General features: G+C 38.5%; 1 protein-coding gene across 1 annotated transcript; it reads left to right on the top strand.

The window, feature by feature from the left end:
• The first annotated feature begins 18,525 nt into the window (after positions 1-18,525).
• On the top strand, positions 18,526-52,198 carry LOC307049372 (cytochrome c oxidase assembly protein COX16 homolog, mitochondrial). Its single transcript, XM_079698898.1, has 4 exons — positions 18,526-18,715; positions 25,329-25,400; positions 48,539-48,601; positions 51,830-52,198. The coding sequence occupies exons 1-4, from the start codon at positions 18,647-18,649 to the stop codon at positions 51,944-51,946; spliced, it is 321 nt and encodes a 106-aa protein (XP_079555024.1). The 5' UTR covers positions 18,526-18,646; the 3' UTR covers positions 51,947-52,198.
• Positions 52,199-70,797: the final 18,599 nt, after the last annotated feature.

Genomic DNA, 70,797 nt, shown 5'->3' with positions numbered 1-70,797 from the left:
CATAATCCAGCTTTGTGCAAGTCAGTCTGTTTAAAAAACTCGGGAGATGTAAATATAAACCTTACTAATCTCTGGGCTACCCTAGTGACTGTTTTGGTACCTTACAGACCCGTTAAAGCTGGAATGACTGCTGTCAGAGCTATAACTATGGCGATGGGGCCAAACCAACCCAGTGAAAAAACTCAGGCTATCTTCCAGTCTTTCCTGTTTCCACTAACAGGCAAACTCTGAGAAAGGGACTGCTCCCAGCAGGATGGGCATGAAATCAGCTCTGCTTCAATTCGGTTAAGTTGAAAGGGTTTGGATTGCTACTGTTTTTTGAAAGGTTCTGAACGCTGGTTATGGCTTTTAATGAATAAATCGTTTTGAAGGGAAGGCGAAGAAAAGAGTTTTGTTTGTTTTAGGGGCTAGGGAAGTTTGGTGGATGTTTCAAGGGGAAACCTTATGGATGAATGGATGCTAGGGAATACCAGGGATATAAATGAGGTGGGAACCCTCCTGTTCATGTGGTATTGAAAGTTGGTTTTAAAGCACTAAGGAGAGCTGAACCAAGACTAATTTTCTGGCTTAAAGAAAATCATTTCCATCCTCTAAATATACTGGCCAGGCTATAGGCTTTAGATAATCTTGACAGCAAGAGTATGAAGACTTTCCCTCAGGCAGTCAGTTGTGTCCGATTTTTAGCATGAATGATCTGGTAAGAATTTTGTAAATGTTGATTGGACATCAGCTTTGTTATGACTTTTACAAAGAAGCAAAATACATAGCCTCCATTCCTAAAGGGTTTTATTTTTTGGTTCCAGTTGGGAAGAGAACACCTTTACACATAATATACAATTACCTCCATAGGCAAGGCAATGTAAGTTAGTGTCAAATTTATACTGCAAACCAAAGGGAATGGTTACTGAGAATAGAGGCACTTGAGAACGTTCCATGGAGGAAGGGGACAAGTTAAGGACCCTTGAGGAGCTCACAGTCAAGAGAATTCATAAATAGATGAGAAGTTAAAAGTATATCATCAGGTTAAGTAATAGTTGAGAACAATAATAAAAGAAATGGTACTTTTCAGAGTATGATGCAGCTACAAAGACGTGCAGACACATTTTCTTTTTTCTTTTTTTTTTTTTTAGGAATTCAGAAAAAGAAAGCTGTCACGTAATGGCATCAGGCCAGAGTGGAAAGGGAAGGCTTTTAAAAATAAAAACCCCAGTTAAGACCTTGCCTCTGGGTCACCTATTAGTATAAGAAGAAACTTGCTATAAACAATCCTAAGAGGATTTCTGCCTTCAGACCTGAACTGTTCAGTACCTCTGAGACTCACTTAGACAACTGCATTCATAGGTTCCATGGAGAAACCCTAACAGTATTCCAGTTCTCACCTCAACCAGCCCCTCTGTGGAGGCACAACCTCGGGTGCCCTCCCTGTATCTGGAGGAATGTGCAGCAGCTTCTGCAGTGGGCCTGCTTTCCTCCCAGGATTCCTTTCGGGGTTTGGACATTAACTCCTGAGAGGACCTTGAGACATACAAAAGGAAGCAAATGGCAAGCAGCAAGGAAAGCTATTTTGTTTTCTGTTTGTTGGTATATGTAAATAAAAGCACCTATCCTATCCCATCATTGGTAGAGGTTTTGCTTTGGTTGATAATAGGGATTCCAGTGCACTTTAATAATTCAGGTTTTCTCTGGAATTAAATAGCATTTAAAGATCAATATAGTAAAGGTTTAGGCAAGTATGCTACTTCAATTATATTCTTATTTCTGATTCTCTAGAAAATTAAATTATCGTAGATGAAGTATTGGAGTCCATTGTAGGTCATTAAAAAATTCATCCTATTTATAGATTGAATCTAACATTTCTATCACTTTATCGATTGTAGCTAATATTATTCCCACCTAAATTACTATGTTCAAAGTTTTAAAAATTGAATGAAAATCTTTTTTAAGACATTTACTTAAAACACTTTGCTACATTTATCCTATATTATACATACAATTCTAATAAGACATTGTTTGCTTCAATCGTCTCTTCCTGCCAAGTTTTAACCAATGCTATTGATTTAACTTAATCACACCATCTAGACATGTATAATAGAAAAAGGAAATTAATACCTGTTACTACATTCTGTGCCAGGTACTAAACTAAACCCTGATTGGTAACACTGTTTCTTCATGCCTCACAACTCTGAAGTCTAAGTATTGTTAAAAAGACACTAAAGAAAAGAGAATAAATTGTTCTACTGAGATTACATAGGTGGTAGTAATAGAATCAGGATTTAAACTCAGGACTTCAGGTGCCACCACCAATATTTCCTTACTGGCAGTGGTTCTCAAAGTGAGGTCTCTGGACAAAAACATCAGCATTACCTGGGAACTTCTTAGGAAAGCAAATTCTTGGGCTCTACCCTAGACCTACTGAATCAGAAATTGAGTAGGGCACCCAGCAATCTGTTTTAATACTCCCTCCAGGTGACTGATGCGCATTGAAGTTTGAGAATCACTGCTCTATGCCAATAGTCACCTTTTTCTCAGGTTAGAATCACCCAGAGAGCTGATAAAAATTCTGATGCCGAGGCTGCACCTAGATCAATTAAGCAGAATCTCTAGGGGTGGGAATAGGGCAGCAGTAGAACAGAGTTCATCATGTAATTCCAGTGTGCAGTGTCAGAAAAAAAAAACAAAAACGCTCTGGCATTTAAACCTAGACACTATTTAAATTATTGAATTACATAACGGGCGTTGCTCCAGCCAAAAATGAGAATTGCACTTGGGCCTTTTTGGAGCCCAGCTCTCCATTAGCTTCTGCCTCATAGATGTGGAATAAGAAGTGGAACAGTATTTGGCTTCTGATTTGCTAAGGACTGACCAAACTCCAGCAAAAAGTATTAGCGTGTCAGTGTGTGCATCTATTAAAACCAAATCATAGAACATTGGAGCTAAAAGATTCTAGGATGAATCTCTCTTAAAGATGAGAAAATCAAGGTTCAGAGATGTGAACTAACTTAACCCAGATCAAAGACTTAGTCTGTGGCAGAGGTGCCCTTTCTGTCCATATATATGTCTTGAATGTATCCACTATATGAACATAGACAAAACTATCCTTTTTATCTCAGTCCACTTCCATCTTCTTTCTTTGGGCCTTGAATAAAGATCAGAAGAACTGATTGACTGCTGAAGGGTATTGCAAGCATCATGCAGAATTGGGAGATTACACAGAGTAATCTGAGAAAGACCTTGTATCGAATTCAATCAGATGAACTCTTCTGAGACTAATTCCAATAGTTCCAATAGTTCAAAACTAGAAAGGTATTTTTTTTACATTGGACATTGTTTTTGTTGTGTAGATAAGCAATTTTTAAAATATTTTTTTCTCAACTATGTGGGGGAGTAGAGTTCATGTAATTTCATGTGAAGACAATAAACATTCTATTTTAGTTGAAATTTATCTTTGGACAGGTGAGAGTTTTTTTCTTCATTCAACAAATGAGTGCCTACTATGTGCTAGGTGCTGAAAATATATATTAAATATGGTCACTCTAAGCTGAAATAGCTCATCATCTGAAAGTGGGGGAGTATTTGTTGGTGATCTTGATGTTGAAGTATTTTTCTGATATCACCTAGAAATAGTAGATTGAGTTGTGAAGCTCTTTACCTCTCATTTATAATAGGTTTACAGTTGGTATCCTGGGGTAAGCCCCTTTTGCTGTTTCTCTTTTTATCTGCAAATCTTTTTGAGACAAACACTCACATCCAAAAGGGCAATTGCTATCAAAAGGAAAACAGTATTTTAAGGAATTCTGATCAGAACCAAGTTCTTAACAGCCATAGTCTCTTGCCTGATGTTGATATTTATAGAGAGACTCCAAAGCACTTGATCTGCTTACCTGATATACTTGATGATACTGTAATAACCTATATGATAAGAAAGCATTGTTGTGTCTAAAGAATCAAATTATAGCAACCACTAGGTCTTGTTTCAAAATGTTTTCCTTACTGTTCATATTCTCTTTCTTTTTGCAGGGGAAAAGGGGAAAGGGAGAGCTGAAATGTGGTTTCAAATACAAGTCAATCATTAACAGAGTCATTTACAAAAGAACTTTGTATTTACTGTAATCATTAAATTGCTTGACCAGTCACAGGAAAATGGATGATCCTTCCTACTTTGCAGATTTGCAAATGGAACCACAAAATTGAATCCCATTTTAATTCTGTATCGGCAATGCTGATTTGAATATGAGTTTCTTATTACTGTTTTTGACGTTGAACATTGTTTTTATTGTGTAAAATACATGTACATTTTACCCCCAAGACATGTTAGTCTTTCTAAGATTATTTTCCTTATGAACCTTATTTTATTTTGCTTCCTTTCTACTTTGATCCTAACGTCATATTGCATGCCTAGATCTAAACAGCAGTCAGTTTCTCAGATCAAATAGATGCCCTATAGCAACTTGGAAGATATATGAACATAAAACCATATTTTCTAAGGAATACCGTTATAAATTAAATATGTTAATGATGCCATCAAAACAGATAATAATCTCTCTTAAGCTTTGCTATTTGATACCAGATACAGTACATGAAATAATAGTGTATCTAACTGTGCCTAACTTAGTATTGGCATTCAACAAAAACTTGTTGCATTTGTCAGTAAATCTTTACAATCTTTTCCACCTTATTTTGGGGATTGTTGAATAAATATCTCCTTATTTAGCCACCAACTTCCTAGGGTAACGCTCTGACAGAGCAATGGAAAGAGAAAAGAAAGAAATCTAAATGATCAATTTGAGGCTTAGCTTTGACATAGAAGATTAGGAGATAAGGATAAGGGCTCTATCATGTACTGCTAATAATAATTGGCTAACAATTATTAAGCTCTCATCAGTTTATTTCAATCTTAATCTTATTTTAGCTACTGTGCTAAGCCCTTTACATGTGTTTATTTAAGCCTCACAACAACTCTGTAACTGCTGCTGTTATCCCCATTTTACAGATGAGATAAGTAAGACATAGATTAATTTGCCTAAATTACACAGCTATTAAGTGCCAGAGCTGGGATTTAAACTTAGGCAGTTTAGCTCCAGAACCTACATACATAACCATGACGCTATGCTGTCTCTACTCTCCATGGTTCCACGCACTACATTGGGCCATCGTTTTCCATAACTTATAAATGTCAGTGAATTCTCACAACTATGCGAGTCAGTATCAGTAATTCTATTTTTATAGATAGGGTAACTCAAGGCCTAAAGAAGTTAATAACTTGCTCAAGATACATTGCTAATTAGTGCCAGACGTGGGAATTTCCTTCAAGCCAGTGAGGAGTCTTATTTCTCTTCCATCATTCCAGGAAATTAAAGTTTATTATACTGAATTTGGTTCAACCATGCTAGCATAGCCTTCCATTATGGATAATAGGGAATTGACTGCATTAGGTTAAATGTTCTACAACAATAGCAGTAGTAGTACCATTCATTTTATACAAAGTTTGAAAGCAATTACCAGCATTTGCTATCTGACTTGTCTTCCCTCCATCCCCCAAAACCTTACAAGATACATAGAAGACAGAAAAGGGTTTGTGCCACAGGATGTGAAAGGACTTGTCAGAACTGAATATTGACTTTTGCCCAAGTTACCTTGTATATAGCTGACTCTGATATGAAAAGTCATTATTGCTGCGTCATATGACTTAAGCAAAGATCAGACCTGGAGTCAAAGTGCTAGTGTCTAACTGTTATGTGTACAGAATGGCCATTTTCTCCCTTGATGGGCAAAGAAGGTATGTAAGTTATCAACTACATAACAAAGCACTGCAAAACTTAATGGCTTAAATTTTAAAAAATTATTTTAAAAAAGATTCTATGAATTGACTGTTTCTTCTGCTACCACCTAGAGTCACATGGAACTGCAATCATCTGATGGCAGAAGAAGGGTAAGTAGTCCAAGATGGCCTCTCTCTCCTGTCTGGTACTTAGTGCTAGCTATAGCCAAGGGTTCCTTGCTTTTTCTCCACATGGCCTCTCATTTTCCAATAGACTAGATTGGGCTCTTCATAGCAGGGGAAGAGGGGGTTCTCAGGGAATTGTTCTAAGAAGGCAAGTCCCAATGTGGAAAGCACTAGTCAAGCCTTTGTACTTGTCACACTTGCTGATGTTTTATTGGCCAGACCAGGCCATGGCCAAGCCTAGAGTCATTATCGGATGGGACCTAAACCCCGCCTCTTGATGGAAGCAGTGCAAAGAATTTGTGGTCATTTTTAATCCACACAGGAAGAAACCCAACTTCAAACAGCGAAGACCAGGGGTCAGCAAATTTTTTCTCAAAGGACAAGATAGTAAATATTTTAGGCTTGCAGGCCTTGGGTCTTTGCAGTTTGGGTATGAAAGCAACCATAGACAATATATATGCCAAAGGGTGTGGCTGTTTTCCAGTAAAACTTTATTTACAAAAACTGAGGTCCTGCTACACTATAGTTTGAGGACTGCTGCCAAAGATTATCGCAGGTTGAGATAGACTTTTAAGAGTGAAAACGAGAGAAGAAAGCTCCCAAATGTTGATCCCTTGGAGTCCCAAATTGAGGAGCATTGACACATTTCCTAGGAAAGGCTCTTTTTTAAAATCTCTTATCCTACAAGAAAGAGAAGCCAGGGAAGGTTCAATGAAAATTTCCCCTGCTGTAATTTTGGAAATGAGTTGAAGAGTGACCATTGTCAGACTTCATGAAGCACCCATCATAGCCAGGATACCATCCAAAATTCAAGGATTCACATAAAAGTTATAACAAAATTAAGAATTCACCAGGCACTTTATGGAAGTTATTTCATTCCATGCTTAAATAATCTTATTAGATTGAAATTATTACCCTATATTAAAGATGGAAAGATAGAACTTTGGAGATGTGAAGTTAACTGTCTCTAGTTAATATCATTATTAATGTTAAAACCTAAACAGTCAAGGTTTGAAACCAGAACCAGAATGTTATCTGGCTCCTTATACTCCACCACATTGCCCTTGCCTTTTGAGTTTGGAGGAGAGTAATCTATGTAGAAAAATAACTTACTGGAAAAATTATTTGGTACTAGTCACACACACACACACACACAATAGTGTCTCTTCAGATGCAGAAAAAAGATAGGGAATAAGAAAGGATTGGTAGTTTTCTCCTACCTGTTTTAAATATTGTGCATTAATAGAATACTTGAGGTATAGTAAGGCCAAAAGATCAGGAGGAAACTGACATTGAAAAGATAGTTTGTTACTCACAGTTTCCAAGAAAAGAGGACACACTATGCCATGGGGGCCACACAGGGAAGCAGTGATGCTGGTCACAAAGCAGAGGGAGAGGGAGGAACTGTGGGCAAGAGACTTTATTGTGGTTTCCATGAGAAGGAACAGACAAGGCCAGGTAAGCAGGCTTAAGATTGGCTAGTTTGAATAATGTCAATGGTCTCTGTGGCATAGGGGCTGTCCCTAGCTATCTGGTACCTGGCCTTGGGGTGATTAGGGCATGTGGATAGTGGCCCTAAGTGTGAGAGCTCAGAAAGGAGGTAGTTGGAATGTGGGCTCTGGATTGTCTGGTTTGTATTTGAAAACTGCTCATGGGAGACTTGTTTACTATCTCTAAAAATTGACTAACACTGGGAGGAGTAGTCCATTCAGGGTCAGGAAGGCCCCAGATGTCAAAGCATCAAAATACAAGAAATAAAAAACACTGGTTACACTGCCACTACTACTATAGTGGGATCTCTGTCCCTCTAATTTCTGCCTTTACTCCCAAACCTACAGAAATGACTGAGATAGCCAAAGGTAATCAGAACTATCTAGAAAATAGCAAAGAACAAGGAAGGAAGCAAAACAACAACAGAGTTCTGGTTCAAGGTGACAACACAGGAAAATCCTGATCTCACTTCTTCTCGCACACTGAGTCTACAGCTACATACAGAACAATTTTCTCTTTAAAAAACCTAAAGACTGGCTAAGTGATGACCACATCAGGCAAACAAGAGGAAAACCACCTCAAACTGGGCTGGAGGCTGGGATACAATCTTGCCATAAACCCCATCCCCAGCACAGTGGCACTCAACCCAGAGAAAACTCAAAACCCGAAGCTTCTCCCTGAGTTGAAAAGGGTTTTATTTCCACATCAGTAACCTCAACTGTTAAGACCTGCACCAGAGAGATGACCCCCAACATCTTTGAAAACTAATGGGACCCACAAGACTGTAGTAATCTGGGAGACATTTCTTAAAGGGCCCATGCACTGAGAAGAGCACCAGGGCTTAGCTCATCCATCAGCCAATCACACCCAGACTTAAAGTGAAAGAGACTCGAAGATCAGGAACAAGACAAGGATGACCACTATCACCACTTTTATTCAACATAGTATTGGAAATCCTAGCCACAGCAATGAGACAAGAAATAGAAACAAAAGGGATCCAAGTTGAAAGGAAGAAGTAAAGCTGTCATTGTTTGCAGATGACATGATACTATACATAGAAAATCCTAAAGACACCACTGGAAAACTACTAGAACTCATCAAAGAATACAGTAAAGTTGCATAATAAAAAATTAATATACAAAAATCTGTTGCATTTCAATACACTAACAAACTATCAGAGAAAATAAGAAAACAATCCCATGCAAAGAATGAAATACCTAGGATAAAATCTAAGGAGGTAAAATGACTGTACTCGGAAAACTATAAGAAATTAATGAAAAAAATTGAAGACAATACAAACAAATGGAAAGATATACCATGCTCATGGATTGGAAAAATTAATATTGTTAAAATGAACTTACTACCCAGGGCAGTCTACAGATTCAGTGCAATCCTTATGAAAATACCAATAGCATTTTTCACAGAACTAGAACAAATAATTCTGAAATTTCCATGGAAATACAAAAGACCCTAAATATCCAAAGCAATCTTGAGAGAGAAGAACAAAGCTGGAAGTATCACACTTCCTGAATTCAAACTATACTACAAAACTACAGTAGTGAAAAACCCACGTTTATACAGAAATTAACCTACAACAAAGGAGGCAAGAAAATACAGTGGGGAACAGATAACCTTTTTGGTAAATTGTGTTGGGAAAACTGGACAGGAACATACAAAAGAATCAAACAGGACAACTTTCTCACCCTTTATGTATAAATAAACTCATAATGGATTAAAGACTCAAATGTAAGACCTGAAATCATAAAACATCTAGAAGGAAACAGAGTGCATTCTTTGACATTCTTCTTAGCAATATATTTTTGGATATGTCTCCTTTGGCAAAGGAAACAAAAGAAAAAATAAACAAATGGAACCTAATCAAAGTAAAAAGGTTTTGCACAGTGGCAGAAACTATTGACAAAATGAAAAGGCCGCCTAATGAATGGGAGCAGATATTTGCAAATGATATATCTGATGAGGGGTTAATATCCACAATATACAACTAAACATGAAAAAAAAAACCCAATAAGCTGATTAAAACATGGGCAGAGGACCTGAAGAGTTTCCAAAGAAGACATATAGATGGCCAACAAGCACATGAAAAGATGCTCAACGTTACTAATCATTAGAGAAATGCAAATCAGAGATACAATGAGATGCGACCTCACAACTTTCAGAATGGTTATCAAAAAGACAAGGAACAACGAGTGTCGGTGAAGATGTGGAGAAAAGGGAACCCTCATGCATTGTTGGTAGGAATTTAAATTGGTGCAGCCACTATGGAAAACAGTATGGAGATTTATCAAAAGCTAAAAGTAAAATTACCATATGGTCCAGCAATCCCACACCTGGGTATATATAAGAAGAAAAGGAAAACGCTAATTCAGAAGGCCAACAGCTGAAGTTTCTGTGGAAATTCTAGAGGCCAGAAGAGTGTGGCATCTGGCGTCATATATTTAAAGTGTAGTAACCTTAAATGAGTATAATCTATATATTGAATCACTGTGTTGTACACCTGAAAACAATATAATATTGTAAATCAACTATACTTCAGTTTAAAAATAAGAAAAGAAATTACGTTTTTTCTCGTGAATTCTCTTCAGGCTGAGTTAAAGCATACTTGTATCTTTTGAATATTCCTGGGTGCACTTATTTTTTAAAAATCCTCCAGTATTGCATACAACACATTTACACAGTAGTACATTCTTCTCTTCTAAATATTGATGTGTGTGTTAACATGATCCACAAGAGTAATCCACAAGTAATCCACAAGAGTCAAGTGAGATAAGCTGTTTATGGTAACTTCCTTATTTTGAGTTGATTCCATTTACAAGCAGTTCTATGTAGAAATGATTTTTGAAAAGACAAAGAAAATGATGTGTGAAACAGTGATGATCATGATAATGATGCACTCTTCTGGAAAGAGCTAAAAAGAAGCTAAAGTCAGAATATTTTTATACATCAATTCTTTTGAGGTATACTCAGCATACAATAAAATGCACAGATTTAAGGATGCGGCTTGATGAGTTTTGACTTGTAAGCACCATCCTGTCTTAGTCAGTTTGGACTGCTATAATAAAATACCTTAGACTCGGTGGCTTATAAACAAGAATACTTAATTTCTCACAGTTCTGAAGGCTAGTAAGTCCAAGATCAAGGCACCAGCAGATTTAGTGTCTGGTGAGAACCACTTCCTGTCTCATGGATGACTCCTTCTCACTGTAACCACACAGGGAAGAAGGGGTGAAGGATCTCTCTGAGTCCTCTTCTATAAAAGCACTAATCACCTTCCAAAGACGCCACCTGCTAATACCACCACCTTGGGGGTTAGGATTTCAAACGTTCATCTTGAGCACACCCCAGTCAAGATTCAGAAGTTTCCCATCACTCCAGAAAGTTCCCTCCATCCCTCCATTCCCTCTCGTCAGGAAAACAGTGATTTAAATTCTGTTCCCCTATATTATTTTCTGGACTATTCCAGAACTTCATACAAATGAAGTCCTGTATGAAGTTTCTTTGGTCTGATTTCTTTCTATCATCATAGTATCTATGAGATAGATACATCCATGTTCTTACACATGTCAGAAACTTGTTCAGATTTACTGAGGATTATCATACTAAATGAATATGCCAGTTTGTTTGCCATTCATCTATTCAGTGCTGGTTGTTTGTTTCCAGTCTGTGGAATAAACTTGTGAATAATGCTGCTATGAATATCCACATATGAATCACTGTGGGGAAAATCCTATGGCTAGAATCACTGAGACATAGGGCAAGTGAAGTTTAACTTTATTAGAAACTATTATTATCCACCCTACCTTTTCTACTCATGACACTATTTATTCTTTTGTTCCGTTAATCACGCCCAACACATTCTATTTTTATAAAGTATGAGAGAATCTGATTCTTTCCTCAAAATTCTTACACAACGAAGCTTCCATTCTCCTCTCCATTTCGTAATTTCTTAATTACAAATTGAAGCCTTGTCTCATTTTGGTTTCAGGAAAAAAATGTCAATCACTGTCTTAAAATTGCACGACACACACTGATTCTTCCCCTGTGACTTCTCCACGAGGCCGTGCGACCACTCAGCCCAAGATGGACACTCCATTTTTCCTAATTTCTCCTATGTTTCCTCCTCTCTAAGAGCCCTGTGCCAGGATCCCCAGGAACACTTAGCACAGCCCCTCCCCCTCATGAATATACCATTGTTATGTAAGAGCTTCCCCCTCCCTCCTCCACCTCTCTGGGGATGGCCAGCCTCCAGCCTCTTTCTGCTCTCCTCAGGACTAGACTGCTGTTTAGGTGTTGCTGTTCCAGGGATAGTCTTGCCTGCCTCCCGCTGGAGTGCATTTCTTTGGTCACAGGCTTCCTCACTCATGGGGCCTGCCTGGGCCCAGGCCCACCTGGCAGGTGATCTCTGGCTGCCTCTGCTCTGTCTACTCCTGTTTCCGATCTGCTGCTCTCATGACTCCCCAGGTTGGCATTTCACTTCCTCTGAAATTGTGATCCCCAGGAAGGTGTCCCACAGAGTGCGTGGAGCCGCAACACAAGGCCAGCTCTCCTACAAGGTTCGCTTCAGTGGCCAAAGATACGTGCTTCACATGAGAGTCAAGAAGAGCTTGCTGCCCAGGCATTTTCCTATTATCACTGATAACAACAAATGTGCCATGCAGGAGGACTACCCTTTTATCCCCCGAGACTGTTACTACTTTAGCCACCTGGAAGGGGTTCCTGGGTCCATGGGCAAACTGGACACCTGCTATGGGGGTCTGCGTGGCATGCTGCAGGTGGATGACTTCACTTAGGAAATCAAACCACTGGAGGCTTCTTCCAAATCTGATCATCTGATTTTCTTTTTAACAGCTTTATTGGAGTATAATTGCTTTACAATGGTGTGTTAGTTTCTGCTTTATAACGAAGTGAATCAGTTATACATATACATATGTTCCCATATCTCTTCCCTCTTGCGTCTCCCTCCCTCCCACCCTTCCTATCCCACCCCTCTAGGTGGTCACAAACCACCAAGCTGATCTCCATGTGATATGCAGCTGCTTCCCACTAGCTATTTTACATTTGGTAGTGTATATATATCCATGCCCCTCTCTCATTTTGTCACAGCTTACCCTTCCCCCTCCCCATATCCTCAAGTCCATTCTCTAGTAGGTGTGTGTCTTTATTCCCGTCTTACCCTAGGTTCTTCATGACCTTTTTTTTCTTAGATTCCATATATATGTGTTAGCATATGGTGTTTGTTTTTCTCTTTCTGACTTATTTCACTCTGTATGACAGTCTCTAGATCCATCCACGTCTCTACAAATGACCCAATTTCGTTCCTTTTTATGGTTGAGTAATATTCCATTGTATATATGTACCATATTTTCTTTATCCATTCATCTGTCCATGGGCATTTAGGTTGCTTCCATGTCCTAGCTATTGTAAATAGTGCTGCACTGAACATTGGGGTGCATGTGTCTTTTTGAATTATGTTTTTTTCTGAGTATATGCCCAGTATATACTCAGAGATTGCTGAGTTATATGGTAATTCTATTTTTAGTTTTTTAAGGAACCTCCATACTGTTCTCCATAGTGGCTGTATCAACTTACATTCCCACCAACAGTGCAAGAGCATTCCCTTTTCTGCACACCCTCTCCAGCATTTGTTGTTTGTACATTTTCTGATGATGCCCATTCTAACTGGTGTGAGGTGATACCTCATTGTAGTTTTGATTTACATTTCTCTAATAATTAGTGATGTTGAGCAGCTTTTCATGTGCTTCCTGGCCATCTGTATATCTTCTTTGGAGAAATGTCTATTTAGGTCTTCTGCCCATTTTTTGATTGGGTTGTTTGTGTTTTTAACATTGAGCTGCATGAGCTGTTTATATATTTTGGAGATTAATCCTTTGTCCGTTGATTTGTTTGCAGATATTTTCTCCCATTCTGAGAGTTGTCTTTTCATCTTGTTTATAGTTTCCTTGGCTGTGCAAAAGCTTTTAAGTCTCATTAGGTCCCATTTGTTTATTTTTGTTTTTATTTCCATTACTCTAGGAGGTGGGTCAAAAAAGATCTTGCTGTGATTTATGTCAGGGTGTTCTTTCTATGTTTCCCTCTACGAGTTTTATAGTGTCCACTCTTACATTTAGGTCTTGAATCCATTTTGAGTTTATTTTTGTGTATGGTATTAGGGCGTGTTCTAATTTCATTCTTTTACATGTAGCTGTCCACTTTTCCCAGCACCACTTGTTGACGAGACTGGCTTTTCTCCATTTGCCTCCTTTATCATAGATTAGTTGACCATAGGTGTGTGGGTTTATCTCTGGGCTTTCTGTCTTGTTCTATATATTTCTGTCTTTGTGCCAGTACCATATTGTCTTGATTACTGTAGCTTTGTAGTATAGTCTGAAGTCAGGGAGTCTGATTCTTCCAGGTCCATTTTTTCCCCTCAAGACTGCTTTGGCTATTCAGGGTCTTTTGTGTCTCCATACAGATTTTAAGATTTTTTGATCTAGTTCTATAAAAAATGTCATTGGTAATTTGATAGGGATTGCACTGAATCTGTAGATTGCTTTGGGTAGTATAGTCATTTTCACAATATTGATTCTTCCAATCCAAGAACATGGTATATCTCTCCATCTGTTGGTATCATCTTTAATTTCTTTCATCAGTGTCTTATAGTTTTCTGCATACAGGTCTTTTGTCTCCCTAGGTAGGTTTATTCCTAGGTTTTTTATTCTTTTTGTTGCAATGGTAAATGGGAGTGTTTCCTTAATTGCTCTTTCAGAGTTTTCATCATTAGTTTATAGGAATGCAAGAGATTTCTGTGCATTAATTTTGTATCCCGCAATGTTACCAAATTCATTGATTAGGTCTAGTAGTTTTCCAGTGGCATCTTTAGGATTCTCTGTGTATAGTATCATGTCATCTGCAAATAGTGACAATTTTACTTCTTCTTTTCCAATTTGAATTCCTTTTCTTTTTCTTCTCTGATTTCTGTGGCTAGGACTTCCAAAGCTATGTTGAATTATAGTGGCGAGAGTGGACATCCTTGTCCTGTTCCTGATCTTAGAGTAAATGCATTCAGTTTTTCACCATTGAGAATGATGTTTGCTGTGGGTTTGTCATATATGGTCTTTATTATGTTGAGGTGGGTTCTCACTATATCCACTTTCTGTAGAGTTTTTAGCATAAATCAGTGTTAAATTTTGTCAAAAGCTTTTTCTGCATCTATTGAGATGATCATATGGTTTTTAATCTTTCAATTTATTAATATGATGTATCACATTGACTGATTTGTGTATATTGCAGAATACTTGCATCCCTGGGACAAATCCCACTTGATCATGGTGTATGTCCTTTTAATGTGTTGTTGGATTCTGTTTGCTAGTATTTTGTTGAGGATATTTGCATCTATATTCATCACTCAAACTGGTCTGTAATTTTCTTCTTTTTTTTTTTAGTATCCTTTTCTGGTTTTGGTATCAGGGTGATGGTGTCATCATAGAATGAGTTTAAGCGTGTTCTTTCCTCTGCAATTTTTGGAAAAGTTTGAGATGGATGGGTGTTAGCTCTTCTCTAAATGCTTGAAAGAATTCACCTGTGAAGCCATCTGGTCCTGGACTTTTATTTATTGGCAGATTTTTAATCACAGTTTCAATTTCCTTACTTGTGATTGGGGTGTTCATATTTTCTGTTTCTTCCTGGTTCAGTCTTGATAGGTTATACCTTTCTAAGAATTTGTCCATTTCTTCCAGGTTGTCCATTTTTTTGGCATAGAGTTCCTTGTAGTAGTCTCTTAGGATGTTTTGTATTTCTGCGGTGTCTGTTGTAAGTTCTCCTTTTTCATTCTAATTTTATTAATTTGTGTCCTCTCCCTCTTTTTCTTGATGAGTCTGCCTAATGGTTTATCAATTTTGCTTATCTTCTCAAAGAACCTCTGAGCGACCTGTGAACTTGCCTGGACTGTATGCCTGCTTGCACACCTAACAATTGCTGCTAGCAAGTCAAATGGTGTTTACAATAAGAAAGGGAGTGGGTCTTGCAATTTCTTGAGCCCTGAGGACCTGGCCAGTCCCCTGGAGTCTGGAAAATCTTGTGACTCACATGGTGAAATCAACAGCATTGTTAAAGTGAATCCCAAACTGCATTTTTGCATGCAAACTGATATCAGTTTGTGGCCTGGAATTACAAATGGAAGCCCCCAGAACTATAATCTGAAGTCTCACCCGTGGGGTGGACGCACCACCCAGGACCCTTCCCAACTGGGGCTCCAGCTTGCTGTTACTCAGAACTTCCCAGCTTCTGTCTGGATCTGGAAGTAGGTGTTGGCCCAATTCAGTGATGCATACCCTGTTATATTTCTCTAATATTCTTATTCCTTTCCTTCTAATGATGGTACATTAAAATTAAGTTAAATCAGCTTTCATTAAAGAGTGGATTAAAGCTGTTTATTTGTGTCAAAGGAGTGGTAATTTTGCCAGCGAATCCAACGAACCTTAAAACTGAACGCAGGCTTTCAGCAAAACATTTCTTAAGTGCTTAAATGCCACAGTGCCCCAAATTTTATCTCATGAAAAATTTCCAGCATACTTGTAATACCTACTATTTAGTTGCTCCTTCGAGATCATTTCAAGGTTCTTAATAAGTGTTTATTTGGATGATGGAATAAATGGGAGACTGAAGACCTATATTCACTTAAATTGAATATATGCTTTATCTGAAAAGGATAACAGATTATTAGCTATTACATTACTTAGAATACATGTATATGATTTAATCCAATATTAACTATTCGTTGAGTGCCAGCCTTTATTGGAGTCAGATCCATAACGTGACATTTTATGTAGTGAAAAGGTAGGAAAAGGTTTGGACTTTTAGAACAGTGTCCTTGACATTTAAGATATGAGGAAAACTTGGAGAAGTAATACACATGACTAACCTGCATGCTGTATGAGTTCTGAAGTATCAAAAGGAAGTGAATAAGGCGAGAGGCAATGCCATATACAAATTTTGGCACACTTCACAATATATTCTCTAATAAATCCTATGGCCCTATATGTTTCTGTCTCTTCACAGAGATGAATTAAACAAACAAACATACAACAAAAAGTGTAAGCCAAATAATTCAAAATAAAATACAAAGGAATCACAGCACTGAAGGAGACTATTCATAAACCATAGCAACCCTGTTCACAAGACCATCTCTGCAATCCTAAATTCTCCTGTATTCTACAACTGCTCCAGACTCTTTCCCATGAATCCACATAATTTTCTCCCAGCAACTGTGTAGTGTGACTTAACCTCTCAGGCTAAGTCTCCCACCTTTCTTACTGCTCCAGTCCCCAGGTTTGCAAGGTGTCTCTTTTTTGGAGAGATTGGGGTTGGGGAAGATTGGAGAAATAGGGGTAAGAGAAGGGATTAGCAGTCTTACTTTAATAAACCTTACCCTGATCACTTTAAAATCTTCCTGGTTCAGGTGATGCTCTGGGGGAGGGGGTTGATACATTTGCTCAGCCCCAGAACCCAAAACAAAACCCTAAAGTTCAAATTCAAACACTGAAGTATTCTTTCCACTCTCCTTTTTTTCATATTTCTTATATACTGTTTGGACAACAATGACTTTGTACACCAAAACCGACAATACAGTGTCATAGAGCTCTGTGATTATTTTAGTCAAAGACTAGTGGAGCTCTGAAGAGGAAATAATTTACATTGCCTGTGGACTAAGGGAGGCTTCAAGAACCTGGTGTCCCTAAAGTGGCATCTGGAAGATGTGGAAGTTCATGCATTACTCAGGGAGTTAATATCTCCTCCAGGATGGAGCATGGAGTGAATGAAGAACAGTGGTAGAAAAGGCAGGCCAAAGTCATATTACAAATGCCCTTCAATTAATTGCTAAGAAAATTGGAGTGACTATTGTAGGCAGAAAAAAAAAAAGAGAATCTCATCATTATCTATGTCTCTTAGATAACTGTCAGCAGTGTGGGAGATAGAGTTGAGTTCATAATTAAGGTTTTGTTTTTGTTTTTGTTTTTTAAGTTTTTTGGCCACACCCATGGCATGTGGGATCCCAGTTCCCCCCCCACCAGGGATAGAACCGGCGCCCTCTGCATTGGAAGTGCAGAGTCTTAACCACTGGTCTGCCGGGGAAGTCCCTATAATTAAGGTTTTTGTTTGTTTGTGTTGTTTTAGACCCGGTGGGCCTAGATATGAGTGTTAACTAGATCAGCCTAAAGGCAGGAAGGAGATCAGGAATTTCCTTTCTAGAGACACTTAGGGGCGAATTTAATAGATGGAAAGATGATAAGGGATTAAACCCGGAATATTTCAGTGGCAATAAAGAGGCAGGGATAGATGGAAAGACTTCAGGGATAGCATGGGAAATGTGAGTCATGTCACCTGCACTCTATACTATTATGTCATCTCAAACACTTGACAGTTGAGGCTTTCTCTGACTCACCCTGGCAAATGGCACACATTGAGGGGGAGGTCTGTTTCCCAAGCTACCCATGGTTCTTTCCCATTCGTGTGCCCATGAGATTGCCAGCCTCTTTAAGGCAGGGATCATATCTTTTCTTCTCTGTGTCCCACAGAAAGGTGTGCTGGATGGCTGATGAATGAGTGGAAACTAGACATTCATAAATGACTGAAGATTACACGCAACCTGGCAATACAAGCACTAGCATTAAAAATTCACGGATAGCAAGACACTCACCAATTAACGTTAAACCTAAAGTTTCGAAGCACTTTCCCCCCCCACCGCCCATCTTTTTTAAGCTGGTAAACTACCCATCCCACACGTAACTATTGAGGCTAGAGTACTGGCTTCAAAGTAACCTTCTTAAAACAGATTTTGAGCTGATTTTATGTGCCAGGGAGTGTTCTAAGAAGAGACCCAGAACACAGGAGGTACAGGTTTCTATATCCTTTGACGATTACTACAAACACGACTTAAGTCCCTAAGTCCCGATTGCAAACCAGCTTGCCGGACCAAACCTCTGACGCTCGAATTTCCGGGGGGAAGCGTGAGTATGTTACTACGGATCGATTGCTTTTGCCTGGCGGAGACCTATCTAGAAGGGCCCTGCACTGGGAGGCAAAGGAAAGGTTAGTAAAGGACGTACTCCGGAGGAGAGACCCTGAGCCACTGAGATTCGGGAAGCCACGCTGGCCTGTTTGGGTGGGCTTCCAAGCGGGTCGGAGAGTTCAGTCATGTTCGCCCACGCGGTGAGGCGCGCCCTGCGCAAGAATAAGACCCTTCGCTACGGAGTCCCCATGTTGGTGAGCGCCGTGAGAAAAAAGTGGGGGAGGGGTTCCGGAAGGGGTGGGGCCCCAAGTCTGGCTGGACGGAGAGTTCTGTGAAACTGTAACGCGTGCGACCCGGAATGGCAGTCTGGGCTAGGAAGGGGCTGGCGTTTAGACCGTCCTAGTCTCCTAGTCTCTCCCCGCGCTGGTAGTGGGATCTCGAGTCCCCCTCTTACCTCTTTGGTAGTTACCTGGATGTGCTTCTGAGAGTGATGTCAGAACCAGATTTTAACCCAAGTCTGGATGATTACTACACTTCCTTCTTCCCCCCCGCGCCGCCCCTAGCTACAGCTTGACGATACTCTGGATCATTGGAACTAGTTGTATTTACTTAATTTAACTATACATTTTCGGGCATGTTCAGGTTTCAGCTTATTAGTTTGTGAACTGGCTTAATTATTCCAGGGTTGTTTATTTGTGTCAAAGGAGTGGTAATTTAAACGAAAGAAGGGCCTTAGAAAAGTAATGAGTTTTTTACTCATCTTTGATGAATGGATTTCTTTCTAAACTTTGGGAACTCCTTTTTATCTATCTTTTTTAAAGTTTAAAGAAAACTGTTTATAAGACAATACAGTAATTATATTTGTGTAGCTGTAGGGGAATGTGTAAAACTATCCTCCGTGTAGATTCCCCTGCCACAAAATAGAGGTCCATTCAGAAATACTGTGATTGTAGTCACTACCTTGAGGTCACCTGCATGTCCCACTGGAAGACAGTTTGATTTTGTTTCTTATCTTTCAAAATCATCATAGCTAAGCTCTTAAAACCAGTAGTATTAAAGTACCTTCTAAGGTTTCCCTCATTTGTTTTATTTCATGGAATGGAGACTACCACAGTAGACTTCTTCCCAAGTGTATTTCTCTGTACTGATCTCTGTGTCTATATTGGACCTGTACTATACTGGACCTAGGTCTGTACTGTTTCAAAATATGGGTCCTAGACATATAACTACTTTTGTAGAGGAAAATGTTGAATTCAGTACTGTGAAACCCAACACTACTAGAAAGACCTCAAAAGATACATCGTCTTCATCATGTATCAGTCAAATATTCCATAATTACTATAGTATACTACTATACTTCAAGTAGAAATTATTTCCTCTCTTAGATAAATGTTAATGCTTGCTTCATAAGAATCTTTATTCAGCAACATACAGAAGAGGACTTAGAGTACCAGGTATAGGCCAATAATACTCTCCTTCCCTGCTCTCCCAAACCACTTGAAAAAGAGAATATATTTGTTGTCTCCCAAACCACTTGAAAAAGAGAGTATATTTATTGTTTCAGTTTCCACACTGCGCATTTAGTCTGCAGAATTTACCTTTCTAATCTGACCAGTGACTACTGGTTTCTACATTCTAAAAAATTAGCCCATTTAATGTTTACTGTTCAGTTGTTTTTAGTTTATTCAGTGTTATGCAACTATCACCACAGTCTAATTTTAGAACATTTTCATCACCCTAAGAGAAACACCATACTCAACTAGTAGCCACTTCCTGTTGTCCCCTACCCTTCTCCCATCCTAGTTAACCACTAATCTACTTTTGTGTGTAGATTTCCTAGAATAATACAACTTAAGGTCTATTGTGACTTTGTTCACTTAGCATAATGTTTTCAAGGTTCATTCATGTAACATGTATCAAAACCTCATTCCTTTTAATGGGTAAATAATATTCTATCAGTTGGAATATTTATTTTTCATTGATGAACATTTAGGAGGTTGTTTTCATTTCTTGGCTATTATGAATAATGCTGCTATGAACATTCTTGTACAGATTTTTGTATGGATGTGTTTTCATTTCTCTTGAGTAAATACCTAATAGTAGAATTGCTGGGTCGTATGGTAACTCCATGTTTAACATTTTGAGGAACTAACAGGCTGTTTCCCAAAAACTACATCATTTTACATTCCCACCAGCAATATATGAGGCTTCTGATTTTTCCATTCTTGCCAACAGTTGTCATTGTCCACTTTTTTAAAAAATAAACCCTTACTAGTGGGTGTGAAGTGGTATCTCACCGTGGTTTTGATTTGCATTTCCCTAATGACTAATAATGCAGGACATTTGTTCATACAATGGATTATTGGTTATCTGTATATCTTCTTTGGGGAAATGTCTATTCAAGTCCTTTGCTCATTTTTAAATGGGACTGTTTTTCTTTTTATTGGGCAGAGGTTTTCTTAAACACCTGGAACCAGTAAGTTTCCCAGTGTTTGTCAAGGGGCTCTGTGTGCTTGATTGGGCATGCCTTCAGTACTCAGGCAGGTTACAACTCCGCCTTAAGCTTTTACTTCTTGCTTGTTCAGAGCCTCAAGGTTAGCCACAGGTGAGTGTTCAGGGCCTTCTCCGATCTCTCCTGAGCTTACACACTGCTCTGGGCATGTGGACAGTTCTGCTCATGTGCGTGTCCTTCCAGAGTGTCAGGAATATGTTTGAGCTTTTAGAGTCCTCTATGGACACCTTATGCCTCATATTTTCCTTTGAGTTTTTTTGTTTAGACTATTCCTTGCCCTGTCATCTACCACCTCAGGCAGTATGATGTTAAACAATGGCCTCTGAATTTTTTCAGCAAACACTTCCAGGGAGAAGTGTGTTTGCACTAGTTGAGCTCCAAGTCAGGAAAACTAAAGACAGCCTTGCGAGTGGGTCTTCCAGGGAACCACCAGACTGGTCAAATAATGAAAATTCTCAGGGAATAAGACTTTAAGGAGCCCCACCCCATCATGCACCTTCCAGCGGTTACTGCTTTATATCATGATTTTAGACTGTTGGTTTTCATGTTTACCAAGGAGCTGGGGTCGAGACGTGGGAATAGGTAGGCTAAAAATGCCACCAAACTTTCTGCTTTAACCGAGATTCAGTCATTCTTCTTACATAAATGTTCCCAACATCATTGCATGCCTTTTTTAATTTCCAAAGTTCTGAAAAAGTAGATTTGACAACTTTTGCCAGTGTTCTCATTGCTGTAATGGAGAGGGTTTTTGGAGACTCTTACTCTGTTTCACTGATGTCACCTTTTCTTTTGGTTTTTTTTTTTTTTTTTTGGTCTTTGCTGAAATTTTCTAATTCTTCATTAGTTTATTGCTCTTTGAGGCACTTTTATGATGGTTCCTTTAAAATCTTTGTTAACGTCACTTGATAGTCTTTCCTAATTCAAGTTGCTGTTTCCTGATTCTTCTTATAACAAGTGAATTTTTATTTTATCTTGGACATTCTGTATAGTATGTTAGGAAACTTTATATTCTCTTTAGGTCTTCTACTTTAGCAGCCATCATGCTTGCGTTAAGCTTGTGGGTAGAAGTTAATGTAGGTAGAGAAGACCAAACGCTGTGCCCTGGGGGTACTCCAAGTTCAGAGGGTTGGGGTGTACAGGAGGGACCAATACAGGAGACTAAGAAGGGTTCTCAGTGAGGTAAAAGGAAAACCAGGTTTAAGGGAAGAGAAGGAAAATGTGATCAATGGTGTCAAATTTTGCTCATGAAATAAGATGAGAACAGAGAGTTAAACATTGCATTTAGTAACATGGATGTCAGTGATGGTTGGAATGGGTCTAAGAGAAAGTGGGAAGAGCAGCAAGCGTAGACAACTTGTTTGAGGAATTTTACTGCAGGTAAGAACAAAGAAATGGGATAATAACTGATGGGGAAGTAAGGTCTAGAGAAATTTGTTAATAAGATGGGAGAGACAATAGCATTTTTTATGATGAATCATGCAGTGTGGTGAGCAAGATTTTTGATGAATCACTGCCCTTCAGTATATAAGATGATTGGGATCTAGTGCAGAAATGAAGATATTTAGCTAGGAGTGTAGATACCATGGTAATGAGTGGTCGGTAGTACAGTGCAATTTTGACAGTAACTATGTAGCATTAGTAGAGACTTCATAGATTAAGCGCACAGTTCTCCATAGAACTCCCCTTATCAGACACCAGCTGAAAGCTGTGCGATATTAGGCCACCTGTGCTTCTGATCAACTGGTTACAAATTCAGTGGTTCCTAATAGCCCCTCAGGTTCAATAATTCAGTAGAATGACTCACAGAACTCAGGAAATCACTATACTTAGGATTATTGTTTTATCATAGTGGTTATGAATTAGGAACAGCTGAAAGAAGAGACCCTTAGGGCAAGGTCTGGGGAGGGTCCGAAAGGCAGTTTCCTTGTTTTCTCCCTGTGGAATCAGGGTGTGCCACCATCCCAGCACACTGATGTGTTCACCAACCAGGAAGCTCATCCAGAGGTCTTTATTGGGATTTTAATCATCTATGGTTGATTGGATCATTGGCTGTGTGACTGAACTCAATCTCCTGCCCCACCCTTTCCTCCTTGGAGGTCAGGAGGTCAGGTTGCTATCACATGGCTCAAGGCCCCCACCCTCTAGTCACATGGTTGATCATCCCAGCATGACCAGCCTCTATGCTGTGACTATCTAGGGACCCACAGTGAATCACCTCATTGGTATAAACTCAGCTGTGGTCCCAATAACAAAGATGCTCCTGTCACTCAGGAAATTCCAAGTGAGTAGCTCCCTCCCAAGAACCCAGGACCAAGACCAGACAAATTCTTTATTATGTTACATGTGGGTATTGTGATGACAGTGGTCCAGAAAAGAGATGATGGTGGCCTGGGCTAGAATATTAGAAGAAGATATAGTCAGAAATTTTCAGATTTAAGAAATATTTTGACAGAACTCAGTGATGGATTAGATGTGAGATAGGAATTAGAGGAGCTAAAGATGACTCCGGAGAAGCTGGCTTGAGTAATTGGATGAAAGTATTTGACCTTAATTTGGATGTGAACGATTGATTAGCAGAAGATTGGGGCAGAAAGAGTGTTGGGGTAAAAAATCAAGAATTTTTTCATGTTAATTTATATATACCTTTTAAACTTTCAAGTGGAGATGTCAGGTAGGAGGGCAGGTCTTCATTTCAGTGGGATGTTTCCCACTGAAAATGTACATTTGGAAGTTGTTAGGTTATAGACGCTATTTAAATCCATGGAACTGGATGGCATGACCTAGGGACTCTTTTGGTTGTGAATAGGTAAAAAAGGTGTGAAGTCTGAGCCTTTTGAGATACTCCAACAATTTGAGATGGGAAGGTGAGGAAGAATGAATAAGGGGAGGCTGAGAGGAGTTAGGAAAATCACAGGTGTGTCTTTTTGTTACCACCCGGGTTTCTTGGCCTTCCTTAATCAATAGATATTGATAAGAGGCCAGACAAGAAATTCAGGCAAGACTTTATTAGCAGGGGGGAGCGAAAACAGAACCCCTTGGGTGGGGGCCAGCTGATTCCTTATATGGGGAGAGCATAGGGATATGTCCATGGGTGGGGCTAAAAGGGTGGCTTAGGTGGTCTGCCCACCCCTTTGTGGTGTTGAGTGTAGGGGACATGTGCAGTACCCTGCTTTTACTCCTGACACCGTGTTTTTGCTCCAAGTTCTTCAGAAGTGGCAGTTGGGTTTTTGGTCTTTTTGTATCTTGTTGTGCATAATTTGCCCCAACTGTGCATGCTTGCAGTAATTTTTAGTCCCTTATATTTTGTTTGCATTTTGTTGCTGGAGGAGAAGTTTGTCCAGGTGCAAGCACTGCAGCAAAGGGTCCCAGGTCCCAGCGTGTCTCATTTCATTGAAACCAAGAGACAAAAAAGTTACTTTACTTATACAAAGAATGATTACATATTGACATTGGAAGTATTAGCTGGTTATATATAACAGATATTTTTCCTGGTTTGTTGTCTTTTGATTTGATGTCATTTTTATTTCATTTATTTGCAGATAAGAGACTAAATTTTCATGTGGTCAGATTTATTGGGTTTTTTAATTCATAGCCTCAAGGTTTTGTCGGTATTCCAACTTCAAAATTATAGAATTTTATATTTTACAGTGTTTTTATCTGTTTGTATTACTTTAATTGGTAATATTAATATATTGATGGTAGGGATCAAACTTAATTTTTTTCCAAATTGCTAGACTTTTACAGCTTTAGGATGAGAGTAAAGCCCATTAGATTATTGGAGGAGATGCTAAAGCAGCAATGGCAATTCATGGGCTCTTTTAAGGTGAACCACATACTGAGAAGGGTAACATATTTCATGAGATTGTTTTATCACTTGGTTAGAAAATGGAGAAAAATGCTCTCTAATTGGCCTATTTTGCAAAATCATAAAATTGAAAGAATTCTAGTCTTGAAGAAGCAAGGCCAGTATTTTATTCCTGGATTTACCCATTACAATCATGGGCAAGTCATTTATTTCATTGTGCTTTTATTTCCTCATCTATTAAGTGTATTTTTTTCCCTTAGCTCAAAGGTCTTTTGTAAGAATCAACTAATGTAATGCTTCTGATGGTGATATTTAAATAAGGCCAAGTACAGGTGGGGGTAATGATTTTGGTATTTGCTCATGTGCTAAAATGTTTCCCAGTGATAGTGTGTACTGTATCTACTCTGAAAAGATGAATGGTAACTCACCAGGGAAAATAATCTATAGGATTTTGTATAATCTCCCACTGTTGGTGTTCAGGTAAGTAATGTATAGATAGACTGAATTCTGCCCTTCTATTTTGTTTAATTGTTTCCCTGTCTTGTTTCAGTTGCTGATTGTTGGAGGTTCTTTTGGTCTTCGTGAGTTTTCACAAATCCGTTATGATGCTGTAAAGATTAAAGTAAGAACTGTCATTGGCGTTTGACATGTGTACATATATGTTCTGGTTTATGAGACATGAATATTCAGTAAACTAAGCTGTCTTGAGTTTTATCTTGCTTTTTAAGACTGATATATGGGGACTTCCCTGGCGGTCCGGTGGTTAAGACTCTGCACTTCCAATGCAGGGGGCATGGGTTCGATCCCTGGTCAGGGAACTAAGATCCCACATGCTGCATGGTGATGCCAAAAAATAAAACAAATAACTAACTAAATATAATAAAAATAATACAAACAGCTGTTTAAAAAAAAGACTGATACATGATCTTTGGACTCTTAAAAACATTTTTTATACAATTTCTAAAGGTTACTTTCCATTTACAGTTATTACAAAATATTGGCTATATTCCCCATGTTGTACATTATATCCTTGAGCCTGTCTTACACCCAACAGTGTGTACTGCCCGCGCCCTCACCCGTTTCCCCTCCCCCATCCCCACTGGTAACCTCTATTTTCTTTTTTATATTTGTGAGTCTGCTTCTTTTTTTGTTGTATTCACTAGTTTGTGATATTTTTTAGAATCCACATAAACGTGATATCATACAGTATTTATCTTTCTCTGCTTTATTTTACTTAGCATAATGCCCTCCAAGTCCATCCATGTTGCTGCAAATTTCATTCTTTTTTTATGGCTAAGTAAAACATACATGTGTGTGTATATATATATATATATATATATATATATATATACACACACACACACACACACACACACACACACATTTTTTTTGCCAATTATGTTTTTTTTAACATCTTTATTGGAGTATAATTGCTTTACAATGGTGTGTTAGTTTCTGCTTTATAACAAAGTGAATCAGTTATACATATACATGTGTTCCCATATCTCTTCCCTCTTGCGTCTCCCTCCCTCCTACCCTCCCTATCCCACCCCTCCAGGCGGTCACAAAGCACAGATCTGATCTCCCTGTGCTATGCGGCTGCTTCCCACTAGCTATCTGTTTTACGTTTGGTAGTGTATATATGTCCATGCTGCTCTTTCGCTTTGTCACAGCTTACCCTTCCGCCTCCCCATATCCTCAAGTCCATGCTCTAGTAGGTCTGACACACATCTTCTTTATCCATTCATCTGTTGATGGACACTTAGGTTGCTCCCATATCTTGGCAATTGTAAATGATGCTGCTATGAACATTGGGGTGCATATATCTTTTTGAATCAGTGGTTTTTTTTATTTTGATATATACACAGGAGTGGAATTTCTGGGTCATATCGTAGTTCTATTTTTAGTTTTTTGAGAACCCTCCATACTGTTTTCCACAGTGGCTGCACCAATTTTCATTCCCACCAACAGTGTAAGAGGGTTCCCTTTTCTCCACATCCTCAGCAACATTTGTTATGTGTGTTCTTTTGATGATAGTCATCCTGACAGGTGTGAGATGATACCATGTATACTCAATATACTAAGCAGTCTGAGTTTTATCTTGCTTTTCAAGGCTGATATATGATCTTTGGGCTCTTTCTTACTCTTTAAAATAATATTAATGATCACATGGAAGTGAATCATGAAATGTAAAGAATTTAGTTATCTTTCTCCTCACTCACTAGAAACTTTGCAGTACTGTTAGCTTTTTCCCACAAAATATGCTCTGGTGTAGCCATTTTTTGGATCTAGAAGGGACTAAAGAACATAGGACAATAATTTCACTCCATTTTATTATTCTAATTGTAAATTAGCTATTTTGTATTAATACCAGTAAATTATGAGTTATATTGATGTGTATCTTTAGTAACTAATACTAAAAGAAAGGAAAATTATCTTTCATTATAGTGATACCTATCTTTTCATAGTGATCCTTTTTACAGGTATGCATTTGTGGTAGGACTATACTGGTTCCTGCATAGATATATTACTGTCTTTATTTTTACAGGTGAGGAATCTGAGGCTCAGAGAGCTTAAGTAACTTGCTTAAGGTCATGTGGCTATTTAGGGCTAGAACTAGGATTCCCACCTCTATGATTACACAATTACTGTCAAATTCAGGTCTATTGTTACGGAACAATTCTGGTTAATTCATTCAGAAGTATGTAGCTTTTCTTTGTGGCACACATCTGATATTTGAGGGTTTTTTCCCGAGTACAGGTGACCCTTGAACAACAGGGGTTTGAACTGTGCTGTCCACTGATACCCAGATTTTTTTCAATAAATACTACAGTACTACATGATCTGCAGTTGGTTGAATCCAAGGATGCAGAACTCGCAGATATGATGGGCCAACTGTTATTTATTGAGGAAAATCCTTGTGTAAGTGGACCCTCGAGGTTCAAACTCCTGTTTTCAAGAGTCAGCAGTATTTCATTAGCAGACCTCAGTAATGTTGGTGGGAGAGTATTAAAGCCCTATTCAGTTTTTTCAGTTAATTTTATGGTTTAAGAGAAATACCAATGCTAGCTAGTCTTAAAGACAGTAGGTATTATAAAAAATAGTAAATTTAAAAGGAATATATACTTTCTATGAGGGAATAGAGCAATTATAACTGAGTTTTAAAGTTTCTGTTAGCATTCCAATTATTTTATTAAGGAATTTTTTCCCTTTTGCTTTAAGATGAAAGTTATAATAATCTGACTTTTAGAAATGGGATGTCATGTACATATTTGAAAAATAATTGAATATTTGTCATGTGTTAGATCCTACAGATAAAGATTCAAGAAACTGGTTCTTATAAAGTTTATAGCATCATCAAGGCTGGGAGACATCTAATATAAAAATGTATCCAAACATACAATATAACAATGCCCAGTGAAATGCTATATTAGAACTCTGCATAAAACATTACTAGAACTTCAAGGAGAAGCATATGGTTTAGACTTGGGAAAGGGATATCAGAGAAGTTCTGCTAGAGGTATCAACCTTTGAATTAAGGTTAAGAATGAGTAAGAGTTAGCTAAATGATGGAAATGATTAGTATTATATAACACAGAGTGGCTAACATGGAGGGGAGATTGGGGGAGCAAGATAGGATGGAAGAGATTGTTTCAAGTGGAGATGCAGAGACCTGTTAAGACACTTTGGCAGTAGTATAGACGAACAATAGTGGAATCTGAAATAAAACAGTTGCAATGAAGATAGAAATGAACGGGTTCCAGAAAAATTTTTAGCAGCAAATTGATAGTGACATATATGATATTAAAATCTGAATAAATATCAGATGACTTGGGGCTTTGCTTTTGAGGACTGGGTAAATTTTGGTAGCAAGAGAGAGTGAGGGAGATTGCAGTAACAGAAAAGGTCTAGATGAGGGGGTCAAAGTAAAGAGAACAAATTTGCGAGAAATGAGGTTGACTGAAGTTAAGAGGATGAGATTGGTCAGGGTCTATGGAAGAAGGCTGAGAGGACAAAGTTGAGGTGAGAAGGATCAGAGAACAAGACCTACTGAGATTGAGATGTCCAGGTTGGTTGATGTTGAGAAGTCAGACTCAGGTGAAGTCAAGAGTCAGTGTTTAGGTGAGGTTGAGTTCAAATAAGGTTGAGAGGGTAAGGTGGATTAAATTTGAGAGGAATTGAGAAGGTAAGATTGGTTGAGGCTGACAGTTGTTAGAAGGGTTGAGAGGTTGAGATTAAGGAGGAGTCGAGGGAAAGATTGCTGAGGTCAAGGGCTGGGGGTCAGGACTGTGGTTGAGAGGACAAATTGAGTTAAGAAAGATCAAGGATAAGTACAGCTGAGAAGTTTTGAGGAGGGTGGAAAAAGACGGTATTGATTCAGAGTGACAAGCCGTTTTAGGTTGCCTGGAGCTGTCCTGATTTTAGGACTGAAAATCCAGTGTCCCAGGATGTAAAAATTCCTGCTTTTCAGTTGTGGGTATGGAAGGTTGAAAGGAAAGTACAGAACCCATGGGGTGGGCTTAAATAAATAAGCTGAAAGCAATAGCTTTCAATGTCTAGTGTGAAATGGATATGATAGGGCTCATCTGCCTTCATTATGGCTGTTGCTCTTTTGTTCTCCTGACTCCTAATGCTAACAACTGTGGATCCACAGTAATAGATTATCTGCTTTTGCATCACTCCAAGTAATATGATTTAAGTGTACAATTAAGTGAATTGTAATCCTGAGCATTAACAGTCTTTTTTTTTAAACCTTTGCTTGACTGTTGTAGTTTGTAAAGAACTAGTGCTTGTTTAATTTTTAACATTGTAAATATCATAACCATGTTTTTTAGGATTCAGGTAATGAAAATGAGAATAATTACAGTACCAACCACCAGTCTGTTCTCTGTATCTATGACCTTGGTTTTTTTGTTTGTGTGTTTTTTTAGATTCCACATACAAGTGAGATCATTACTGACTGTATTCCCCACACTGTATGTTTCATACCCATAACTCATTTATTTTGTAACTGGTAGTTTGTACCTCTTAATTTTCTTACCCATTCTCTCCTTCACCCTTCCCCCTTCCCTGTGGCAGCTACTTGTCTCTGCATGTATGACTCTGTTTCTGTTTTATTATGTTTGTTCATTTGTTTTGTTTTTCAGGTTTCACATATAAGTGAAATCAAACAGTATTTGTCTTTCTTTGCCTGACTTATTTCACTTAGCATAATCCTGTTGTCAAAATGGGGAGGTCCATCCCTGTTGTCAAAAATGGCAAGATTTGGGCTTCCTTGGTGGCGCAGTGGTTGAGAGTCCACCTGCTGATGCAGGGGACGCGGGTTTGTGCCCCGGTCCGGGAAGATCCCACATGCTGCAGAGCGGCTGGGCCCGTGAGCCATGGCCTCTGAGCCTGCGCGTCCGGAGCCTGTGCTCCGCAACGGGAGAGGCCACAACAATGAGAGGCCCGTGTACCGCAAAAAAAAAAAAGAAAAAAGAAAAATGGCAAGATTTCATTTTTTATGGCTGAATAATATTCCATTGTGTATATACACATGACAGTTTGTTTATCCATTACCCATCGATGGACACTTAGGTTGTTTCCATGTCTTGGCGCTTGTGAATAATGCTGTGGTGAACATGGGGTGCAGATACCTCTTCAAGATAGTGATTTCATTTCCTTCAGATAAATACCCAGAGGTGGAATTCCTGGGCCATATGGTAGCTCATTTTTTGCAGGAATCTCCGTAGTGTTTTCCACAGTAGCTGTACCAATTTATATTCCCACCAACAGTGCACAAGGACTCCCTTTTTCCACATCCTCTCCATCAGTTGTCATTTCTTGTCCTTTTGGTAATAGCCATTCTAACAAGTATGAGGTGATATCTCATTGTGGTTTTGATTTGCATTTTCCTGATGATTAGTCATGTTGAGCATCTTTTCATGTACCTGTTGGTCATCTGTCTGTCTTCTCTGGAAAAATGTTCTGATCCTCTGCCCATTTTTTAAGCAGATTTTTTTTTGGAGGGGGTGCTACTGAGTTGTATGTGTTCTTTATATATTTTGGATATTAACCTTTTATGAGTTATATGATTTGCACTTATTTTCTTTCATTCAGTAGGTTGCCTTATCATTGTGTTGATTGTCTTTTTCTCCCCCCAGTATTATGTATGTGAAATTCATCTCTATTTTAGCTCTAAATTCAGGGTCAGCAAACTTTTCCTGTAAGGAGCCAGGTAGTAAGTGTTTTAGGCTTTGTGAGCTACACTCTTTCACAACTATTGAAATCTGGTGTTGTATCATAAAAGCAGCCATGGACAAAAACAAATGAGCATGGCTGTGTTCAAATAAAACTTTACTGACAAAAATGGATATTAGACTAGATTTGGTCCATGGGCCATAGTTGCTGACCCCATGATTTTTTCATTGCTGTATGGTATTCCACTAATTATACCATAATTTATTTATCCATTTTACTCTTAGACATTTGAGTTGCTTAGCAGTTTTGGTTACTGAAAATAATGTTGCTGTGAACATTCTTGTATATTTTTCTTGCTGCATGTGTGCAAAAAAGGAATTGCTGGATTATCACCTTTACTTGATAGTTTCCAAACTGTTTTTCAGAGTGATTGAATCAGTTCTAGGGAAGAAAAAATAATTTTCCCTTTACCCTTCTACGTTCTTGGCTGAGATCCTTCTGTAATAAAATACAGATTAATAAGAGAAAAACAAACAAGTTTAATAACATGTATACCTCTTGTATACATGGGAGATACCCAGGAAAAGTGAGTAAAACTTTCCCCACCACCACCTTAAATACTATCTTAAGACAGAAGAAGGATGTTGGAGGGGGAGGGCAGTTATGAGAGGTTACTGGGAAAAGCACAGTAAAAGGGTAAGGTCGTTACACAGATTTAAGTGGGTGCCTTCTTGATTGGTAGAAGTTTCTTGTGATTTAGAATCATCCTTCTCTTCCTGGTACTAAAAGGGAGATACTTATAAATGGAGATTTCCTTTACAAATGTAAGTGTCCCTCACAAAAGGGTAACTTGTACTGGTTTTCAGAGCTTGCGCCTCTGGTGTTTCCTAAAAACAATCAGCTCAAGATAATCCTTATGCCAAAGAGACATATTTTGGGGTGTCATATTCTGCTTCCCTTCACGTTCTGCACTGCTGCTTTAAAACAAAGAATGTCGTCCTCCATCCAGTTCTGTAGGTGATCTTGGGCGGCCTTGGACTGCAGTGGCTTGAAGCAGGGTTTCGGTTCCCTGACCAGAGACTGAACTCAGGCTGTGGCTGTGAGAGTGTTGAATCCTAGCCACTAGGCCAGTGGCCAGTCGGGTTTGTAGAAGTGAATTTCCACAAAGAGCTGGAAAGTAGTGAAACAAATAAAGTGTTTATTAGGAGGAAAAAGAGTATGTGTGAAAAAACTTAACACAGGTGGACTCAGAGAAAGAGTTGCACCCTCGTGGTAGTTTGAATCACTTACGTGGGGCATGTCTTCTGGGTTTCCTCTGGCCACTCATCGTGCCTTTGCCTGGCTCTTAGTCCATATTTGTTTATCTCAGGGTCCTCCCCTGTGTGCACGCGCATCTCTTAGCCAAGATGGATTCTAGCAAAGAGGGCTATGGGTAGGTTGACATCACTTACTATGGGGTGACGCCCCCTCCCTTTTTGACCCCCGAGAAGCCTTTCTGCGCATGCATAGTCGGGAAGGTCTCCTTGACCTCGAGAATGGGAAATATGTGGTCTCTTTATCTTTTATCTGGGCAGGGCTCAGCTCCTCCTTGCTCCTGTCCCCCAACGGGACAGTCTCGAGCTGCTCAGCCTGGGGCCCATCTGTCTCCTGCCTCATAGGGATCAAGTCATTAGCCACTACAATCACTGACTTTACAATACACCCTGAAAGGAATTCAGGACAAAGAACAGGATGAGACACTCTGCTTTGGCAAAACAGGCAAAACAGGCCCTTAGTTAGATATATTTTGGAAAAAATTTCTTATGAACCTGGATTCTTGCATCTTCCCATACTCAGAAGAGCACTAAAATCATTAACTGAGATGTCTCTTCCTCATGACTAGCAATAACCTTCTACTGAGATGTATGCTTGATTGCACGTATTCCTTAGCCATGTATATACTATATATATACTAGCCTCTTCCCCTACCTCTTCAGAGCAGTTCTTCAGATTTATCTGGGAGGTTGTCTCCTGGGCTGTAGTCCTCAATGAGACACTGGATACTCAACCGAGGGCTCTTATATTGTGCGTTTTTCTTTCAGTCAACACTGCTAACAGTTTTTTGTACCCCAGGCTCCAAATACTTGCCAATACTTGCTATTATAGGTTGGGGTATTTTTCCTCATTTTGCTTTTTAAAGTTATTTTGGTGGGTGTGTTATGAATTGTTACCTAATTATGTGGTGAATTTGAATTTTTCGTGATGATGAAACTGAGTCCCCCTAAAAGTTCCTGTGTTGAGTTTGATTAATCTCCCTCTCCAGAACTCTATTCCCTTTCTTGTCCCATCTGACCTCAATCTTGAGCTAACTGAACACTAATCAACCAGAGTCAGATGACTAAAAAATTTCCATTGTTAGTAACATTTTTAATGTACTAAAATTGCTATTATACATATCATCATTAATGTAGAAACTCAGGTTGTTTCTCTAGGGCAAGACTAGCTCACAGACCCCTGAGCCATGGACTGCCTGGGCAGAGAATCATAAACCAAAGACATCCTGACTCTCAAAACTGTGATTAAGAAGATGATTAATTCCATCTTCTTTTGTAATATATGCTTGTAATGTGATGAATTTCCTTTTAAGCATGGCCATGGCTATGTCGTGAAAGTTTTAATATATTCATAATCAATCAAATTAAATTTGTTTTTATATATCCATGAGCTATTTAGAAGTGTTTTTCCTTAACTTATAAACATAGGGAATTTTCTACTTACAATTTTTTTTTTTTTTTTTTTTTTTGCGGTACACGGGCCTCTCAGTGTTGTGGACTCTCCCATTGCGGAGCACAGGCTCCGGACCCACAGGCTCAGCGGCCATGACTCATGGGCCCAGCCGCTCCACGGCATGTGGGATCCTCCCGGACCGGGGCACGAACCCGTGTCCCCTGCATCAGCAGGTGGACTCTCAACCACTGCGCCACCAGGGAAGCCCAAGTTACTATTTTTTATTGATTTCTAACTTGAGTGTGTTGTCATCAAAGAAAATTTTCATTGAGTTCTTTCTTTTGATATTTGTTGAGACTGGCTTTATGAGCTAACACGTGATCAGTTTGTATGAATGATGTGTGCTTGTTGGGTACGTAATAGAAGTATGTTGTTGGGTACATACTAAAAGTTTATACATCCATTTGGCCAAGTTTGTTATTTGTGTTTTTTCAAATTTCTGTGTTTTTGACTTTTTATATCTGTTCTCTTACCAAGAGAATTGTGTTAACATCTCTCATTATGACTGTTTGCCTATTTCACCCTGGTATTAGATACATATAATTTCAGAATTATTATGTCTTCTTGGTGAATTGAATTTTCATTGTATTGAAACTTTGTGTGGTAATAATGCTTTTTCCCCTTACAACCTATTTTGTTGGATATTAATATGGCTTCAACAGCTTTCTTTTTAATCTCAACCTTTCTGTAAACTTAAGTTTTAGATATATCTCTTATAAACAGAAAATATGTTTTAATGGTTTTGTTTTTTAATTGGTTCATTAAATATATTTACATTTAATGTAATTTAAAAATATATTTGTGTTTAAGTATGCCTTCCTTTTATGTGCTATTGTTATAATTATTTCTGTCCTGTTGTTGTTGTTCTCTTTTGGATTAATAACATTTTATTATTTTGCTGTTGTTCCATTAGTTTGGGAGCTGTAGTCTTACTCTTCCACTAGATGTTGCACTAGAGACTGTTGTGGTCTACAGACTTTTTTTTTTTCCTTCTACTGTTTTGGTCTTGATGGGGAGCAGAATACACCACCCCAAAATGTGCCACTTTGGTATGTGGATTGTTTTTTTTTTTTTTTCGGTAGGCGGGCCTCTCACTGTTGTGGGCTCTCCCGTTGCTGAGCACAGGTTCTGGACGCGCAGGCTCAGACGCCATGACTCACGGGCCTAGCCGCTCCGCGGCATGTGGGATCTTCCTGGACCGGGGCACGAACACGTGTCCCCTGCATTGGCAGGCGGACTCCCAGCCACTGCGCCACCAGGGAAGCCCATGTGGATTGTTTTAAGCTGAAGGCAATTATGACCCAACAGACTTAGGAAAAGCTTTTTATATCTTCCTTAACTGCCCAAAAGGATTTAGGTAGGAAGCCTGTACCAGGAAGATAGCTATTATGAGAGAGAACTTTTTATATCAGAAGGACTTATCTGCATGGCATGGAACATTTGTTTACCAAACATTTGGTCTTCTCATCTTCCTGCTTCCTCTTCCTCTTTGAAGCCCCAGACCCCTACCCCCTTAGCTCAGGATGGCATATAAGTCTAAGTTGACTGCCTGTGAGTCTCATGTGTTTGTGGGGCTCCCATACATACATAATTAAATGTTTTTCTCCTGTTAAATCTGTTTTATGTCAATTTAATTATTAAGCTAGCCAACAATCCTAGAAGGGAAGAAGGGAAAATTGTTCCTCCCCAACAGTCTGGTTTTGGTATTGGGATAATGTTGACTTCATAACATGAATTGGGAAGTGTTTCCTCTTTTTTTATTTTCTGGAAGTGATTATGTAGAATTGGTGTTACTTCTTCCTTAAATATTTTATAGAATTTGCCAGTGAAACCATCTGGGCATCTAGTTTTCTTTTTCAAAATGTTTTTAGCTATGAATTTAATTTTCTAAATAGATGAGACTATTCTGGCTATGTATTCTTCTTACATTTTCTAATTGGTTTTTACTTGCATAAAGAAACTATATTGATTTTGTATGTGGATCCATGCCCTTTGATTTTTGAGTGTTGATCTAACTACCTTGTTGAATTTTCTTTAACAAGCAGTAATCATAGTAAATATTCTTAATAGAGAAACATTAAGAGCATTCCTTTTAAAGCTAGGAGCAATAAAGGAATATCCGTAATTGTAGCTACTTTTTAAGTAATATTTTGGATATCATAGCCTATAAAATTGGACAGCAAAATGAACTACATGGTTTTTTTAAAATTTTTATTTTATATTGGACTGTAGTTCATTAGCAATGTTGTGTTAGTTTCAGGTGTACAGCAAAGTGATTCAGTTATACATATACATGTATCTATTTTTTTTCAAATTCTTTTCCCATTTAGGTTGTTACATAATATTGAGCAGAGTTCCCTGTGCGATACAGTAGGTCTTCGTTGGTTATCCATTTTACATGTAGCAGTGTGTACATGTCAATCTCAAACTCCGTAACTATCCCTTCCACCACCCAGCCTTCCCCCTCCTCCCCCGGTAACCATAAATTCATTCTCTAAGTCTGTGAGTCTGTTTCTGTTTTGTAAATAAGTTCATTTGTATCATTATTTTTAAGATTCTGCATGTAAGCAGTATCATACAATATTTGTCTTCCTCTGTCTGACTTACTTCACTCAATATGATGATCTCTAGGTCCATCCCTGTTGTTGCAAATAGCATTATTTCATTCTTTTTAATGGCAGAGTAATATTCCATTGTCTATATGTACCACATCTTCTTTATCCATTCATCTGTCATTGGAGATTTAGGTTACTTCCATGTTTTGGCTATTGTAAACAGTGCTGCAATGAACATTGGGGTGCATGTATCCTTTTGGACCATGTTTTTCTACAGATATATACCCAGGAGTGGGATTGCAGGATCATATGGTAGCTCTATTTTTAGTTTTTTAAGGAATCTCCATACTGTTCTCCACAGTGGCTGCCCCAATTTATATTCCAAAAAACAGTGTAGGAGGGTTCCCTTCTCTCCATACCCTCTCTAGCATTTGTTGTTTTTGGATATTTTGATGATAGCCATTCTGACATATGTGAGGTAATATATCACTGTAGTTTTGATTTGCATTTCTCTAATAATCAGTGATGCTGAACATCTTTTCATGTGCTTCTTGGCATTTGTATGTCTTCTTTGGAGAAATGTCTATTTAGGTCTTCTGCCTATTTTTTGATTGGGTTATTTGTGTTTATGATATTAGGCTGCATGTGATGTTCATAAATTTTGGAGACTAATTCTTTGTTGTTGCATTGTTTGCAAATATTTGCACCCATTCTGTGGGTTGTCTTTTTGTTTTGTTTATGGTTTCCTTTGCTGTGCTAAAATTTTTAAATTTCATTAGGTCCCATTTGTTTATTTTTGTTTTTATTTCCATTACTCTGGGAGATGGATTGAAAAGGATATTGCTGTGATTTATGTCAGAGAGTGTTCTGCCTATATTTTCCTCTAATACGTTGATAGTGTCCAGTCTTATATTTAGGTCTTTAATCCATTTTAAGTTTATTTTTGTGTATGGTGTTAAAGAGCATTCTAATTTCATTTTTTTACAGGTAGCTGTCCAGTTTTCCCAGCACCATTTCTTGAAGAGACTGTCTTTCCTCCATTGTATAGTCTTACTTCCTTTGTCATGGATTAATTGACCATAGGTGCGTGGGTTTATTTCTGGGCTTTCTATTCTGTTCTATTGATCTATATTTCTGTTTTTGTGTCAGTACCAGACTGTTTTGATGACTGTAGCTTTGTAGTTTAGTCTGAAGTCAGGGAGCCTGAATTTTCCAGCTCCATTTTTCTTTCTCAAGATTGCTTTCACTATTCAGGGTCTTTTGTGTCTCCATCCAAATTTTTAGATTTTTTGTTCTAGTTCTGTGAAAAATGCCATTGGTAATTTGATAGGGTCTGCATTGAATCTAGATTGCCTTGGTTAGTATACTTATTTTGACAACATTGATTCTTCTAATCCAAGTATATGGTATATCTTTCCCTCTATTGTGTCATCTTCGATTTCTTTCATCAGCGTCTTATAGTTTTCAGAGTACAGGTCTTTTGTCTCCTTAGGTAGGTTTATTCCTAGGTATTTTATTCTTTTTGATGTGGTGGTAAATGGGATTTTTTCTTTAATTTCTCTTTCTGATCTTTCGTTGTTAGTGTATAGAGATGCAACAGATTTTTGTGTATTAATTTTGTAACCTGCAACTTTACCGAATTCATTGATGAACTGTAGTAGTTTTCTGGTAGCATTTTTAGGATTTTCTATGTACAGTATCATGTCATCTGCAAACAGTGACAGTTTACTTCTTTTCTAATTTGTATTCCTTTTATTTCTTTTTATTCTCTGATTGCCACAGCTAGGACTTCCAAAACTGTGTTGAATGAAAGTGGTGAGAGTGGACAGCCTTGTCTTCTTCCTGATCTTAGAGGAAATACTTTCAGCTTTTTTTGAAATATTTATTTATTTTTTAATTATTATTTTGGCTGTGCTGGGTCTTCGTTGCAGCATGCGGGCTCTGCATTGTGGCATGCAGACTTTTTAGATGTGTCATGCGGACTCTTAGTTGCGGCACGCATGCGGGATCTAGTTCCCTGACCAGGGATTGAACCCGGGCCCCCTGCATTGGGAGTGCGGAGTTTTACCCACTGGACAACCAAGGAAATCCCTGCTTTTAGCTTTTGAACACTGAGTATTGTATTAGCTGTAGGTTTGTAGTATATGGCCTTTATTATGTTGAGGTATGGTTGCCTCTATGCCCACTTTCTGGAGAGTGTTTTTCATAAATGGGTGCTGAATTTTGTCAAAAGCTTTTTCTGCATCTATTGAGATGATCATTTGGTTTTTATTCTTCCGTTTATTGATGTGGTGTATCACACTGACTGATTTGTGGATACTGAAAAATTCTTGCATCTCTGTGATAAATCCCACTTGATCATGGTGTATGATTCTTTAATGTATTGTTGTATTCAGATTGCTAGTAGTTTGTTGAGGATTTTTGTGTCTGTGTTCATCAGTGGTATTGGCCTGTAATTTTCTTTTTTTGTGGTATCTTTGTATGGTTTTGGTATTAGGGCTATGGTGGACTCATAGAATGAGTTTGGGAGTTTTCCTTCCTGTGCAATTTCTTTGGAACAGTTTCAGAAGGATAGGTGTTAACTCTTCTCTAAATGTTTGATAGAATTCGCCTGTGAAGCCATATGGTCCTGGGTTTTTGTTTGTTGCAAGTTTTTCAATCACAGTTTCAATTTCAGTACAGTAAGTCCCCTACACATGAACGAGTTTTGTTCCAAGAGTGCATCTGTAAGTCCAATTTGTTCGTAAGTCCAATAAAGTTAGCCTAGGTACCCAACTAACACAGTCGGCTATATAGTACTGTACTGTAACAGGTTTATAATACTTTTCCCACAAGTAATACGTAAAAATCAAACATCTCAAAAAAATAAAGCATTTTCTTTTTTTTTTTTTTGCGGTACGCAGACCTCTCACTGTTGTGGCCTCTCCCATTGTGGAGCACAGGCTCCGGACGTGCAGGCTCAGTGGCCATGGCCCACAGGCTCAGCCACTCCACGGCATGCGGGATCCTCCCAGACTGGGGCACGAACCCATATCCCCTGCACCGGCAGGCGGACTCTCAACCACTGCGCCACCAGGGAAGCCCCAGCATTTTTAATCTTATAGTACAGTACCTTGAAAAGTACAGTAGTACAGTACAACACCTGACATACAGGGGCTGGCATCAAGTGAACAGGCAAGAAGAGTTACTGACTGGAGGAGGGAGAGGAGGGGGGCGATGGTAGAGCAATAGGAGGAAGATCATCAGCAGTAGGAGATGGAGGGCAAGGTGCAGTTTCACTCACGCCTGATGTTGATGGCACAGGTTCGGGTTCCTTGCTGGATTCAGTTCTATCCACCATCTTGAAAAAACGATCCATTGATGTCTGGGTAGTAGCTCTTTTTTTCTTGTCATAGATGATACGGTAGCACTGGACTGAATTCTGAAGGTCTGCTGCAACCTTCGTGCACCATTCTATGTTTGGGTCCTATGCCTCCAAACCTAACAGTGCCTCCTCAAATAAAGAAAATCCCCTTGAATCTCTTCGGTTCTTCAGTTACTTCTTCCTCTTGTCTCTCTTTGTCCTTTCTTTGGGCCTCCAATTCCATCAGGTCTTCATTAGTACTGTAACCTCCTTGTGTTGCACAGCAAGGAATTCAATGAAGCCGTCCTGTTGCAGATCTAGCTCCAGCTTCTTGCTTAGGGTCACTACGTTGCTGAAGACCTCTTTGGGCTCCTCATCCACCTTCTCAAATCCACGAAAATCGTGAACAAACTGCAGTCAAAGGTTCTTCCAAACCCTATTCATGGTGATGGCCGTAAGCTCATGCCATGCAAAGTCAATGTTTTTATGACCTTGTAGGTGTTGTAGTCCTTCCAAAATTGTCACAAGGTTGTTCTGGATTCCTGTCACTCGCCTTTACTGCGAAAAGTGTGATGTAAATAATATTTCTTGAAAGTCACGGTAACTCCCTGGTCCATAGGTTGGATGAACAATATAGTATTTGGTGGCAGATGCACTACTTTGACGTTGGGATGAAAGTCATCCATGAATGGGGGTTGGCCCCTAGCACTGTCAAGCAGCAAAGGAATGTCAAATGGGATGTCCTTCTCCAAGCAATATTTCCCTACCTCTGGGATAAAGTGGTGGAAAAACCAGTCCTAGAAAATGGCCTGTGTAACCCAGGCTTTGGGGTCACTCTTCCACACAACAGGAAGAGATCCCTTGGCTTTGTTTTTATGGGCTCTTGGGTTCTCTGAATGATAAACTAAGAGAGCCTTCAGCTTCATATTGTGGGAAGCACTGCCACTAAACAACAGAATTAGTCTGCCCTTTGCTGCTTTATAGCCTGGCATTAACTTTTCCTCCTTACTGATGTAACTTTGGTCTGCCGTCCTCTTCCAGTACAGTGCTATCTCATCCACATTAAAAACCTGCTCTGTTAAATACACGCCTTCATCAGTAATTTCTCAGAGAGTTTCAGGAAATTCCCGGGTAGCTACCATATCTGCACTCACTGCCTTGCCACTTACTTTTACGTTGTGAAGTTTGGCTCTAACCTTGAACCAGTGAAACCAGCCATTGCTGACATTAAAAGATGTGCCCCCTGATTCTTTGCCATGTTTCTTCTTCAAGTCTTTGTAAAGGCTTTTAGCTTTGTCTTGAATCAGCATAAAGCTGAGTGGGACTCAACACTGTTGCTGATCCTGCATCCATACACTGAGAAGTTTCTCCATCTTTTCCATCATTCTTCCACACTTCTTCGATATTATTGTCGACATCATCGGCACAGCACACTTCTCATATTCCATGATCTTGTCTTTGTTCTTTAGAATTGTCCCAATGGTTGAATGATTCATGTTATAACAAGTGACGTCTACCATCTTTTCTCCTTGCTTCACTCTCAGTTTTTTTCACTTTTGTTTCCATTGTTATCTCTTGACACTTCTTAGCAGTGCCAGCTACATCACCCGCTCCTTTCACATTTGCTTCCAGACATCCTGGGCTTGAAATAAAGATACTGTACTACTGTACTCTATACAGTACTGTATAGTAAGGTACACAAAAGCACAACCACTTGTAGAGGATGCATGCATGTGACAATGTAGACCAGACACGTGAAGTAACTTATGTGATTAGACATGTGAACATAAGTTTGCATCTTTGAAAGATGGCAACTTGAAGCCTCGTATGTAGGGTACTTACTATACTTGTGATTGGGCTGTTCATGTTTTCTGTTTCTTTCTGGTTCAGTCTTGGGAGCTTGTACCTTTCTAAGAATTTATCTGTTTCTTCCAGGTTGTCCATTTTATTGGCGTATAGTTGCTTGTAGTAGTCTCTTATGACCCTTATATTTCTGTGGTGTCCATCTTAACTTCTCCTTTTTCATTTCTAATTTTACTGATTGGAGTCCTCTCCATTTTTTTCTTGATGAGTCTGGCTAAAGTTTGATCAATTTTGTTATCTTGTCAAAGAACCAGCTTCTAGTTTCATTGATCTTTGCTATTGTTTTTTTCATCTCTATTTCATTTATTTCTGCTCTGATCTTTATGATTTCTTTCCTTCTACTAACTTTAGGTTTTGTTTGTTCTTCTTTCTCTAGTTGCTCTAGCTGTAAGGTTAGGTTGTTTGAAATGTTTCTTGTTTCCTGGGGTAAGATTGTATTGCTCTAAACCGTCTAGGAGGCTTGTGCAGGCTTCCTGATGGGAGGGGCCAGTTCCCGTCCAGTGGTGGGTGGAGCTGGGTCTTGTCCTTCTGGTGGGCAGGGCTGTGCTCAGGGAGACTTTAAGCCACTTGTGTGCTGATGGGTGGGGCTGTGTTCCCACCACATTGGTTATTAGACTGCTTTTGCTGCATCCCACAGGTTTTGATTCATTGTGCTTTTGTTTTCATTTGTCGCTAAGTATTATTTGATTTCCTCTTTCATTTCTTCAGTGATCCATTGGTGGTTTAGTAGCATATTGTTTAGCCTCCACATGTTTGTGTTTTTTACAGTTATTTTTCTTGTAGTTGATTTCTAATCTCATAGCATTGTGGTTGGAAAGGATGCTTGATATGATTTCAGTTTTCTTAAATTTACCGAGGCTCGCTTTGCGGCCCAGCATGTGGTCAATTCTGGAGGATGTTCCATGTGCACATGAAAAGAATGTGTATTCTGCTGCTTTTGAATGGAATTATTGTTAAATATCAATTAAGTCCATCTGGTTTAATGTGTCTTTTGAGGCCTGTGTTTTTTTATTTTCTGTCTGGATGATCTGTCCATTGATATAAGTGGGGTGTTAAAGTCCCCCACGATTGTGTTACTGTCGATTTCTCCCTTTATGGCTGTTAGTATTTGCCTTATATATTGAGGTGCTCCTATGTTGGGTGCATATGTATTTACAATTGTTATATCTTCTCGGATTGATCCCTTGATCATTATGTAGTGTCCTTTGTCTCTTGTAACAGTCTTTATTTTAAAGTCCATTTTGCCTTATATGAGTATTGCTACTTCAGCTTTCTTTTGATTTCCATTTGCATGGAATACCTTTTTCCATCCCCTCACTCTCAGTATGTATGTGTCCCTAGGTCTGAAGTGGGTTTCTTGTAAGTAGCATATATACAGGTCTTGTTTTTGTATCCATTCAGCCAGTGTATGTCTTTTGGTTGGAGCATTTAATCTGTTTACATTTAAGGTAATTATTAATATGTAAATTGCTATTGCCATTTTCTTAATTGTTTGGGGTTTGTTTTTGTAGGTCTTTTTTCTTCCCTTCCTCTTTTGTTCTCTTGTGGTTTGATGGCCATCTTTATTGTTCTGTTTGGGTTGCTTTTTCTTTTTTGTGTGTGTATCTATTATAGTTTTGGGGTTTGCTGTTCCCATGAGGTTTTTTTGTTTTTGTCTTTAATTCATTAATTTATTTATTTATTTATTTTTGGCTGCATTGGTTCTTTGTTGCTGTGCACGGGCTTTGTCTAGTTGTGGCCAGCGGGGGTTACTCTTTGTTGTGGTGCGCAGGCTTTTCATTGCGGTGGCTTTTCTTGTTGCGGAGCACAGGCTCTAGGTGCACAGGCTTCAGTAGTTGTGGCTCGTGGGCTCTAGAGCACAGACTCAGTAATTGTGGCACATGGGCTTAGTTGCTCTATGGCATGTGGGATCTTCCCAGACCAGGGTTTGAGCCCATGTCCTCTGCATTGTCAGGTGGATTTTTAATCACTCTGCCACCAGGGAAATCCCTCCTGTGAAGTTTCGATATAGCAGTCTATAGGTACAAGGTTGCTTTAACTTTCTGGTTTCTTTCCCATCTAGTGAAGTTCCTTTAGCATTTGTTGCAGAGCTGGTCTGGTGGTGCTGAATTCTCTTTGCTTTTGCTTGTCTGTAAAGTTTTTTTTTTTAATTTTAATTGGGATATAGTTGTTTTACGGTGTTGTGTTTCTTCTCTACAGCAAAGTGAAGTTTCCTGTGCTATACAACAGGTTCTCATTAGTTATCTATTTTATACATATTAGTGTATATATGTTAGTCCCAATCTCCCAATTCATCCCACCCGCCCTTTCCCCTCTTGATGTCCATATGTTTGTTCTCTACCTCTGTGTCTCTGTTTCTGCCTTGCAAACCAGTTCATCTGTAACATTTTTGTAGATTCCACAAATATGCATTAATTTACAATATTTGTTTTTCTCCTTCTGACTTACTTCACTCTGTATGACAGTGTCTAGGTCCATCCACGTCTCTACAGATGACCCAATTTCATTCATTTTTATGGTTGAGTAATATTCCACCGTATATATGTACCACATCTTCTTTATCCATTCATCTGTCAATGAATATTTAGGTTGCTTCCATGGCCTGGCTATTGTAAATAGTGCTGCAGTGAACATTGGGGTGTGTAAAGCCTTTGATTTCTCCATCAAATCTGAATGAGAGGCTTGCTGGGTAGAGTATTCTTGGTCGTAGGTTCTTCCCTTTCATCACTCTAAATACAGTATATTGTGCTACTCCCTTCTGGCCTGCAGAGTTTCTGCTGAGAAATCAGCTGATAACCTTATGGGAGTTCCCTTGTATGTTATTTGTTGTTTTTCCCTTGTTACTTTTAATATTTTTTCTTTGTCTTTAGTATTTGTCAGTTTGATTACTAGGAGTCTTGGCGTGTTCCTCCTTGGGTTTATGTGCCTGGGACTCTGTGCTTCCTGGACTTGGATGACTGTGTGAAGTTTTCAGCTATTATCTCTTCAAATATTTTCTCAGGTCCTTTCTCTCTTCTCCTTCTGGGACCCCTATAATGGGAATGTTGGTGCATTTAAAAGGTCTCTTAGACTGTCTACATTTCTTTTCATTCTATTTTCTTTATTCTGTTCCATGGCAATGATTTCCACCATTCTGTCTTTCAGGTCACTTATCTGTTCTTCTGACTCACTTATTGTACTATTGATTCCTTCGAAAGTATTTTTCATTTCAGTTATCATATTGTTCATCTCTGTTTGTTCTTAATTATTCTAGGTCTTTGTTAAACATTTCTTGCATCTTCTTAATCCTTGCCTCTATTCTTTTTCCAAGATCTTGGATCATCTTCACTGTCATTATTCTGAATTCTTTTTCTAGTAGGTTGGCTATCTCCACTCCACTTAATTTTTCTTCTGGGGTTTCATTTTGTTCCTTCATCTGGCATATATTCCTCTGCCTTCTCGTTTTGACTAAATTTCTGTGAATGCAGTTTCCATTCCACAGGCTGCAGGATTGTAGTTGTTGCTTCTGTTGTCTGCCCTCTGGTGGATGAGGCTGTCTAAGAGGCTTGTGCAGGGTTCCTGATGGGAGGGACTGGTTCCCAGTGGTGGGGAGCTGGGTCTTGTCCCTCTGGTGGGCAGGGCTGTGCTCAGGGAGACTTTAAGCCACTTGTGTGCTGATGGGCAGGGCTGTGTTCCCGTGCCATTGGTTATTTGGCCTGAGGTGATCCAGCACTGGAGCCTACAGGCTGTTTGGTGGTAATGGTGGCCTTTGGGAGGGCTCATGCCAATGAGTAGTTCCCAGAACTGCTGCTGCTAGTGTCTTTGTCCCCACACTGAGCCACAGACACCCCCTGTCTCCCCAGGAGACCCTCCAATGCTAGCAGGTAGGTCTGGCTCAGTCTATTCTGGGGTCACTGCTTTTTCCTCTGGGTCCTGGTACCCTCAAGACTTTATGCGTGCCCTCCAAGAGTGGAGTTCCTGTTTTCCTCAGACCTGTGGAAGTCCTGTGATCACACTCCATTGGCCTTCAAAGCCAGATTCTCTTGGGACTCCTTCTCCCATTGCCAGACGCCCAGGCTGGAAAGCCTGACTTGGGGCTCAGAATTTTCACTCCTGTGGGATAACTTCTGTGGTATAATTATTTTCCAGTTTGTGTGTCACCCATCTGGTGGGTATGGGGTTTGATTTTATCACGATTGTGCCCCCTCCTACCGTCTTGTTGTGGCTTCTTTGTTTTTGGATGTAGGGTATCATTTTTAGTAGGTTCCTGTGTTTTTTTGTTGATGGTTATTCTGCAGTAGTGATTTTGGTATTTTTGTAAGAAGGGGGTGAGCTCACGTCCTTCCACTCTGCCATCTTGAGCTAATCTGAACTAAGTGGGTTTAGATAGAAAGGAGTGAAAATGTCATTATGTGCAGATGAAATGTTCTCTACCAAGAAATTTTATACACAAGAAGACTAAACCTATTAGAATGAAAAATATCATGCAACAGATGGCTCTTCACTTGTAAATACTTTGTAATTTTCATTTTGATTTCTTCTCTAACATGTTAATGTATTTTAAAACGTTTTCAGCTTCCATATATATGGATTCTTTCTGCAGTTATCTTTTTGCTATTGATTTTAAATATTATTGATTGTAGTCATTGAATATGTTATATATGATGATTTTTTATATGTGAATTTGCCTAGTTTTCCATTATGCCCTATAATAAGTTTAATTTTTATTAATATTTTATGTGTTTGAGGAGAAAATAGCAATCCAAATTTGCTGGGCTCAAAATTCTATATATATCTATTAGAAAGAACTTGTTAATCATTTTACTCATCTTCAATAATCTTATTTATAATCTACTTGATCAGTTAGTTTCTGGGAGAGGTATGTTAAGCTCCTTTAGGATGTTTTGTGTATTTACTTCTTAAATTTTTATCCATTTTGCTGCATACATTTCAAAGTAATATAGTCACATAATATTTAATAATTCTAACATTTTCTTTAAAAATTGTTCCATTTTCCAATATTGAATTTTTTTTTTTTTTTTTTTTTTTTGGCCGTGCCTCATGCATGCAGGATCCTAGTTCCCCAGTCAGGGATTGAACCCGCACATTGCGCCGAGTCCTAACCACTGGACCACTAGGGAAGTCCTAAATGTTCCTTTTTGATGCTGTTTGCCTTGAATTCTGTTTTGTCCATTAAAAATACTGTTATGTATTGATCCTCCTGCCCCCACCAGTTGTGTGTGTGTGTGTGTGTGTGTGTGTGTGTGTGTGTGTAGTGTAGCATTTTTTGTAACCTCTGCCTTCAACCTTGTGTTTTCATTCCTTTTTTTTAAGTGCATTTTTTGTAAGTAATATATAACTGGATTTCTAAAAATGTCAGTCAGAAAATACTTATTAGTTAATAGACGAATTCAGCAGTTACTGAGATTGTTATGTTTGTATGTGTTTCCACCACTCAAAACACTGATTGAGAAAAACCCAATCAAGTAGAAGCCGAGAAAGAAGAGAGAAAATAGTCAAAATAAAACTGAGGTTCAGGGCTTCCCTGGTGGTGCAGTGGTTGAGAGTCCGCCTGCCAATGCAGGGGATACGGGTTCGTGCCCCAGTCCAGGAGGATCCCACATGCTGCGGAGCAGCTGGGCCCGTGAGCCATGGCTGCTGAGCCTGCACGTCTGGAGCCTGTGCTGCGCAGCAGGAGAGGCCACAGCAGTGAGAGGCCCGCGTACTGCAAAAACAAAAAACAAAAAACCCCCCCAAAAACTGAGGTTCAAAGTAATCCTTTTAATATCAACATTGTAGATATAATTTCATTTTATTTTAGCGTTTTAAGTTGCTGATGAAGAGTCTTTTTTTCTAATCCTCATCCCTTTTTTCTAATCCTCATCCCTTTGTCTTTTCATTCTTTTTACTTTTGAGATTTTCTTTTTATCCTTAATATCCTAAGGCTTTACTATTAGTTGATTAAGAGTAGGCTGTCTTCGTTTTGTTGTGGTTATTTTTAAATTTTATTTATTTACTTATTTTGGCTGCGCTGCATGGCTTATAGGGTCTTAGGTCCCTGACCAGGGATCGAACCTCAGCCCACAACAGCCCACAACAGAAATCAATGAATCTTAAGCACTGGATCACCAGGGAATTCCTGTTGTGGTTATTTTTTATTGTGCTCTTTCAGTCTGAGGAATCATGTATTTTTAATATATTATTCATTAATTATTGATTAGTTATTGCCCTTCCTCCATTCTCTTTATTCTGTAATTCTGAAACCCCTAATAGACCTATTTTGGATCTAGCTTTCATAATATGCCTTTTCTTTCATTTATCCCATTTGTTTGTGCATCATTCTAGTGGAATCCTCAGGTTGTGTTTCTTGTGTACTACTTTGGTCTTAAGCTGTGTTTAGTCATTATTCAGCTATTCCACTGAATTTAATTTGGGTTTTGTTGATGGTGATGGTTGTTAATTAATTTCAGCAATCACATTCTTCTTTACTAAAGACTTTGCTACACACAGGTAACGTGGCATCAGTTTCTGTTTACCACTATGGAATCCTGTCTAATTTTTTCATAGCTAACTTTTAAATTTCTGGTGTATATAAAATGTTCTTTTTTGTTTTCAAGAGCAGTGTTACATTTATTAGTATTTTTGTAATGATTCTATGTAATAACATAATTTAGTGTGGTGGTTAATAGCATAGACTCTGGAGGCAGAGGGCCAAGGCTCAAAGCCAAGTTCTGCCTCTTTGACAAGTTATTCGAACTCCTTGTATTCCATTATCCTTACTTTGATCGTAATACTAATACTTATGTCATAGGATTTTTTGAGGATTAAAGGAGGTAATAAATGTCAAAATACATGGCATATACCAAGTCCTCAGTAAATATTAGCTGCTATTAGTTGTAGTAGTGGTGGTAGTACTATATTAGTTATCATTATGCAATCGTATGGTTTGTGGAGATTTTCCCATGTTTTTGTAATCTGCCATGCCATCCCAGCCATGCCTTATATTACTTTTTTAAATTGAAAATGGGATATAACAGACTTAAATAACTTATGGCTACTCTTTCTTTTCTACAGATTGATCCTGAGTTAGAAAAAAAACTGAAAATGAATAAAGTGTCATTGGAATCAGAGTATGAGGTACAGTATGCTAATGTAGCAATCTTCCTAGTCAGTGACTGGTTCTGTCTGCTTTAAGGTAAATTCAAATTATTATCAGTACAGGAAAAAAATATTTACCTTAAATATATGTTATTGGAACAGCTATGTAGTCGTTTGAAAAGAAAATAAAGATGGATCTATATTTCATATACTGTTTCATATCCATATTCTAGATGGATCAAGAATTTAAAAATAAAAAATAATAGGCTAAAAGTACTAGGAGTAAACAATGAAGATTCTTTTTAGTGGTCTTGAGTCAGAAAAGCCTATTTAAATATGATAGAAAACCCAGAAGCTTTAAAAGTAAAGATTGCAGAATTCATACATAAAAATTCAAAAGTTCAAAAGTTCAACCTAAAAAACAAAAGTGTATATAAAGTTACTAGTTAAATGTGAAATTCTAAAAATATTGTTTATCTTAACACGATGAATTAATTTATTTAAATATGAAGAGCAAATCAGTATGGAAAATTTCAACAACTCACTTGATCAGTAGGAACATGGGCAGAGCATGTAATGAGTTCAGAGACAAGGAAATATATATCATTTTTAAACAGATAAAGAGATGCTCAACTTATAATAGGAATGTTAATTAAAATTATAACAAGGTATCATTTTCCACCTATCTTATTAATGAAATCAAAGAGCTTAATAGCATGTTTTATTATAGGATGTGGAGAGAGAGGGTGTCCTCCATCTCTGATCATATTTTCCCATTTCTTTCCATGTTTGGTCATTTTTGATTGAAAGGTGGACTTGTGAATAATATACATTGAAGAGACGTGTGAAGAGTGTTGATTCTCATTTTAGCATTTCAGTCATTGGCTGATCATTTTGAGCTTGATTTTATGCTTCATAAGGGAGGATCTGTAGAAAGGTTTTGATGTTTCCTAAACCCCTAAAACTTTGTGGCATTCAGTCTCCAAATTGTTTACCCAGAGGACCTTGTCAGAGCTTAAGAGTAGACTGCTTTTTTGTTGTTGTTTGTTTTTGTTTTATTATTGTTGTTTTTTAGTTTAGTTTGGGACTGGACCACTTTTGCATGAAGTTGTTCTGCCAACCTTGCATCCCATTTAAGAATTATGCTCAAATTCTCTCTTGAGCATATAGATCTTATGTTATCTGAGTGAAGGCCATTATTCTTTCTTAAAACCTTTTTATAACTTTGTATCATTTCATAACTATACTTGAAAATAATTTACTCTGTTCTTGAACACTAAATTAGTAGAATTTTGTTCATCTATGTGGATTTAGTAAACCCCTGGTAAAACTGTAAGTGAAATTTAGAGAATGGTTCATTTACTATTTCCCCATTATCTTGTCAAAACCTCTAATTTGCTACTTCTCAGTATATAGTTATGGAGGGTTTGTCTGGGAGTGGATGTTCCTTAAAGTTCTTTTCGAAGCCTTAGAGTTTGAGAGCTGAAGAAATCATATAGACCATTTGGTCTAGCCTTTTCATTATTACTTTTGAGAGAATTAGTGCCCAGATAGCTCAAATCACTAGCCCAGGGTTATATAGCTTGTTAGTAAAACAGTAATGCTTAGTATCCAAGTGTCAAGGTAAATTGATATCATTTTCCCTGTCTCTGAATAAAAGCTATCCTGTGTTCTCTGTGTTTCTTTTTCTATTTTGTTCACTTAATTATTCCAGAATAACCAAAGCAGATATATGAAAGTTACTGTCAGAGTGGTGTCAGAAGGGTAAAGAAAGGTTTATGTTCTTCCCTATTTTCATTCCTGTGCTTGAGAGACACTTCACACTAACTAAAGATATGGTGATCCAAACTGTGGTTGAAGCTAGTTTTTATTGCCCCAAAAGAGCTTTGCTCATGGCAGCTATGGGGAATATCTGTTCATTCTTAAACCCAGGCTCATTTCTTAGGTGCAGAACAAATCATCTTGGTCTCTATTCCTTCTAGCAGACTCTAAAGTCTCCACTTTTGTTCTCTTCATTTACTGCCATCACCCATGTTAACCCATGCTAGTCATTATTAAGCTGGATTAGCATTCGGACCTGGAGTTTTGTTTTCCCAGCTTCTTCCCTTTCTTTGTGCTCTCAAAAATAAAACGTGTACATTATTCAAGAAATGCAAGTTAAAACTGCAATGAGGTACCACCTCACAGAGGTCAGAATGGCCATCATTAAAAAAATCTACAAATAACAAATGTTGAAGAGGGTTTAGGGAAAAGATAACCCTTGTACACTGTTGGTGGGAATGTAAATTGGTGTAGCCACTATGGAAGACAGTATGGAGGTTCCACAAAAACTAAAAATAGACTTGCCATGTGATCCAGCATTCCTGAGCATATATCTGGAGAAAACTATAATTCTAAAAGATACATGCACCCCTATGTCATAGCAGCAGTATTCACAGTAGCCAAGACATGGAAACAGCCTAAATGTCCATCAACAGATGAATAGATAAAGAAGATGTGGTGCATATTAATATATACAATGGAATACTACTCAATCATGAAAAAGAATGAAATAATGCCATTTGCAGCAACATGGATGGACCTAGAGATTATCATACTAAGTGAAGTAAATCAGAAAGAGGAAGACAAATACCATATGATATCACTTATTATGGTATCTAAAATATGATGCAAATGAACACATCTACAAAACAGAAACAGACTCACAGACATGGAGAACAGACTTGTGGCTGCCAGGGGGGAGCATGGGGGAGGGATGGATTGGGAGTTTTTGATTAGCAGATGTAAACTATTATATATAGAATGGATAAACAGCCAGGTCCTACTGTATAGCACAGGGAACTATAGTATTTTGTGATAAATCATAATGGAAAAGAATATGAAAAAGAATGTATGTGTGTGTATATACCTATATATGTATAACCGAATCACTTTGCTGTATAGCAGAAATTAATACAACATTGTAAATAAACTATAATTTAATAAAATAAATTTTTAAAAAATATAGAGTTTTTCTGTTTTAATAGTTTAATTCTGATGAGGGGAAAGATAGGCAGTAACATCAATAGGAAGTAAGAAAAATTTTAAGTCCTAAGAAATATGGCATTTCTTTAATTATTAAGTATGATATGCAGTTATTTACTAGAATTATAAGTGAGGGCCTATTGAATTCTTTCTACTCATTTATTCATTCATTCATTGAGGTCCTAATCGAACCCACAGGGCTCCTATACTAATATTTATCCTCTAATATTTGTGGCTCTATAGAAAATAAAGGACTCCACTTTTGAGGACTGGAAGAATATTCGAGGACCCAGGCCTTGGGAAGATCCTGACCTCCTCCAAGGACAAAATCCAGAAATCCGTAACACTAAGACAACTTGACTATGCTGATTCTTTTTTTTTTTTTTTTTAATAAAAATGTTATCAACTGGAATTCCCACCACATACTCCTATCTATTGGAAAGAAAATTACAGACCTGCAGAAGCCTGGATGGAAGTAATTTGATGATAAGTACTCTTGATAAAAAGTTAAGTACAGGTTTCTATACTTCCCAACTCTTTTATTTGCAAATGAAAGTAACAATGTTGATCACGTATATTTTTTACTGCTCAATAAAAATGTGAATACTGCCACTTAAAGAGTGTCATTTATTCTACTCCCAGGTACCCACCCATATTTCTTTTCCCCCAGCCAGTAGGGCAGTCTGATTCCTAATGAGAATAATAGGTCTGGATCCAAATTTTCACAGTAACATCAAGCAGGATTTTATGTCAGACCTATGTGGAAAATAATGTTGATCAGTCTGGTAAGACCCTTGGTTTTATTTGTAATGCCTCACATGTCAGGCTAATCAGTCTCCAAAGCATCACCTGATGATGGTGTTGATACCATTAAAATGTGTTAAGAAAGTTTTATTGCTCCAAGTTAAAGCAAAAATCATGAGGTCGTAACTTCCATCCTAATATACAAAAAAAAAAAAAAGAAATAAAAACGCTGAAAAGCTGAAAACAGGATGCTTTGATCCATGAGAGAACTGAGGTACAGGACAAAACCATCACCCTGAAAATTTGAGACACAGAGAAATATAAAGAATCACAGTTTACCTGGAGGAGAAAACACCTGGAAACCACTTCTGGGCCCAGCGTCAGATAGGAATACCTAAAGGGTAATTCACTAATTATTAGAGACTGAGCATGGACTAACCTGGGAGATAAAAACTCTTGGGGCCAGGCCAGGGACACACTTTTACTTCCTGGAACCCCACCAAGTTCTCACAGTGAATGTCAGAGAAAAATCTTGTTCTTCTAACAAGGGGAGGGGAAGGTAACCATTTTGAAATGTGCCCTCCAAATTCTGTCCTTAACAAAAGCCTGGTCTCAAAGGAAACTATTTTGTTAGAGCTTAATTATACTGGGTTTTACCGAAACCTAACCAACTGGCGTAAGGGAAATACCAACTCTGCCTCCCTCTAGCCTTTCTGTCTCACCTAAATGGAGGAAGAGGGGTGGGGAGTAAGACTGAGAAGCAGTTGTGCAGGTCACATACCAGGATCCCATGATCACTAAAAGACTAAGATCTAATCAAAAGAGTATAGAAGGTTCCCCTCGCTTTCCACATTACTGCCACATCACCAAAGGCCCACTCACTGGAGTTTCTTTTACGCAGTCCAACTGGTTATCGTGTCCAACTTTCCACAACAACAACAAAAACTACAAGGCATACTAAAAGACAAAAAGCACAGTTTGAAAAGAGAAACTAAGCAAGAGAATCATATTCATAAATGGCAGGGATTGGAATCATCATACTGAGAATTTAAGTATGGTTAGTATGCTTAGAGCTCTAATGAAAAAAGTATACAACATGCATGGACAGTTGGGTAATGTAAGCAGAGAGAAGGAAGTTCTAAGGAATCATAAGGATATCAATAGAACAGAAATGAAGAATGCTTTGATGTAGTCATCAGTAGAGTAGATATGGTTGAGGGAGGGAGAAAAAGGAGGGAGAAGGATACATATACCATGTTAACACTAATCAAAGGAAAGCTGAAGTAGCTATTTAATTCAGGCAAAGTAGGAAAATTAAAATTTAAAGCAAGGAAAATTATCAGGGATAAAGAGGGAGCATTACATAGTGATAAATGAGTCAATTCTCTAAGAAGACAACAATCTTTAATGTGTACCTAATGACAGCAGCAAAATACATGAAGCAAAAACTGACAAAACTGCAAAGACTAATAGATGAATCCACTATTACTGTTGGAGATTTCAGCTGCCCTCTGTCAGAAATGGATATATCCAGCAGTCAGAAAATCAGTAAGAACATAGTTGAACTCAGCAGTAGCATCAATCAACTGGTCTAATTGAAATCTCTAGAATACCTCATCCAGCGACAACAGAATACACTCTTCTCAAACTCACACATAACATTTATCAAGACAATATTCTTGGTCATAAAACACACCTTAACAAATTTAAAAGAACAAATTATACAAAGTATACTCTCAAACCACAATGAAATTAAGTTAGAAATCAGTAACAGAAAGCTACTTGGAAATTCCCAAATACTTGGAGATGAATCAGTACACTTCTAAATAACACATGTCAAAGAAGTCTATAGAGAAACTTAAAATATTTTGAGCTAAATGAAGTTGAAAATACAACTTATCAAAGTTTGTTGGGTGCAGCAAAAGCAGTGCTTTGAGGGAAATTAGAAGCATTGAATACATGTATTAGGAAAAAACTCTAACATTATTAATCTAAGCTTCTAATTTAGGAAACAAGAAAAAGAAGCACCACTTAAATTCAAAGTAAGCAGAAGAAAAGAACTAAAAATTAGAGCTGAAATCTGTAGAGAAAATCAACAAAACCAAAACCTGGTTCTTTAAAAAGATCAATACAATTGATAAACCTCTAGCCAGACTAAGAAGAAAAAGAGAGAAGACACAAATTACTAATACCAGAAATAAAAGAGGGGCCATCACTATTGACTCTAACAACATTAAAGAATAATAAAGGAATATTATGAACAAATTTATGCCCACAAATTTGATAACCTAGATAAAATGGATCAATTCCATTACCTTTCAATTACTTGAAATTTCATTCCTTGAAAGACACAATCTGCCAAAGCTCACACAAGAAGAAATAGGTAATCTGAATAAGCCCATATCTTTGAAAGAAATTGAATCAATAATTAACCTTCCAATATAGAAGGCACCAAACACAGATGAGTTCAGTGGTGAATTCTACCAAATATTTAAGAAAGAACTTATACCAGTTCTCTTCAACCTCTTCCAGGAAATACAAGCAGAGGAAATACTTCCTAACTCATTCTCTGAGGTCCGCATGATCATAATACCAAAAGCAAACAAAGACATTGCAAGAAAGTAAAACCATAGACCAATATCATTCATGAAGATAGATGCAAAAATCCTCAAGAAATTATTAGCAAGTCAAATCCAACAATGTATAAAAACAATTATACACCACAACCAAGTGGGATTTATCCCACGTATACCTGGGGTGGTACAGAAGGCTGGTTTAACATTCAAAAATCAATTACTGTAATCCATCACATCAATGGGCTAAAGAAGAAAAATCATATGATCATATAAATACATGCAGAAAAAGCATTTGACAAACTCCAACACCAATTCATGATAAAAGCTCTCAGCAAACTAAGAATGAAGGGGAGCTTCTTCAAACTGATAAAGAACATCTACAAAAAATCTACAGCTGACATTATATTCAATGGTGAAAAACTAGATGCTTTCTCAGTAAGATCAGGAACAATACACAATGTCCCCTCTCATCACTCCTATTTAACATCATATGGAAAGTTCTAGCTAATACAATAAGACAAGAAAATGTATGTAGATTAGAAAGGAAGAAGTAAATGTCTTTGTTAACAGGTGACATGGAGAATATCTTGGAGAATCAACAAAAACAACCTGGAACAAATAAGAAATTAAAAGAAGGATGCAGAATACATGGTTAATATACAAAAGTCAATCACTTTCCTATATGCCAGCAATGAACAACTGGAATTTGAAATTAAAAGCACAGTTTCATTTATTAGCATAAAAAAAAACCTTTGGTATAACTAACAAAACATGTATGAGATCTAAATGAAGAAAACTACAAACCCTCTGATGAAAGAGATCCAGGAAGATTTAAATAAATGGAGTGATATGCCATGTTCATGGTTAGGAGGACTCAATATTAAGATGCCAGTTCTTGGGACCTTCCTGGTGGTGCAGTGGTTAAGAATCCTCCTGCCAATGCAGGGGACATGGGTTCAATCCCTGGTCTGGGAAGATACCACATGCCGTGGAGCAACTAAGCTCATGCACCACAACTACTGAGCCTGCACTCTAGAGCCCGTGAGCCACAACTGGTGAGCCCTCGTGCCACAACTACTGAAGCCCATGTGCCTAGAGCCTGTACTCGGCAACAAGAGAAGCCACTGCAATGAGAAGCACGCACACCACAACGAAGAGTAGCCCCCACTAGCTGCAACTAGAGAAAACCTGCATGCAGCAATGAAGACCCAATGCAGCCAAAAAAAAAAAAAAAACAGTTCTTCACAATCTGATATATAGGGTCAGTGTAATCCCAGTCAAAATTCTAGTGAGTTATTTTGTGGATATAAACAAACTTATTCTAAAGTTTCATGGAAAGAATCATATATGATGAGAATGATTCATCAAATAGAGAACATTGATAAAGAATTAGAAATTACAAAATAGAAACAAATGGAAATTACAGAGTTGAAAAACTCAATGACCAGGATGAAAAATTCACTAGAGAGGCAAAACAGTAGTTTTGAGTATATAAGAAAGATTTGAGTAACATGAAAACGAATTGATTATGAAATCTGAAACACAGAAAGAAAAAAGATAATCTAGATAAGATATAACAATTATAAACATATATACAACTAACAACATAGCCCAGTAATACAGGAAGCCAAAAAGGCAACTTAGGAAAAGGCAACTCTACAATAATAGTTGGAGACTTCAATACCCTACTTTCAATAATGGATAGAACAGCTAAGCAGAAGATCAAGTAAATAGAAGACTTGAAGAACACTGTAAGCCAGCTAAAATTGACAGACATCTATGGCTCGCTCTACCTGACAACAGCAGAATCCATATTCTCAAGTGTACCTGGAACATTCTCCAGGATAGACCTTATGCCTGGCCATAAAACAAGCCTCAGTAAATTTAAAAGGATTTCAATCATACAACATCCTGGGAATGAAATCAGAAATCAACCATAAAGGAAATGTTGGAAATTTGCAAGTATCTGGAACTTAAATGTAATTAAATGTCCAACTGGCCATTTGAGAAGAAGTCACAAGGGAAATGAGAAATACTTTGAGATGAATTACAATAAAGACACAACATACCAAAACTATGAGATGCATCTAAACAGTACTTAGAAGGAAATGCATAGCTGTAAACACCCATATTACAAAAGAAAAAAAAAGAGATCTCAAATTTAGTAACCTAACTTTCTACCTTAACATATTTGAAAAAGAAGAGCAACAAAACAAAAGCAAAAAACTAAAAGCAGAAGAAAGTAAATAATAAAGATTATAACAGGAGTAAATGAAAGAGAATAGAAAAACAACAGAAACCAATGAAACCCAAAGTTTTGTTTTTTTAGTCTTTAGATTAAAAAAAGACTCAAATTGTTCACATCAAAAATGAAAAAGGGGACATTACTAACAACCTTACAGAAATTTAAAAAACAGAACTATAAGGGAATGTTCTATGAACAATTCTATGCCAATAGGTTAAATAATTTAGATTAAATAAATGAATTTTAGAAAGATGCAAATTATCAAAACTGACTCAAGAAGAAATATAAATCTGGATATACCTATACCAAATAAAGAAACTGAATTAGTATTTAAAAAATACCCACAAAGAAAAGCCCAGAACCAAATAGCTTCATTGGTGAATAATACCAAATATTCAAGAGAAGAATTAATACCAATTATTCACAAACTTTAGCTCCAAGAAAGAAGAGGACAGAACACTTCCCAACTCATTCTACGAAACTGGTATCATCCTGATACAAAAAGCAGGCAAAGACATCATAAGAAAGTTACACTCCACTATCTTTTATGAATTGTAGATGTAAAAATCCTCAAAAAAAATATTAGCAAACTGAATCCAGTAATGTATAGAAAGGATTATACATCATGATCAAGTGAGGTTTATCTCAGGAATGCAATATTGATTTAATATTTTTAAATTATGTAAGAGACTATCAATAGAATTGACAAAAACCACATGATCATATCAAGATGCAGAAAAACACTTGACAGAATTCAACACCTCTTTATGATAAAAAATACTCAGCACACTAGGAATAGAAAGAAACATCTTCAAACTCACAAAAGGCATCTACAAAAAAACCAAACAAAAACAAAACAAAGCAGAAAAACCCCTCACAGCTAACATGTTTAATAGCAAAGAAGGAGTGCTTTCCCCCAAAGATCAGAAAGAAGACAAGAATGTATGCTGTCACCACTGCTGTTCAACACTGAGCGGTAGGTTTTAGCCAGGACAGTTAGGAGGGGAAAAAATAAAGTAAAAAGCATCCAGATTGGAAAGGAAGAAGTAAAGCTATCTCTGTTTGCAGATGACATGATCTTGTATATAGAGCATTTTAAGGCATTCACCAAAAATTATTGTAACTAATAAATGAGTTCAGCACTCATATGAGTATAGGACACTTCTAGGGTGGCATTAGGATTTGGTAAGACTGTAAACCTCAAGAGCAGAGAATATTTAAGTATCCTGCCCGATCTCCTCTTCTCTCTCCTCTCTCCACCACAATACCAAAGACAATGCTTTCAGAGCTGACCTGATGTGCAAGTTCCTTTTCCTTGTAAGGTCTTGCCAAGCTCCTGGTAAGGAATGAATATACCAATTTAAGACAGTAAGCCTTTGAGAATCCATGGGAGCATTTCAATTTATAGTTGATTGGTTATGTTCTATCATTGTCTTTGAGTTCTCCGCCCTAAAGAAAACTCGGCTTTCTGACACAAAGTATTAGTAACCAATGTAAAATTTACTGAAGATTTCATAAAGAAGAGAATGTTTACACTGCATACCATAAAATAAAGAGTAACAAAAGAGTAACCAAAAATACACTTAATAAATTTCTGGTTCCCGCAGAGTCTGTCATGGGTACCATATCCTCTTCTCACTTAGTCATTTCCCTCTGTAGGGCCCAGCCTTGATGGACCCTGTCTTTTATCTTTCTGGATCTTCTTTTGCCCTGCCTCCCAGCTCATTCCCTTCTCCCCATCTCACTTCAAACGCATTACTCTCATGCGCACAGCAAGTTAACTTTTCCCCAGCTCCTGCAAACCAGAACACCCATCCCCAGAAGTTCATTCTGCCACAGGGAACCAGTGAGGAATCATAGTGAGGAATGTTATATTCTATAAATTAAATACACAAGTATTATATTGGAAAGAAGATCTACTTGGTACCTCAGTTTCCTCATGTGGAAAATGGGAATAATAATCACAGTAGAGACATCATAGAGTTGATGGGAGCTAACTGATGTCAAGCTAATGATGCCAATAATTATGCACAGAGAAAGCTCTCTACAGATGTTAGCTATTATTAAATAGGAAGGAATTATTAGTAACAACAAAAATTCTTATCAAAATGTCACATCAAGGATAGTATTTTAACGGCATTGCTCAGTAGTCTATTAAATTAATAACAAACATGTTTGTGTTTTTTCTCAAATCTTGTTTTATATGATAAATGCTTTTTATATTAAAATTAATTGTTGAAATAAAGGTTTAGAAGGAAATTTTAAAACAAAAAAAGGAAAGATCTATCTTAATAATCTTGTCCCTTCTGTAGACAGCAAAGTTCAGTGGGAAAGCATGCAAATTGATAGACCTGAACTGGAATCTTGGCTCTGTCAGTTTGTCAGATTACAAACTGTGTACAAGTCTTATACAGATTACATAACCCGCTTGAGTCTCAGTTACCTTGTCTGTGAATTGGAGTTTTGTAGTTGTCGATGTCAATTAACCTAAGTGAGGTATGTAAGGAACTCAGGAAAGGGAACATAGGTGATAAAAGAGTGGCTATTATTATTGACCAGTAGATGAAAAATAGTCTGTTTACAGATGATAGATATTCTGTCCTAAATCACTGCTTCTGGTAATTGTTTCTAAAATATTTCTCTGGTTTGTTTTCTGCCTTTTGACCCTTAAACAACATTTAACCAGCTGGAAGCATCACCAAATGATAGAAGGAAGGTGGGCAAAAGGTTTCTGAAATGGGATTTTCGATTTCCTCTAGACTGGGAAAGTGGAGACTAGAATTTGAGGGCAAAAGTGTTGAGAGGCATAAGTAGTCTGTGGTGTTCCCAACAGAAATCATCCTGGTGTGAGAAAGCTTTGGAGTCACTGCCATCACCACTGGAGGGTGTGCTAAGCACAGCACTGAATTTGGGGGTCCACCTCTTAAGTAAAGTCCAGCTCTGGTGCAGGGTGCACTCTCCAGAGGGGTCCCATAGTCATCAGTTCTGCCTTGTTCTCTCTCTCTGCATTGTCCCTTTACCTACTGTGAGACCAGGAGACTCCAGACTGGGTGAATTGCCTTGGCTACTTCAGCTACTGCGTCCTCCTGTGTAGAGCTGCCTCTCCAAAGAGTGGCTGATGCCTGCAGCCCAGGAAAGCCACATATACCCTGGGTTCCACAACGAAACTACAGATGAGAACATCTTCCACATCTGGTGCTTCTAGGAGGCGCCAACCACCTCTGTCTGAGCTGGGCTCTACTCTCTGTCTTCATCTATATCCCTCTGCCTTCACACTTCATGCTCACCTTTCTCCTATTCCTTCTTGGCTCCCCTCCCCTTGCCAAGGTGTATTAACCACAAGAAACCAGGGCTCCTTTGCATCAGATGCCTCTAGGAAATCATAATCAAATCTTCCTGCTGGTCCTTGAACCTGCTGCGCCGCAAACATACTGACACACATATAGACACATGCATGCACACACAAGCGCACCAGCCAGTCCCCCCAGTGGGTGCCTGAGTGGGAAGAGGCCATCTGGGGCAGCAGCCCCGGGAGTTAGCTCTGAGGCCTGCCCTCAGTATACGTTACCGGTCTGTATCGTATGCCCAGTGGTGTGTTCACTCCTGTGCACTGGAGGGAGAGTGTCCTTGCAAATAGCCTTTCCCTTGACCTGGGGAATCTCTTTTGGGCAAATCAAAGTTTTCCTCAGGCACTGGGAGAACAAGATAAGAAACTCCAAACCCTACGCTGGACACTGTCTGGGAGAAGATGCCCAACTTGTAGAAATTCCAGCGCTTCGCTAGCAAAGGTTCAGCAGTGAGGTTCTGTAAGGCTTATTTGGTGATTTTTTTATGGGAGGGGGCCTGAGTGAGCAGACTACTTATACTGGATTATGACACTTTTCAAACACACAGGAAAAAATCTTGACAAAACCCTTGTAAAGGTGTCCACTCCTAACCAGTTCCTTGGATTTTACAACACTGTGAAGGCCTCAAGGGCAGCCTTCACTCCCCTACCTGCTGCCTCCCTCATCCTTCCCCATCAAAGAAGGACAAGAAGCCACCACAGTTGTCACCCTTTTCCCTTTCTTCCTTTGCTATGCTCCGTTAATTACTTTTACCATGAACTTTCTCTGAAGTTGTAGTATGTGAAGACCAGAGAGGCCTGTACAGATAGCCAAGCTATACCATCCCATGGGCTCAGGCCACTGTTTCTGATGCAGCCTCAGAAAATACTATCTCCTACAGTCCACTAAAAAAAAAAAAAAAAATTCCAGGTTCTTCATCAATTTCCCCCAGCTAATAACTTCACCTTTTCTGACAACTGGTACAGGGCCTACATTTATTAAAGTGTCAGAGTTAGAGAAGGTGGAATTGAGAAAGAAGCTTAAGATCACCCATCTTTGACACAGATCCTCACTTTACAAAAAAGAGAGATGAGGCCACAGAAGAAAGGCGACATGCCGAAGGTCACACAGCTGGTTAGTGGAAGATTCTGGACTGAAATTCAGTTACCCTGACTACCAGTAAAAGACAATCCTTCTGTTCACCCTCAGTTTAAAGGGTTGAGTGGGAAGCATTATGCTTTTCCCAAAGGTGATAAAGTCTGCATGTCTCTGTTTGTGAATGTAAGTGAGGAAACAAGCCTCTGAGAGCTGGTACAGTGCTTTTGGCATTTGTAACAATGCTAGGTGGACATGTGCTAAGAATGTTTATCGAATGAATGAATGGATGTGTGTGAACAAGGAGAAAGGCAGTGGCCATACGTACAATATTATCTATGACTCCACAAAGACAAGTCAGGGACACATAAATGTTAGGGAGTGTGTTTGTCCCCTGAGTACAAAGCCTGGGTGAGGGAGAGCGTATCTGTGTCTAAGTGATGTCTGTAAGCACCAGGTGTGCAGAGAGTCCAGTGTGTGATCCCAGGATTAGCCTTAACCTCCTTGGGCTCCATTTCATTATCTTCCTGAACATTAAGTGACTAGATTAGATCTCTAGGGATTGTCCCGGATCTGTGTCAGATCACAGACCTCAAGGAGGGAATGGATTTCATTTCACTGACATGTCTTGTGGTCTTGTGACACTGTGCTCTTTTGTGTGTGTGTGTGGGGTGGGGGTGGGGGGGTAGGTGGGTGTCTTGCTGGAACTTGTAATGGGTAGAAAAGGAGCATTTACCTCTCAACCTCCAACCCATCTGGTTCCACTTCCAAATCCCAAGCCCCATTTACTTCATTTCATATCCCAGTCCATATCTAGTGAAATCAAAGTCCTGGGACTATTTATTCTTTTACCTGTTATGGAAAATGTACCCCCCCGCCAATGGAGCTGGTTTCTTAAATTACATTTCACACTGCCATTCCCAGACCACCCACCATCACTCATGGCTATATCTGCCCCAGAGCTCCAGTGCTGCCGCGTCAGGTAGACAACGAGGCATAGGGGAGGGGACTGGAAAAAGAGTACCAGCATAGAACAGTTCTTCTCTCTTGGAGACTAGTTCCTGGCACTTGACAAGTCAGTGAGAGGAGAGGAAGTCTCTGAAGGTTTGCTGGGCAAACTCTGCTGCCTGCCTCCAACATCTGAGAGCAAGCTTAGTTGCTTCAGCTGGGTCTGTGATCCCTAGCACAAGGAACTGTAATACCATGACTGGAGGGCATCCCTGGTGCTGAGCCAAATTATAATTTGTTTCTCTAGAAATGAGAATTAGCCTGAGCTTAAATCTCTGCAACATAAAAATCAGATGAATTAAAAGGTTATATACCCTGACTCACCATGATTTTCATTGAATTTTTTGCCGGGAATGGGCTCATTTAAGTTCACTTTGATCTCATCCACTAATGGATATCGGATTTAAATTCAGGTTCCAGCCTCTTTGCTCAAATCAGTTTTATGGTACATTGCGATGCACAAAAGTACACCTGGGTACTAGGGATTACATTCCTGATAGGCACAATGGTTACAGTGTGAAAATAAGTTCTATGAAGAAAAAACACGCTAGGAATGGAAATATTTTGTCTGAGGCTGGTCAGGATGAGGCTGACTTAAAAACGGTCCCCAACTGTGGGAATTTTGCAAATCAATTGCTGATCAGTTTTTGTTTGTATCACCACATGAGGTTAAGGAGGGGCACAAGATGCTTTACCGGCAGCAAAAACATTAGAGATCCTGGACTGAATAAAATGTTAGGAAGTCACCAGTCAGGCAGATCGGGGGCTTCTACTACAGACAAATTCCAGCAGAGAAGAGATGACAAGGATTAATTAATGTGACACCTGTTCGTGGCGTGACTACTATGAGCCAGGCCACATTTTGAATTTCTCCCGTTTCGAATACAACAATGTTAACAACAGAAGAAGATGCCTGCTCTCATGGACCTGATATTCTAGCAGCCAGACGTAGACATAATAAACATGTAAATAACTAAATTCTATGGTATGTTAGAAACTGGTGAGTGTTATAGGGAAAAAAGTAAAGAAAGATGACAGAATTTGGGAATCTACAGGGGGAGGGACAGCAGGTTAAAATTTTAAATAGGGAAGATGACATTTGAATAAACATCTGAAGTAAGTAAGGAACTTGGTCATGTGCATATCTGGGTTCAGTGGATTCCAAGCAGAGGAAACAGCCAGTGCAAGGGTCCTGAACTGGGAGTGTGATTGGAGCAACATAGGAGGTAAGTAGTACTGAAGCCAAGTGATTCAGAGGGAGAGGACCAGGAGAGATGAAGTGAGAGGTAAAGGGAGGAAGAAGGGACAGATCATAGGCTTTCTGGCTATTTTAAAGTCTTTGGCTTTTCTCTAAGGGTAATGGTGAGCTGTTGGAGGGTTTTGAGCAGAAGAATGACGTGATCTGACTTACATACAAGTATCTCTCTGCCTGCTGGGCTGAGGCATGCATCTGATTGGAGCCAAAGCCTTCCTTCAGATGTTCTTACATTTCACAAACAGGCAGATGAAATGTAGAATGTGGCACATGGGCAGCAAAAGAAGTAAAATTAAAGGCAGTTAGGGAGTCAGCTATGAAGAGGATTGTTTTGAACAATCCTGTGCTAAAATTTCAGAAACATTTCCCAACATGTATTAAGCCTTTTTGCAATGGCTGTCCATTTTTGTGCCCTAGAGAGTGTGCTTAGTCCAAGTGTGCAACTCCAAGGATGTTAAACAGGCCCCACTTGGTATAGTTCAGGCTCTTCTAATGGGCAGTATAGAATCAGAGGCCGTAAAACCTCAACTCACCTCATCTAGACTTTTCTAGATGCTGGGGATTGAAACAGTAAGGCTCTTTCCTCTTTTCATGTTGTTTATATCAATGCATTGTGAAGTCACCGACTTTATACATTAAAAATAAGCAGACTATGATATGTGCCTTGTGATATATATGAGTCCAGGTTTCTGAGGAAGGATTAACTTACACCACCTGCAGAGAAGGGGAGGCTTCATGATCCTGGTTCCCTTGGAGCTGCATTTTGAAGTAGCGGAAGTTCATGGAATACTTGAGGAATGGTGTCTCCTCCAGGATGGAGTTAAGGAGTGAATAGGGGGTAGTGGCAGGAAGTCGGGTCAAAGTCATATTACAAGAAGCCTGATGTTCCCTGCTAAAAAAATCAGAATGAACACTGAAGGCAAAAGCAGGAGTATCCTATCATCATTTATATCTTTTAGGTAACTTTCGGTGGTGTCAAAGATAGACTTGAAAATCATGTTTCTTTTATTTTTTTCCTCCATATTTGACACTGTAGTTCTGTTGACATGGCTATTATTAGATCAGTGTAAAGGCAGGAGGAAGATCAGGAGTTTCTTCTCTGGAGACCACTTAGGGGCGACTTTAACTGGTGGAAAGGTGATGAGGGATTAAGCCAGGAATGTTTCGGTGGCAATAGAGAGGCGGGAACAGGTGGAAAGATTTCAGTGGTAGCATGGGGAATGTGAGCCTGTCACCTGCACTCTATACTATTATGTCATCTCAAACAGCCCTTGATAGGTGAGGTTTTCTCTGACTCACCCTGGCAAATGGCACTCGTGGGGCTGTTTCCCAAGCTACGGATGTACCCCAGGCACACGTTCATTTGCATGCCTATTAGATTGCCAGCCTCTTTAAGGCAGGGATCAGCTTTTCATCTCTGTGTTCCTCGAGCCTTCTAAGGACCCACAGAAAAGTGTGCTGGGTGGTTGTTGAATGAGCGGAAACTAGACATTCATAAATGACTGAAGATTACAGGCTATCTGGCAGTAAAAGCACTAGCATTAAAGGTTCACCGATACCAAAACATTACACCAATTACCATTCAACCTAAACTCTCATAGCACTTTTTTTTAAATTAATCTTTTAAACTACCCATCCCACCCATAGTCATAGAGGCTAACATACTAGCTCCAAAACAGCCTTTTTTCTTGGCTGATTTTATCTAGCAACTATGTGCTAGGGAGTGTTTTGAGAAGAGGTTGGTCAAGACCTGCTACATGGGAGTTACCAGTTTCCCTATCAGTTTGCTGGGGAGGGCGAACCTAATATGTGCCTCTAAATTCCAACTGCAAGCCCACATGCTGGAACTGAACTGTGGACGCTGCAATTTCAGGACAGATGTGTGAGTACGTGATGACGGACTGATTGCTTTTGCCTGATGGAGGCGTATCAGATGAGGGCCACGAACAACGCGGCCGCCTTAAGGCCAGGATTCTGTGATGTCCTTGTTGGGAGGGACTCTGAACTTCTGGGATTCGGGAGGCCTCGCAGGGCTTGTCTGGCAGGGCGTCATGTTTGCCCGTGTGGTGATGGGCGCCTTACTCAAGAACGAGACCCTTCACTTCAGAGTCCCCACGGTGGTGATGGAATTGAAGAGGTGAGAGTAAGAGTCTGGAGGAAGAAGTGTCCAGCGGGATTCCGGAAGGGGTGGGGCCTTAGGCTTGGCTGGATGGAGACCGCAGGGAATCTGCAATGCGAGAGGCCAGAAGACAAGCGGCAGTCCATGGATTGGGAGTTTTTAGGCAGTCCTTTTCCAGGGTGAGAGGCTTGCTGGAGGCAACAAAATTAACATATCAGAGGCAGATTTTAACCTAAATCTGGGTGATTACAAAGCCTGTATTCTTCTACTTACTACACCATGACTCTTCTCCCTGTCTGCCAAATGGTAGGGACTCCCAAAGTGGTAGCTGTGTTGTCCTTTGTGTTTCTTTTCTTTTTTTTTTTTTCCAGAGGAATTCTGAGTTTTTAGTGAGTCCATTTATCCCATGCCCCACTTCTCTCAGGGGTCTAGCTCCCCCTTCACTGCGCTCAGTGGCATTCCCATAGGAAAGTTTGAGAAGCACTGAGGTAGAGCAGTACGTCTCAAAGGGTGGTCCTTGGACCTGCATCAACGGCATCTCTTGCAAACTTGTTAAAAATGCAAATTTTAGACCCCACCTCATATCTTCTGAATCCGAATCTCTGCGGAAAGGGGCCAGGAACCAGTATTTTAACAAGACCTTCAGATGATTCTTTTTTTTTTAATTTAATTTTTGTTTTATATTAGAGTATAGTTGATTTACAATGTTGTGTTAGTTTCAGGTGTACAGCACAGTGATTCAGTTATACATATATATATATCCATTCTTTTTCAGATTCTTTTCCCATATAGGTTATTACAGAATATTGAGTAGAGTTCCCTGTGCTATACAGTAGGTCCTTGTTGATTATCTATTTTATATATAGTAGTGTATATATGTTAATCCCAAACTCGTAATTTATCCCTCCCCCAACATTTCCGTTTGGTAAGACAGGTTTGTTTTTGAAGTCTGTAAGCCTGTTTCTGTTTTGTAAATAAGTTCATTTGTGTCATTTTTTTTAGATTCCACATGTAAGTGATGTCATATGATATTTGTCTTTCTCTCTGGCTTACCACACTTAGTATGATAATCTCTAGGTCCATCCATGTTGCTGCAGATGGCATTATTTCATTCTTTTTTATGGCTGAATAGTATTCCATTGTATATATGTATCACATCTTCTTTATCCATTCCTCTGTTGATGGACATTTAGGTTGCTTCCATGTCTTGGCTATTGTAAATAGTGCTGCAGTGAACATTGGCATGCATGTATGTTTTCAAATTATGGTTTTCTCCAGATATATGCCGAGGAGTGGGATTGCTGGATCATATGGTAGTCGTATTTTTAGTTTTTTAAGGAACCTCCATACTGTTCTCCATAACAGTGTACCAATTTACATTCCCACCCACAGTGGAGGAGGGTTCCATTTTTTCCACACCCTCTCCAGCATTTATTGTTTGTAGACTTTTTAATGATGGTCATTCTGTCTGGTGTGAGGTGATAGGAAACCATAAACAAAATGAAAAGACAACCCAGAGAATGGGAGAAAATATTTGCAAATGAAGTGGCTGACAAGGGATTCATCTCCAAAATACACAAACAGTTCATGCAGCTCAATAAAAAAAAATTTTTAAAGTCAAAAAATGGGCAGAAAATCTAAATAGACACTTCTCCAGAAAAGATGTACAGATGGCCAAAAAGCACATGAGAAGATGCTCAACATCACTAATTATTAGAGAAATGCAAATCAAAACTACAATGAGTTATCCTTTGTGTTTCTACAGCTCTTTGTACGTATCCTTTGTGTATCACTGCATGTATGAAATTCAATTGTGTACCTTATGTATTTGTGCCCTGTTCTACACTGAGTATCCTGAGTATGGGGTCTTGTTTCATTGCTCAAGGGAATGCAAGTAGACACTGGTATAACAGTGGAAGGATTAGGTCTTAGAATTAGTTATACCCCAGTTGAAATCCAGATAAGTTTCTTTTTTTGCTCTGTGACCTTGGGCACTTTGTTTGCTTTTGCAATCCTCAGTCTTGTCCATAAACAGCATAATTTGGATAAAGGTTTGGAACACGAAGTAGGCCTTCCAATCTGAGTTAATTATACTAATGAGGCCAAGGAGAAAGGCCACTTAATTTAAAACACAAAATAGTCTGTTTGGGAAGGGTTATAAGCCTTATCCCTGGTGGCCTGTCAAATACACTAATTGACCTGTTGGCACAGTTGGAGTCAAGTGGACAGAAAATGTTGGATTCAATACTCTTAAACCCAACAAAACTACTGGAACGAACTTAAGTAAATATTATACGTTCTCTTTTCCTTGTAGGAATATTATGTAAAGAACAGCATATTATTGTATATTTCCCATAATTACTATAATAACTTGAAAGTGGACTGTATCCTCTGATATATGTTAGTAATCTTTATGGAACAACATACAGAAAAGGGTTTTAAAGTACCAGGTATACACTAATAATTTTCTCTTTTCCTTCTCTTATGAACCTCTTGAAAAAAAATAATGAATTTGTTGCTTCAGCTTCTTCCTTACCCATTTACTGGTGTCATCAGTGATCCACTAATTTCTAAATCCAATACTTTCTCAACTTTATATACCCTCTTTTATGTAGTATATGCTACCAATGCTGACTTCATGCTTTCAAAAACCCTGTTGTCTTACATAAACCCATTATGCTGCTGCTGCTGCTTCTTCTTCTTCTTCTTCTTCTTCTTCTTCTTCTTCTTCTTCTTCTTCTTCTCCTTCTCCTTCTTCTTCTTTTTCCTAGCTTGCAGTTCTGTCTTACTTTTCCTCATGGTTTTCTTTGGTCTTTTCATTAATCTATATTTTTCAGTATTCCATCCTAGGCATTTCTAATTCCATATGTTCAAAACCAAATTTGATTTCTTTTCCAAGCTTTGTTCTTCACTCTTCACCTCCCTTCAGCCACCACTACCAGAGTTCCCCAAGGTCTTATTCAGTTTGTGTCTTTAATGTCTCTTTATTCTATCACCTGTTTACTTTATTCACTTTCTTGGTTTGATCCTCAGTTATGTCTTATATTTCTACTCAGAGTTTCACATTTCCTACTCAATGGGAAGGAAATTTGGATGGCTGGGGACTAGGATATTTTGAGGCTTCTTCATACACATATTTATTTCCTAGGCTGGAACGATTTTTGTGGTACCTACTCATGGTCCCTCCATGTGACCCCTCCATGCTTCTTATAGCATGGTACTGGATTCCCAAAGGGAGCATTCTGAAAGGGAATATCTGGAGACTGAGTTCCAAGTGAACCAGGTGGAAACTACTACTTTTTTAAAAAAAATCTAGACTTGAAAGTAACCCATGTTCATCTCTGTTGTATTCTGTTAGGTACATGCAAACCACTAAGGCCAGCTGAACCCAGATTCAGGGGGAGAGCAGAGGAATTAAAACTCCATCTCCCTCTCACTGTGTGATATCACTTCTATGTGGAATCTAAAACATACAGCAAACTAGTGAATAAAAAAAAAAGAAGCTGACTTAAATATGGGGAACAAACTAGTGTTTACCATTGAGGAGGAGAGGAGAGTGGCAATATTGGGCTGGGGGAGTGGGAGGTACAAACTATTGGGTGTAAGATACAGGGAATATAGCCAATAATTTGTAATAACTGTAAGTGGAAAGTAACCTTTAAAAATTTTATAAAAAATAAAGTGTTTTAGAAAAATAAAAGAGAGAGAGAAAAAGATTTTAAAATTAAAAAAAATTTTTTTAAATTTATCTTTGTTGTTGTTGTTCTTGTTGTTTTGTCATTTGGTTATTTTTTGGCCATCCTGCTTGGTTTGTGGGATCTTAGTTCCCTGACCAGGGATTGAACCCAGGCCCTTGGCAATGAAAGTGCTGAGTCCTAACCGCTTGACTGCCAGGGAATTCCCTGATTTTTTAAAATTTATTTTTGATTGAGGTAGATTTTATTTGTAACATTATATGTTTCATGCATACAACCTTATATTCTACTTCTGTATACACTACAGGGTGCTCGCCATCAAAACTTTAGTTTCTATCCTTCACCATATAGTTGATCCACCTTTACCCATTTTGCCCTCCCCCCTGCCCCTTCCCCTCTAGTAACCACTTCTCTGTTCTATGTATCTACATTTTTGTGTGGTTTGGTTTGTTCATTTATTTTGTTTGTTGGTTGGTTTTCTTTATATTCCACATATGAGTGAAATCATATGGTTTTTGTCTTTCTCCATCTGATTTATTTTACTTTAACATAATACCCTCAAGGTCCAACCATGATGTCAAAAATGGCAAGATTTCATCTTTTTTATGGCTGAGTAGTATTCCATTGTGTATGTATATGTATATATCTCACATCTTTATGCATTCATCTCTTGGTGGGTTGTTTCCATATCTTGGTTATTGTAAATAATGCCACAAAGAACATAAAGATGCAGGTATCTTTTCAAATTAGTGTTTTCGTATTCTTTTGATAAATATCCAGAAGTGGGCTGGCTGGATCATATGGTAATAACATCTCATTGTAGTTTTGATTTGCATTTTCCTAATAATTTGTGATGTTTAACATTTTTTCATGTGCCTGTTGGCCATCTGTATGTCTCCTTTGGAAAAATGTCTATTCAGCTCCTCTGCCCATTTTTTAATTGGATTGTTTGGGGTTTTTTTAGTGTTAAGTTGTATGAGTTCTTTGTATATTTTGGATATTAACCCCTTATTGGATATATGATTTACAAGTATCTTCTCCCATTTGGTAGGTTGTCTTTTTGTTTTGTTGATGGCTTCCTTTGCTGTGCATAAGCTTTTTAATTTAATGTAGTCTAATTTGTCTATTTTTGCTTTTGTTTCCTTTGC

Source organism: Hyperoodon ampullatus (assembly GCF_949752795.1).
Source record: "Hyperoodon ampullatus genome assembly, chromosome: 3".
NCBI classification, from domain to species: Eukaryota; Metazoa; Chordata; class Mammalia; order Artiodactyla; family Ziphiidae; genus Hyperoodon; species Hyperoodon ampullatus.
This window is presented reverse-complemented; position numbering and strand designations above follow the sequence as displayed.

Excerpts from the sequence above, each read along its gene's own strand:
- LOC307049372 (XM_079698898.1), top strand. The coding sequence starts at position 18,647 with ATGTTCGCCCACGCGGTGAGGCGCGCCCTGCGCAAGAATAAGACCCTT. Across the intron at positions 18,716-25,328 it reads GCTACGGAGTCCCCATGTTG|TTGCTGATTGTTGGAGGTTC; the intron begins GTGAGCGCCGTG and ends GTCTTGTTTCAG. Across the intron at positions 25,401-48,538 it reads ATGATGCTGTAAAGATTAAA|ATTGATCCTGAGTTAGAAAA; the intron begins GTAAGAACTGTC and ends TCTTTTCTACAG.